The 72,089-nt window shown below is 33.0% G+C and overlaps 1 protein-coding gene across 1 annotated transcript; it reads left to right on the top strand.

Annotated features, from left to right (window-relative positions):
- The first annotated feature begins 13,363 nt into the window (after window positions 1-13,363).
- Window positions 13,364-52,641, top strand: LOC147075235 (kynurenine/alpha-aminoadipate aminotransferase, mitochondrial-like). The gene is made up of 9 exons (XM_085943135.1): window positions 13,364-13,718; window positions 27,893-28,061; window positions 29,322-29,511; window positions 33,923-34,183; window positions 37,000-37,179; window positions 49,853-50,059; window positions 50,671-50,851; window positions 51,356-52,274; window positions 52,344-52,641. The coding sequence occupies exons 1-8, from the start codon at window positions 13,514-13,516 to the stop codon at window positions 51,373-51,375; spliced, it is 1,413 nt and encodes a 470-aa protein (XP_085799261.1). The 5' UTR covers window positions 13,364-13,513; the 3' UTR covers window positions 51,376-52,274; window positions 52,344-52,641.
- Window positions 52,642-72,089: the final 19,448 nt, after the last annotated feature.

Genomic DNA, 72,089 nt, shown 5'->3' with positions numbered 1-72,089 from the left:
TTACGGAAAAAAACTGGACAGTGTAATTTAATTATAGATAAATTAATCTTATTTGTCACTAAATGGGTAATATATTCTAGAAGAAACAAAAATAATCAGCAAATCTGGACAATATGAATATGATTTAATTAACAACTTCTTTCAATTTGATAAGAACCCCATAGAAAATAACTTCAAAAATGTGTATTTATAATATACCTAATAATAAACCATTTATTTTATTTAACAAAGATTTGAGAATGAAATATTCTATAATATCGAATATACCTAATTTGAAACCACCTCAGATATATACCTATATTATTAGCCAGTGCAAGTACATTATAACTAAAAAAACGGAGTGATCCGGGCGTCGGTTAGTACCTAATTAGGGTTAGTTACCTTAATTTTAAAATACAAAAATCATTAGTCAATATTAACGCAATTTGATAAGCATTTCATGTAAGAACTACCAGTTAAAGTCGTCGTAATTAAGTAGGATGCCCGTAGCTTAATTGGAAAATTACATTGGCGTGAATCCAGCGGTCACAGGTTGACGTCTTGTCGGGTGTCATATTTTTTAAATGGATTTTTTCTAGTGGGTATATTCATGAGATGTTTTCAAATTATTTTATTATTATTTTAAGAAATAATCTGCCTTTCATACCTGAATTTGTGTTATTATTGAAATGGAAGTTTATCGAACAGGCCAAATTTTCAATAGGGTGCCTCCAAACATGTCAGCGTCGCAGACCTCCACGTATCTAAAACCACCAATTCTACAGAGTAGGTTTCGTGAAAATGCCATAATTCTCAGTAGGTGGTGTGTAAGTATGTAATTTTTTTGTGTATCTGTCTTTTTAAGATACCTAGCTGAAAATAAATAATAAAATATGTAAGTAGGTGTCCAATAAACTTAGGTGGTACTTATAGACAATTTGAAACTAAAATCGAGAGTCAGAAGTCAGAGTCAGAGTCAGAGAGAAAAAGAGTCGGAATTCTAAGCCTGGTTAATGGATACACAATGCCGCATGGGCTGTTACAGAATACAAAAAAGCGTGTCCGGAAACTTATACGTATGCAGTTCGCCGTATCACACTTTACCGTGAAATGTTGTATCGGAAATATATGGCCGTATATTAAAGATCATCCAGCCTCTTTGGGTCGTATAGTAGTAACATAAAATTCATTTCTAAATAAAACACTGTTCTTGTCGGTTTACACTTTATAGGAAACCAGCAGCAAGCAAATTTTGAAAATAGCCGATATACTGGAGTATTTTTTAGGTTAGATTAGGTTAGGTTTTCATTTTTGAATTAATGAATTTTGCCAAAATCAGCTATGAAAATTGAATTAATGTCTAATCTCTTTCCGATAGAAAACTCACGGCGAACTGTGCCATGGTGAAATGTTTTACGTACAATTTACATGTACCTTACCCAAAAAAGTGGTAATTTGTACAATTGATTGAAAAAACTTTTTTTATAGAATTATTATTAATTGTTTAGACAAGGCATTACTTTTCGTAAAGTGCAATGATTCGCTACCGCAAAGCAGCACCATCAGATTTGTCACTACATAATATTATTATAATTTTGATGATGATGATCGAGATCTGTCCAAAGACGCGCAGTGAAAAAATCCGATCGCGATCCAGGGGCGTACCGCTAACCGGTAGCGGGTGGGGGCGGTCGCGCCTCGCAGGGATCATACAAATGGGCCTCTTAAACCCTTAACTGCCATTATTTGTTATTCGTTTGCTCTCTTTATGGTCTTTTTTATAGCCGGCAGGGCTTCGCGTATGGGTTCGGCGATATTAGGGCGCGCGGGCCCAAAAAGAAAGACACTTTTGTTTTATTTTACGACACTGCGCACTTAATGAAACAGTCTATTTTATTTTAGATGCGCAGAGACAAGTGGGTATATGAGGAGCTTTTTTTAATGGATGGAAATTAATCACACTTTTATAATATGTTCACCTGAAACTTACTTAAAAATAAATATTTTATATGGTATACACCATGGCCACCACAAAGGAGGGGTTGACATGCCTTTAGCCTGGAGGCCCGGCGTGGCGAGTCGTTCAGATAAGTGATATAAACACACATCACAAATTCTCTTTAATAGTAAAAAAAAAGTCGCCTGTGACGCTATTTTTCCTTGATAATGTTATTAAATTATGTGGTTGTATGATAGAATTTTTATTTGTGTATCGATACTCGACAATTCCATTATTCAAATGGATGTATTAAAATATACACATTATTTTTTACTTTATTTGCGCCACTATAGAGCTTCGCACTGCCTTTGTCTTTAGCAATAGGTAGGGGGGCCCGCCAAAGATCCTAGCCTGGGTGCCCGCTTCAGGATGTGGAGGCCATGATATACACTTTGTAGCCAATTAACGCAAACTGCATTCGCCAGTCTGATTTGAATCACTCATTGCAGCGCGGTATAGTTTGGCCATGAGTGCAGCAAATATCTAATTTGCATATTGTGCAATATGCAGTGCTGCATGCATGCATTGACACCACGTTCTCATTAAAAATATATTTTTTGTTTTAACGCTATAAACATAAACGAAACGGTTAAATAATAAAAAATAAATTAATAAGGATATAATTTGTTTTGTTGTAAAATTTAGCAAATTAAGCAGGCATTTATATAATTTATCTATTATTTTATACCTTTGAGGTTTGATTCAATGTATATTCAGTTTTAATTTGGTATATCGATTATTAGTATAATAATATGTAATATAAGATAAATAGGTAAAAGCCTTGCCAGGCAAGATTTCTTAAATATCAAAATAAGTACCATCCATTCGGATCACCGAGAACTTTTTTTGGTCAATAACAGCGCTCGAAATGAAAAAATTTACAAACCGAAGTGCTCGATTATTTTACCAAAATATTAACATAGTTAAGTATATAATTTTATGTGTAGGTATTTTATAGAAAAACAGTATCCGATTTTTACAACGTTTTTCTTAGCTCGTATTCTCATTTGTCCGGTGGTTCTTTGTCCGGTACAAATCTTGCAATCGATTTTTAACTAACTTCCCGACTAGCTAGACATTTGAAACTCTTAGAATATATCAGAACACGATGCCAATGTATTTTTTTAACACTTGTAGCCATCTTTAAGTAGAATTGAATTCATTTTCAGTTAATTCTGTTTTGTATGAAAAGTTATTTCGACATCATTATTGGTTGCTAGGGGTCTGGGGTCCTAGCAACTAAATTATTAATATAAATGTGCCTTACTATGGTCATCAATATGACATGTCAAGTATATTTTTTTTGATCAAACAATCAATTTTTTTTTTTTAAACAGAAAAATTTTAAACAAAATTTAAAAACGTTGTATATAAAAGTTCTTTTTATCTTGTAATTATTTATTGTATGGAATATATAGCTCAGACGGAGAGATTAATATTTCCACGAGACAAAGCAATAATCTTGAGAATTTTATGAACCGGAACGGGGCTCCAGTGCGCTCCGGTCATTTTGAGCCCTGATCAATAAGGACCTCGAGGGCAATATTCCTGTCAAATTAAAGCTACCTACATTGAAGGTCTACTACACCCATACATTCTGTAAGACTTTACTGGAAATACCATAGAGGTATTAAATAAAAAGAGGGGCAAAAAATCGTCATATGATTGAATGAAGCAGGCCAACAATAGCTGATAACTTACGAGAAATAGCGACGCGATAAAAAAAATGCAGGGTATCATGGAGGATTTACTTTGGTCATTATAACGTACCCATATAATATAATGTTAACGTGGAAATTTTGCCGCAAATTGATTACCAGCCTGCCTCACCATACTTTTTCACCATACTTGCCTGCTTCACCATACTTTCATATAACCTGCCGCCCCTAGGGAAATACATACTTGGTATTTCCTGCCTTGAGTGTAGAAAATACGAAGTATATGTGCCACGTAGCATGCTTTGACGACGATACTTTTCTGCGGGTTTCCAGTCTGCCTCTTGAGCTGGTGACCAAGTGTAAATACTAAGGTGACTCGATTGCCGACGTTGGCAGTCTTTTCAGCTCACCATAATTTAGGATTGCTTGTAGGGCATTTTTTTACAATTGTAAGTTTATCTTTGATTTAAAATAAAAAATATTTTTCTTTTTAAGGTTTTCAGATACATATTTATTAATTAATACAGTTGAAATTGTAAAATATCAAAAAAAATGTCTCAAATGGCAAACTTCGTATTTTTTCGCTATGTGCCTCTGGTAAGTAAAGACATCACCTTAACTGGCCGGGTCTAAGTGACAAGTGTTTGTTGTAGGATGGCACAGTTTGATACTCAATTGGTATTTGGGCAATCTCGCTCTAGGCACCTATGTTAAACTAGGTAATTAGTTTTGTTACATTCCATAAAGCTACTTGTATATACAGAATTAATAAAAAATAATATTATTAATGATGCTGCAGCTAATTTCGATTATTTTACTAACTTGTCGATTCTAACTTCTTGTATGGTGTAAATCATTACAAAAATATTCGAAATAAAACCAATTTTTAATAAAGATTTAATGTCGGTTTGCATCCAATCTCTATTGCTTTTACCCCCAGTAAGCAATCCTTCCCCTTCCCCCACACACCATAGCCTTTAATTTGTTTGGTGTTACATTTTTCGCCCTGATTTGTTTTCGGGATATATTAATATTTATAATATATTTTTATGGTAACTTTTGGGGGGAACTGTGTTGCGAACTGGCAATACTATTGTAATATTATAATGTTTGATAACATGCAGCCAGCATTCTACTATTTGTGGGTAATTATTTCGTTTTTAGATTTCGAAACTGTCTTACCTTGCCGCTGTATCTCCGACTCACGCCGATCATTGTGGATGACGATCGGTATCATAAAGGCGGCATTCCCCAACTAGTTATCAAAGAAGAGATCAACGGTAAACATGGCAGAGGATGAATCCACATTTCGTGGCTTTATCCGACTTGCACATTAAAACTCGTATCGTCTGCAACGTATCGAATACGTCGGTGTGACGTCATCGTTATTCACAAAACAGACGTTGCCAAATGGAGGTCCGCAGATTGGTCGAATGCGACTTTTTAGTTTGACAAAAAAAACATCTAGTGCTGCTATCAACAAATCGCATGCATCTGCGGCAGACGGGCGAGCTTAGATGTGAGAGCCGGCTAAGTGTGATTAGTACAAATGCAGCTTCATCTATCTGCTCCGGTTAGCAGCCGATAGAGCTAAGATTGCCTCAATGGTGGTAGGAGGAGAAGCAGTATTAGAATTTGTCACGTTGATTGTTAATTTTTAAAAATAGTGCCTGAAGCTCATAAATTAAATAAATCACATATCATATAGGTAAGACACATGACGAGAAGACTGATGCTGACCCACTGGACCAGTCAATTCATGACTGGCCATGGAAACTTTGCGGCCAAACTGCAAGGGTTTGGCTTGGCAGGACATGGGTCGGGTTGCTCATGTGGACACGATCAGCAGGACGCAGAGCACGTCATGTGGGACTGTCCACTTATGGGCCCTGAACGAGTGGAGTTGTTTGCCCGGGTCCGACCCCATTCGGGCCCAATAGGTCACGCGGACATGGTGGCAACCGAGGCCAATTTTGCGGCCTTTACTAAATTCGCCAAAACGTACGGGGAGCGAGACACTCCCGACTCCCCTTGCAACTGTTCAAATTAAAGTCACTTTGATAGTTGCCATATAAATTAACATCATGCGTTCGCACTTCGGTGCAAGGTTGCATCACCAGTCCCGTGCGGCTCTGCTCGGGACAAAATGAGGGCTTACATTCTTTGATCTGGCGCATGTATGGGTTATGTTACGCGGCCGCGCATCGACTTGGCTGCATATACATAAAGGGTGCGGAGGTGGGAGTTTTACACACCAGTTTATATCATATAGGCAATAGTTTTTTAATGCACAATTCACCGTAAGCTGTCTTACAGGAGAGATATGACCGCATAGCATTGCTATACACAAAATAAGCGTTGTTTGTGGAGCTTTGCAGATAGTAATGCTCGTATTTTATTATTTTCAATTAAAACATTAGTTTGGTATCAATTCGTATCGAATATCTGATAAAAGCTGTCATTATTAGAAGATATTTGATTGATATGTACTACAAGAACCTACTTGCAAACATAGTTTTGAATCATTCTGAATTTTATATAAATATATTATACGATATGATTGTATTTCTAATTTATTTACCTACTTCCCTATTTTCTTATGTGTTTCCCTGGTAGTTTTATTAGGTATGTATTTTGTAAGTGTTTTATTTAGACAAGAATTCGATCTTATTATAATATTATAAGGCCATCTCACGGTGTCCTGTAATGCGGTTGACTGCATACGTATAAATTTATATACACGTGTTTTTTAAGAATAAGCTTGTGAATCTATTCGTTTTGTGTAAGCCACAATTGAGGCTATTGATATCAAAAAGTGAAATAAGACGTAACTACCATATAAGAAAAACTTGATTTAATAAAAATGTTTATAATAATTCAGTTTACGGAAAAGAATTAAAAATATTATTAAAAAGGAAACTTCATAGTGTATTTTCCGCGAAAATTCTCTCTATTAATTAAAGAATTCTAAGAAAATTACAACATCGTAGAAGATTTCTTTATTTTTCTGATTGGAATCGACGTAATATGTAATATTATGGCGACATATTAAAATAATAGCAATTAATATTCACCTTCACATCATCTGAATGCGGAAAATAATATTTATTATGTACCCATACAGAAAATATACTGTACAATTAGTTATTGTTTTCTCGGAACTCTATGAATCGGTTTTCGTGTTGGTTTGCGTATATACTAAATAGGTAGTCGCTGATTTTGTATATTATATTTTTGAACAGATGTCGTATGTATATTTTATTGGTTTGTTACATCGCTAGAACGTATTTTTCAACAAGCGGCATACAAATTTATTATGTGAGGGGTTGTGATAATTTCGCTACAGATGGTGGTGTATTTGTATGGGGGATGCTTATACTATCAGAGGCGAAAAGAGGCACCTAACGGAAAAATACGAAGCTTGCAATTTGAGATTTTTTTTGATAATTTAAAATTTCAACTGTAGTAATTAAGGTGACGCATCAGTGAAACGCCAAATAATTTTCAACTGTAGGCGCGACGAAATTTTGGACTCGCTGCCATTCAGTGAGAGAATGTCGAGCCAGAAGCACGTCACTTTGCTGCGTGATGGCGACGGGTCAATTAATTCTAAAATCGTGTAAAGATGACTAAAAACGTTACCCATTTACTTTAAAAAGAAAACATGTCAATGAATATATTATTATTGTTACTATTAGAACAATAAACAGAACATAAAATGGACGTATATTGGATTTATATGACAAATAATATTTCGTTTGACAGGCGTCATTTGCACCCGCGACCCGCAATCCGCGCATCGCCTAGCAACGATCTTTTTAGACCGTGCCTCAACTAATGCATGGCCTTAATAAATATGTATCTGAAAACACTAAAAATCTTTTTAATGTTTTCGGATACATATTTATTAAATAATACAGTTGAAATTGTAAATTATCAAACAAAAATCTCAAATTGCAAGCTTCGTATATTTCCGCTAGGTTCTCTGCTGGCATGCGTCTCCCCCTTAAAAACAAGAATTGACTATTAGTAATTTATTTTGACGAATCACCATGCAGGGCTCGAAATGGACCGGAGCGCACAGAGCGCCGTTCCGGTTCATGAAATCGGCAAATTTATCGTCTTGTGGAAAAATGTCTGCGAATAAATGCTACTTTGGGCTGTTAAGACATTTTAAGTCCCGCATACTATCTCGCCGAACTAAAAGCACTCTTTACAAGACACTTGTAAAGCCAGTGCTCACCTACGCATTGGAAACCTGGACATTAACTCTGCGAAATGAACGAGCCCTGAACATCTTTGAAAGAAAAATTCTCCGTCGTATATATGGACCGATCAGGGATGGCACCAATTGGAGGAGAATATATAATGCTGAGCTCTACGGGCTGTACGACGATTGCAGCGCAGTTCAATCAATTAAGATTGGGAGACTGCGATGGCTAGGTCATGTGCACAGTATGAATGTCAATGAACCGGCAAAGAGAGTGATGTCCAGCAATCCAATAGGACGTAGAAGAAGAGGCAGGCCAAAGATTCGCTGGTTGGATGGAGCTGCCAGTGACTGCCGTATTCTAGGGGTACCAAATTGGAAAGCGGCCACACTGGATAGGAACAGCTGGAGTGAGCTGTTGGAGGAGGCCAGGACCCACACCGTGTTGTCGCGCCCCTGATGATGATGCGGATTGGTTGGAAAATTTCTTCAAACGATTATTTTCTGACTGTCTTTTTTCGAGGCAGTTCGATTTTACCTACCTATCTTGAAGGTCGTAGGTCACGTCTGTTCTTAATGCATTTTAGTGTGTTCTTACTAGTGTGATGGTTTCTAATCCTGATGTTCTGAAGAATTTGAATTTATTTTATGTCCTCACATCTTGAAGCGGGCCCCCAGGTCATGATTTTTGGCGGGCTCACCTACCTCTATCGCTATCTAACACTACTGTAGAGCATAAATGCAGTGATATGCTCTACAGTAATGTTCCTAAATTGTATACAGGAATAATTATCATTTAAATATATCAATCATCATATCACATCAAATTGCAACACAAAACCACATTTTTTAAATATTTAACAGCCCTGAGGTAAAGTAGCACCGCAGTCAACTTTTTTAAAGTATATGAGTAAATTTGTGATGTGTGTTAATATCACTTAGATGGTCGACTTGTTATTCTGAGCCCCTACTATTCCTATGGGCCATGCAATACCTACGTGGTCGCAGCAGCGCTCTAAATGGAAAAGTTTACGAAACGGAGCGCTCGACAATTTTCTGAAGATATTTACATAGTTATCAAATTGTATGCGTACTTATTTTATAAAAACAAGTGTTTTAGATTTTCTATTATATGGCCTATTTAGCTCAGACGCTTAACATATTTCTTCCATGAGGCCGAGCGATAGTTTTACAAATTTCACGAGCCGGAATGGCGCTCCGGCGCGCTACGCTCCATTTCGAGCCCTGGGTCATAGCCATGGCATTATATTTTTATTGTTGAACGATCTTAATAGTTTTTTATCTCTTCTGAGAATAATTTCTGCTTTTTTTTAAATTTATTTAACATGCTTTATTACAATCATTAGCTTATGCATTTTTTAACGATTACATTGATTGTAAAAAAATACAGAACAACAGTGGGAAAACCTGTCAATAAATTTTGAATTATTTGAAGGTTTTGCCACAGGTCAAATTATCCTATCTCCAGTTATTACTTACGAGGCGTGCGTACGTACGTCAATCCGTTTTATTTAAATGCAACCAGTGGCGGCTCGACGACTTTCTAGGTGGTGGGTTTAGTCATTAATTAATAAGAATATACTATATACCTACCTACTTTCTCATATTATACATTATAAAAATATATTGTTTTACAACACCTACAAAATCCAATTACATCCTTTCTTCAATATATAGAAAGTATATTCCTAACTAATTGTGTGTAAAAGTGTAAATTAAATACGTATGCTAATTTTAAAAACGTATTAAAACAACATTATTACTAATATTTTATATGTCTCCTATGAAATCTTTCTAATGAAAAGTAGAAATCAGCAATGCGGCTCTGTATTTGTTGCCACAGTAGGTATATGCGCTCACATATTACTCACACTTCTAAAATCGGGTATCAAATTTTAATATTTGGCTTATTGGGGTTGAGAATTCTATTTATTATCCGTTCTGTGTATCGTCATCTTAAATTAAAACAATAATCATAAAAAATATTACTAGTTTTGTATTGTCATCATCATCAGCCTGAACCTATCCACTGCTGGATGAAGGCCTCTTCAAGCTGCTTCCACTTCTCTCGGTCCTGTGCATTGCGTTGCCACGTACTTCCGCAGAACTTTATCATTTCATCGATCCAGCGGCCTTCAGGTCTACCTTGCGGACGTTTTGTACTTCTTGGATACCACTGGATGACTAGATTTGTCCAACGATTGTCTCTTCTTCGAGCTATGTGTCCAGCCCATCTCCATTTAAGGCTTTTAATAAACTCTATTACATCGCAAACCCTTTTTTTCTTTCTTATCTACTCATTCCTCTTTTTCTCCTTTCGCGTTATGCCCAGTATGCACCTCTCCATACCACGTTGTGCTACTCTAAGTTTCTGGATCTCTCTTTTACTTAGGGTCCATGTTTCACACGCATATGTGATCACGGGAAGCACACACTGTTTGAACGCTTTAGGCACAGTAGAAGGTCACTTTTGAAGACATTATTCAGGTGGCCAAAAGCACTCCAGCCTAGCTTTACTCTGCGAACAATTTCTTCAAATATACATCCATCTATAGACACTTGTTGTCTCAGATAGATGTAGCTTTTCACCTGTTCGAGCTGAGTGCCATTGATGAGGATCTCTTTTTGACCCGCGAAGCAGTTTAACATGACTTTCCTCTTTGTTACATTTGTATTGAAATACCTATAAATTATATTGTAATGACAGTTTTTCGCACAGACAAAATTTTCACATGGGTGCCTTCAAATCTTTTAATGCCACATAACTTCACGTATCTAACCCACCACTGTTTGAAACTAGATTTCGTGAAATGCTCTAATTATGGTGTGTGTCTCAATTTAAAGATTTTTGGTGTATTGATAGCAGAAAATAAATAAAAAAGTAGGTAAGAAGGTACCTAACGAATTGGCAGGCAATTTGTTACTAAAAATGAAAGGGGACAGCATTCGAGGGCGGCACTTAACGTAGGGACGTCACTGGAAATTCCTGTCTCGGGTGAATCATCAATACATTGTGATTTTACTACGACGTTCTAGCCGAAGTCAACAAGTTGTTTAGCTGATGTTTTATCTGTCTATTTTTTTCCATCCGAATACGAGGAAAACTCGCTTTTTTTTCAAGGAAAATACTGAAGTGTTTTTCTTCTTGGTTGTTAATACTGGATCGGTGCTCATTGAAATTGAAATAAAAATATTGAAACTATCTCGCGGGCATAAGCAAGTCATGCGTTGCTTAGGAGTGGCAAAATATAAAAAGCGGAAAATAAAGGAACGAATACGATCATTACAACTATTGGAAGCAGTGACGGTTTTCCATGAAGTGGACAATGCGGTAGCCTCGTTAGAAAGTATGTGCCTACCAAAAGCTTAGTTTTATAACGTCACAAGGGGCCCCATAATTCAGCGCCTCAGACCTCCACGTACCTAAGGCTGTCGCTATTTCAGAGCAGTGTAGCAATTATAGCACTCAGTATTACATGAGTGACACACTTTAATATGTATGTTTTGTTGCCAAAACAAAATAACTGAGCAATAATGATCGTCAGCATGTCCTCAATCAAAACTAGATCAGTAGGGTATATTATTATGATTTGTTAATAGCTACAATATCGCTTGTAATATATATACTGTATTTGTATAAATAAGAAGGACAATTCATGAATCCTCACTCACTCATCGAGTCCGTCACGCGACGGACTACTTTCGTTACGAGCTCTTCACTCGACATTCATAGCAAACCGTCATTCCACTAGAGTCCAGTCTGTCAGTACATTAATATAATCAATCTCTAGATCACGTAAAATAATGTTATAATAGATATTTATATCTGTATTTATTGGTTTTTGTTTTTTTTATATTTTTAACGACCGGTATTCAATTGGAAATACCGAAATACCGGTAGTGGTATTTTCATTCGGTATTGCAATCTCTATGGTCGTAGTAGCACTGCATTCCTTCTCAGTTATCTTATTATGTCATACATAAAGCAGAAAGTATTGTAGGTAAGTAATTTTTAGGTACATCAAACCTTTACTAATTAATTGTTGATACATACTCCATTTAAAATAAGACAATAAAGTAAGACCATGATAATATCATAGATTTACTTTATATAGATTTACTTAAGCCGGCTTGAGAATGGGTTAATAATTATTGTTTGGGGCCCGCATCAGTTGAAATATGACCTTACCGATGAACGAGTTCAAACAAAATTTTTGAGACTCCTTTATTTGAGGTTATATGGATACTATCCGTGGATTTTCTTTCTCTTAGGTATGCTTACATACTTTAGTTTAAATGCTAGAAGATATCAATATTTGGTCACGTATTTTTTCGACTTATACGTGGTGTAAATGAGAACTCTGCCATTCTTAGTATTATTGACTTGTGTGTCCCTGATAATTATCTTAGAAATCGGGAGCATCAGTTGTTTGTTCTCCCGAGGAGCAGAACTAACCTGCCATTGGTGATGCCAATTGGGAGGGCAATAACTCTGTTTAACAAAATCGTTTCGGATGTTGATTTATTCCACCTACGTGAGGATGTGTATAGGTGGAGGTTGTTTTATAAATTCTTAAAATGGGGTCTACTTAGCTCATTCGGTGTGCTTCCATGCTTTATAATTTATATTTATATAATGTTTTTGTGATACTGTATATATTTATTTCTTCTTTACACTGTTTCTTTGTTTTTAAATGTCATGGTGTGAACGTCTTAAATTTATAATTTGTAATGTTCACGGTATGTAAAATAAATAAATTTGAATTTAAACAATCAATTTTTCCCACCATTTTTCATGTCATTCATTTTGCAATTAATTCCAAACAATCTTTTCAGATAATTCGACTAATAGTGACGATCAATACGCTATATTTTTTCTACTCTCTCATTGGTAACAACCGGTTCCAAGACATGGAAAACAAGATCGCACAAATTGAATGATTGGTATCACGTTAACTCATACACATGCAAGAACGTAAACATATTTTTTAAGCTCACACATATTATTGAATGAATACTAGCATATTTTATACAGCTGATAGCGCGCCAAATTAAATAGGTAGGCACCTCACTAAATAATATTATTCTAGTATCAACTCGTAATAAACTTGAACTTGTTTAGCTCGCCAGTATATCGCGAAAAGTCGCCAATAGAGCATCGCGAAATTGTTTGGAAAATCGTTCAGTTTTTGAAAATTTGTCAACACTGTTCTAAAAATATTAATTATATATTTTATTACTTTATAATAAGTATATAAAACTACATTTTATATACATATTTAAATGTTTCTAATTATAAGTAAATTACAGTTCACGTAAAAATAATGACAATTGTTTATCGTATATGAAAAAAGGTTGAAATTTTTAAATATACGTGTCGTAGTAAAATAGTTTCATGCAAAACTGTTTACATTTCTAAAGTATTTGTAATTCGCAGTTGCTATATATAACAATAAAAAAACAATTCAAATAGTATTTATTTATAATATTATTATTAACTAAGTATAAGAAAGTGACCGGAAAATATAAATATATATAGGTATTAAAAAAAACAATATAGTCAAAACTGGTTAATCTATTTATCTACCAGAGAATACTTATTTATTCTTAAATTTCAATTACCAGCGAAGCTTATAACTGTTGAAAATGATCTCGCGGCCAACTCTGGCTTGTGCAAGGTCGTTGATTTCGGAGACGGCATGGAGAGCGTCCTCGACAGTTGCACCGGAGCTCAAAACTCCTGATGATTTGGTGGCCAACGATGACTACGCCAAGCGGAGGATAGTTGACTACTCAAAGTACGTCAGCACCAAGTCGTCTCTGAGGGAACCCTCAATCACCAGGACACTAAGTGAGTAGCAGATGGATATTATTCATTATTATGTTCGAATCCATGCTTTGGTCACTATCTTTCCAACTTTATGATGATTTCGTCAGCTTCCTTGACACTTCGGTTCCATGGAAGTCGATCCAGTGTTGTAGATCTACATACTTTCACTTTTTTCCGGAAACGTCGATGCTTTTTGATGTAGATGACGCAATCAGTTCGTCAGAATGCTTAAAAGGGGGCCTCGAAACAGTCCATAGCAGCCATACAATAATTAAAGTACAATTAACTTCAAAAGACCCTATAACATAAATAAACGAATGCTATTTATTATGTGTCAATCCAATCAATTACGTTATTATTTATACTACGTAGGTACGTTGGAAGTTGTAAGTTATCGTTTTTATTTTATTTTAATCGTGGGGGGCTTCAAAACCAATCAGTGCCTTCGGCCTTTTCTGCAATATGTTTCCGCCAAAATTCATCCATTGCCGGAGTAAATTTCACCACTGAATAAGGGCCTAATCATTTTCACTCCTATTGATCAAGCGCTGTTCGTTGACATGTTTGTCCTTGCTAACTTTACTGTGTTGATCTAGTGGATTAATTTAATGTGTCTTTATTGCAGGGATGGCAAATAGGATTTGATCGGCGTGCCAAATCAAGCCGATTTGTTTTAATTCGTGGCCCGTGCCATTCCTTTTTAGATGTAGACAATATGATCAATAGCTGTACAGACACGGCGGATAGAGGAGGGTGTAAAAAAAATCATATTTATTGAATATAAAAAAAAAACAATTAGGTACACTGGTAAACTATGTTGTTTATTGAATATATAAAAAAAAATATACACATCAAATTAAAGAATATAAGGATTAAGGTATAAAAACATTTAATAACACACTAATTTTTGTTTGACTTTTTTCGTTTCATGTTATTTGCGAAACTTTTTATATCAGGCTGAAATGCCGTTGATTGCAAATTAATGCATGCTGTTGAATTTTTCTTTGCCAACATATTTCTAGTCTTTGAATGTACATGAATCAATATAGAAAAATACTATCACATGAGTACGTGGAAGAAAGAATGGTCAACAACGAGATTGCCAGTTTTTTAACAAAAATATGAAGGTATCAAGCATACTTTTCTATATGCGACTTTTATCTTCTACTTTAATAAAACTAATATATGGTCCAAGATGGTAAAAAATTTCAATATAAACGCTTTGATTAAAGAATAAAAGGAATTACTTTTTTTGGCGTGCGTCGAAAACTTTTAGCGTGCCAAGTTGGACACGCGTGCCACGTGTTTGCCATCGCTGCTTTAGTGTCTCTTGGTTACTACCATATGACGACATATAGCGTAGGTATTTAAGGTGAAGTCTCTAGGTATCTACAGTTGTTATTGAAAAATAGCTAGAAAAGTTTATTAATCGATATAGACATACATCCAAAAGTAATGAGAAAAATATATATTTTTTTAAAATTATAATTACAGTCAATATTTCCAAAATACACGTAAAAGTTGGTACATTTAAATAAGTTTCGAAAAATGAATGAAGTAAGTTTTATGATCATAATTACGATATAAAGTTACGTAAATATGTTCACTACAACATCATGAAATTGGAATTAATTATATTATTGTTCAAATTTAAGGCAAAGTCTCTACTTATCAGAGGCATCTACGGGAAAATACGATGCTTGCAATTTCTCAGAGTAATTTTTTTGATACTTTACAATTTAAACTACTTATATTAATTAATAAATATGTATCAGCTGAAAATATTAAAAAGAAAAATATTTTTATTCAAAGTTTCATTTAAGTCAACGATAAACGTTAAAGGATTCCATCTTATTATTACATAATGTTATTATTTTTATGGCCATATTCATTATTAAAATTTAGTTCATTAAGTTTTCTATAATGTCATGAAGAGATTTTTGACTAATTCATAGGTTTAATAGTTTTATATTTATTAAAAAAAAACATCGATTTATATAAAAATATAAACGTGTATAACTTGAAATCTTTTTTTATTTGCAACAAGCCGAGCTTTAATATTGGGACCATACCTAATTAATATTTGATATAAACAAAAAGGGATCCCAAGTTATACACATTTATATTTTTATAAAAATCGATGTTATTTAAAATAAATATAAAAAAATTAAAACTATGATTTCGACAAAAATCTCTTCATGACATTATAGAAAACGTAATAAACTAAATTTTAATAATAAATATGACTATAAAATAATATGAAAATATTAAGATGGGATCCACATTTTATAATGTTTATTTTAAATTGTAAGTTTTTCTTTGACTTAAAATAAGAAATAAATTTCCGTTTTTAATGTTTTCAGATACATATTTATTAATTAATACAGTTGAAATTGTAAGTTATCAAAAAAATGTTTCGTATTTTTCTGCTAGGTGACATTGACTTTGATGTTACATAACTAACTATTAAAATAATTGAAACAACTCAGTCTATACGTATTAACTAAAAATAAACACTTTATTACATAATTTTAGGGTAATTATTTAAATGTAATTGTGTATTTGTGTTGAATGGGAACCGATTATAACAAATATATATTTTTTAATTATGAAACTGATCCGTCTGGTGGCGCCGCCAAAATTGGCTGTGGACAGAATTGTAACTATAATTTAAGATTCCAGGGTACATATCCCTTGCAAGTACCTATCTATCATTTCCAATTTCAATAGCATCCGTGAAATTTGAGCATTCTGACAGTATGAGCTTAGGTTAGGTATGTTAAATTATGTACCTAGTGAGTTTGAAATACCTACATCAGATAATCGAAATGAAGATTGAAATATTACATATGATTCTTATATACGCAGTGCAAACTACATGACATGTTGTTAAATTATATACCTATTGAATGTTTAATAGAGTAGATACATCAGATAATAAGTGAAGTTTGAACCTGATAGTTAAATACATACCCAGTGCAAACTACCTGATCAGTTACGTGTGATTATTTATCTTTGCTATTGAATTATTATTAGACACTGAGGTGATTGAGATATGTAAAAGCATTAGCTAATATAATTAATATGATGAATTAAAATTCAAATTTCTAATAGTATACAGTATTTTTATATGACATTATTATGGGTGTTCCAAAAAGCAAAGTATCAGTGTAAAATCTAAATATTGATGATATTTATAATACAGTTGACATTGTAAATTATCAAAAAAAATGTCTCAAATTGCAAGCTTCGTGTTTTTCCGCTAGGTGCCTCTGGTAGGTGCAAGCCTCCCTCTTAAATTAGATATCGTGGTATATATTAGTTTGTTAGTAATTTATCCATACAACACATACTATCTTAGATATTGGAGTCATGAAAGGATGATAAAAAAATACTGTATAAATAATTACAAGATAAAAAAAACTTTTTATATACAACGTTTTTAAATTTTCTGTTGAATTATTATGCTCAAACTTGTACTTGATATGAAGAAAATAAAAAAACAAACAAACAAACAAAATAGAATATTGAAGTGTCATTTTGATTTCCATAGTAACGCACGTATATATTATTAATTTAGTTGCTAGGACCACCCCTTAACAACCAATAATAGTGGATTGGATTACGGATTTCTTCCAAAAAGACTTTTCATACAAAACAGAATTAACAGAAAATGAATTCAATTCTACTTAAAGATGGCTAAAAGTATAAAAAATGCATAATCATCGTGTTCTGATATATTCTAAAAGTTTCAAATGTCTAGCTAGTCGGGAAGTTAGTTAAAAATCGATTGCAAGATTTGTACCGGACAAATAAGAATACGAGCTAAGAAAAACGTTGTAAAATACTGTATAAAAATAGGGTGGCATTTTGGCGCTGCCTAGGGGCGGCATTTTGTATAGAGACTTCACTGGTCCTCCAAACCTGTCAGCGCTTCCGGCTTACGATATCGGATATATAAAATCTCTACTCACCTCATCGCAACACGTGAAGAAATTGAGCCCCTTCTATTTAAGTAGATAAGTGAAATCTAATAAATATAGGTACATAATAATATACCTACCTATATAGTTTCTTTTATATTGAATAAAAATATTTTTTAATTTAAAGGTTAAGAATCTATTACATAGTACGAAAATTTAGATAAAAACAAAATTAGAGAGTTATATTGGCAATAATTATTCAGTATTAGACCACGTTAAAGACACCATTAAAATTCATAAAAAACCTGTTGTCTGAATTTACTGTTTCCGTGGTAAAAGTTGATTTATGAATTTAATATAATTTTTTTATACATTCCTCTATTCCTTATTGGCAAATAATATTATTGGCGATGATTGCCTATTGGACGGAGTTAAACAATACTAAGTAACAAACTAAAAAAGTAGGTAACAGCACAGACATAATTGGACAGTAATCAATGAATTTAAATATATTATACAATACACCATATACCAGTGGCTAAGGGTGGAAGTAGGCTGTTAAGATGCGACATAAACAGTGCACACAAAATTTTATGAGTCATACGTCTTTGTTTTTATTGAACTAAGACTACAATTTACAGAATATGGTGTTAGTTAGTTTTTAAATAATAAGAAGATAAAAAGAACTTTTTATAGGTATACAACGTTTTTAAATTTTCTGTTGAATCATATAAACTTGACTTGACTAGCTTAAACGATCAAAAAAAATGTACTTGATAGAAGTAATACTGACATGTCATATTGATTTCCATAGTAACGCACGTATATATTAATAATTTAGTTGCTAGGACCCAAGACCCCTACCAACCAATAATGGTGTCGAAATAACTTTTCATAGAAAACAGAATTAACTGAAAATGAATTCAATTCTACTTAAAGATGGCTAAAAGTATTAAAAAATGCACTGACATTGTGTTCTGATATATTCTAAAAGTTTCAAATGTCTAGTTAGTCGGGAAGTTAGTTAAAAATCTTCAATCGTCCAATACAAATCTTGGACAAACAAGAAAAAAAATTTACTTGACAAACAAGAATTCGATGAAATTGATTGCAAGATTTGTACCGGACAAAGAGCCACCGGACAAATAAGAATACGAGCTAAGAAAAACGTCGTAATAAAATCAATTAAACTCAAACAATGTAAGCCCACAAATACATAACTAATTTTCGCTATAATACCACTAAACCCGTTGCCATAGCAACATCGATACAATTTAATGTATGTATGTATAGAGAATGATTGAAGCTATATTATTTTTCGTCACTGCAACGTATTATTCTTGAAATACTTTCGTATGTTTTGATGATTTAATTTTAATTAATAAACGTAAGGAAATAAATAAAATTGAGTTTTTTATGAGAATAGATTATAAACTTATGTATTTGTAAAAACATAAGACACTTGGCATTTAGCGTACAATAGAATAATTTAATAATGGCAGAGAAAAATAACGATTTTTATTATTTTCAGATAGTGATAGAAATAGTCTTAACTAGTCAAATGCAAGGTCAAAGGTAAAAGGAAATGTGAATATGTTTTTCATATTAAAAGAAACAACACATACCTATACATGTTTTGGATTATATTGTAAAACTTTATAAAATATTTCAATTCTTATAATAAAAAGGCTTATTAAAAAATTGTTACTTACTAACAGCGATATGAAACGAAATTAGTAATCACTATAATATAACAAAACAACAATAAAGCACCCACGGTGACCGAGCGGTAACATATCGGTTTATAAAGTTGTGGGTATAAGGTTCGAATCCTGGGTCTGGCGAATTAACTTGTTGCTTTTGCAACGTGTGTTTGGACTCAGATTGACTTAAGGCTTCAGCTGAGGCATGGTCTAAAAAGATCGTGACTAGGCGATGCGCGGATTGTACAAATGACGCAAGCCGAGCGAAATATAATTTGTCATAAAAATTCAACAAGCGTCAATTTCATGTTATGTTTATTGTTATATTAGTAAAAATAATAGTATATTCATTGACATGTTTTCTGTTTAAAGTACATGCGTAACGTTTTTTAGTAATCTTTACAGGATTTAAGAATAAATTCCTCTGACGCCATCACAAAACAAATTGACATGCACACACCTCGAATATCGGTCTCTGATTGGCGACGAGTGCGAAATTTCGCCCCACCTACTGTTGAAAATTATTTACCGTTTCACTTATGTATGCTCTTAATATGTTGAGAAAGTTCCTTAGTAAGTGCGAAAAAATATCCAAATTTAATAAATATGGCGGGGTTTAACAAAATCTAGACTTCCGGGTACATTCTTCATATATCCAGAAACTCCGAACTTAGGGTCTCGTGAAGAACAAAAGCCTAAAATATAATAAGAATATAATAAATATTGGGTCATTGTACTAGTACGTACCTATAGTTATTTATTTATATTTTATGTTAATCAACACAAAATGCAATTGGGCCGCAGGCGACACAATATTCATAAAGAGTTGATTTTATGAAATTCTAATATGTTAGCACGATTATAAAGCGCAGATCAATAAATTTATTGATTTATTTAAGAAAACAAAACATTCAGGACGTTCACAATATGAGATTTGTAATTATTATAAGAAATTTAATATTACTCTCACAAGAGAGGAGAAAAAAAAACACAAACAATCTTATACCTACAGTAAAATAATGTTTCAAAAACAAAATGTAGGTACAGAACATTATTGAAAATGTCTATATGGAGCGCATTGACTAGTCGTGCACCCCTCGTTAAATTGTAGGGACTAAGGATTGCTATACCGTTATTTCAATACCTACTGTTATTTAAAAATGAGATAACATCGATATTGAAAGTGTAAACAAAATTTATTAATTAACGTAGAACGTTGAACATGACTACATTTTTGTCGGATCACACGATATCTGGATTACTTCCTTTCAACTTCAATGACCTTGGAGACCAGCAATGGCACGTGCTATAAAATATTAATAATTTAAAGAGATTTACTATATATTATGTATTGGTAAATACTTCTATTTTTTTCCATATATTTCACGAATACCGGTATTAACACCGGTATTCAATAGTAAATACCGAAATACCGGTAGTACTAGTAGTAGGCGGGGTTCTAACCTGATGACCCCCCTTGTGTGCCCGTCTGTATGTAATTAACAGATTGTCCTTGAACATCTACGATTTATTTATATCAACAAATAAAATGACTATTCTGTTATGACGTGGAAAGCGTTTGAAAACAACAGTTATCATTATTCAAACACTCCCACTTTTAAAACAAAATAAATTTAAAAAAACCAGACCAGCAACAAAATTTTATTAATGTGTTTTTTTAATGTAGAATTTATTAATCTTATTTTTTATCTTCTAATTCAATCTTGTGTGTTGACCCCTATCGGTGACGGCAAATAATGTGTTTTTTTCGGATGGATAATTTTTTTTTTATTTTGTTGTGATGTACATTGTAGTTGAAATAATAAACATATTTTTTATGACGCGTGCGAATTTTTATTATCCTGTTAATAGCGAGAAAAGTCACAACAACGATTATTTATTGAGGTGATGAGAAGACAACGGATTCAAGTGCGTGAATGACCAAATTGACTTCAAGGCGAAATATTATACTGTACCTAAATTATTCTATACACCATTAATTATTTGTGTCTTTAACATTTAATTTCATAGCCGAGGTCATTGTTTCAAAGTATGTACATATTCGTAATATGCCAAGAAAAACATGATACGTATATATTTTTATATTTAATTATTTTGTATTGAAGATACATAGATAGATATAATAATGTAGTAATGTAATAATAATGTAATCTTGATTTATTTTGTTTATTTTCTAAACATCTTTATAAATACACCCCGACTCACAAACTAGTATACTGTTATTAAATTAATGAATTCAATAACGGGATTTTAAGGGGGATGTTTCTACCTATCAGAACCACCTAGCGGAAAAATACGAAGCCTGCAATTTGAGATTTTTTTTTGATAATTTACAATTTCAACTGTATTAATTAATAAATATGTATCTGAAAACATGTGAATTTGTTACATATTTATGTACACAGTTACGTTATTAATATATTATATTTTATGGTCATATTTATTATTAAAATTTAGTTTATTAAGTTTTCATTTTTTCCTCGTACAGATTTTTGACTAATTCATAGTTTTAATATTTTTTATATTTATTTAAAAAAAACATCGATTTTTATAAAAATATAAATGTGTATAGCTTGATATCCTTTTTATTTATATCAAATCGAGCTTAAATATTGGGACCATACCTAAATAAGATTTTTATAGTTTAAATAAGTGATTCGTAAACTGGGCACTACCATCATTTTGAAGGGATGCGGTAAAACAAAGTGGTCGTTGGGTGACGGAAAGGGGATGCCAAGATGCTCACAATGGACAAATCATTATGTAGAATAATACTTTTACCATCTACTGTCATGAATTAGATAATGTATTTTCTAGTCACCAGGATGTGTTTTAAGTGGCCAATCATACAGCGTGTATATGAACGAACAGTGGCGGCTCGACGACTTTCTAGGTGGTGGTGTTTAGCCATTTATTAAATATACATACCTACATACTTTCTCATGTCATACATTATAACAATATGATTTTATTAATGAGGAAATGAGTAATTTTTCTTAATAAATAATATAATTATCTGAGTCGTTACTTTATCACATCTCAAAAGCTTGCATAGACATATTAACTTAATTATTAATAATAATTATAGATTTACTATTATCTGTTTTGAACAACGACATACACCGAGCGTTTATACTCACCTAGGGGTTATTTGATTCGCTCCCCAGTATGCGTATACTAACGATAATGCATTCACATCCTTTGTAGAACGAGATTTGTACCGCGGTGATGGGATACGACTGAGTGACCCCACCCCACCCCGGTCAGCAAAAAATAATAAAATAGATGCTATAGCTTTCTTAATTTGTACATTGGTGTCACCGTGAAATAGGGCGTATTGAATTTGATTAATTTTTTGAATACCGCGTAATCATCATTATGGTATTACACAATTTACAATAATTGCTTTATTTATTTGTATAATAATAATAAATATCTCTATAGAATTGCTACTGATTTAGATGGATAAAATAAATTAAATAGTTCATTTAATCATGTAATTAATAAGGTATTATGACAATGATACAAATTAATATTGGAGGTGTATTTTTATCATGATAACGATGTGGAGATGGTTCCTCCGAACCCTTAAAGTAGAGCCGCCCCTGAAAAAGAACATCTCACTTATTTTTTTTTATCAGCAATTGTTATTGTATGTGTTTTCAACTGGTGGTGCGTTTCAACTGTACACGAACATCTCATATTTTGACTAATTTATGAATATATTTTTAAAAGCGGGCTCAGGTTTAAACAATACGTAACAATGCTAGAATATAACAGTTTGATGATTAATATTATGTATGCTCTTCTCTATTAGTAACTTAATGTACAAAGCGTTGAGGATCTGATACGACTGGCTCAAGTTAGGAAAGATGTACAGTAATTTGGTTGCCAACCTTCGACAGATGATGGCACCGAAGAAGAAGAAGATGTAAGAATTCCACCAAAAATATATGAATAGCTTTGAATCTTCATCGTAATTTGTTCAGTATTAAGGCTTTTTGCAGAATTTAAATCGCTGTAAATAAATGCACAAGTAGAAATGCAAATTTCGGAAAAATATCCACAACGTTACCCGGAAAACACTGTTAAAGTGGAGTATTTTTACAACGTTTTGATTAGCTAGTATTCTTGTTTCTCCAGTGGTTGTTTGTCAAATACAAATCTTGCAATCGATTTTTAACTAACTTCCCGACTAGCTAGACATTTGAAACTTTTAGAATATATCAGAACACGATGACAATGCATTCTTTTAATACGTTTAGCCATCTTTAAGCAGAATTGAATTCATTTTCAGTTAATTCTGTTTTGTATGGTAAGTTATTTCAGAAAAATCCGTAAAAAGTAAAAGACTATTATTGGTTGCTAAGGGGGTGGTCCTAACAACTAAAATATTAATATATACGTGCGTTACTATGGAAATTAAAATGAAATGTCAAAATGACATTTCAGTATTCTATATTTGTTTGTTTTTATTTACTTCATATCAAGTACAAGTTTGAGCATATTGAGCATAATAATTCAACAGAAAATTTAAAAACGTTGTATATAATAAGTTCTTTTTATCTTGTAATTATTTATTATTTTTTTGTTTAAATAATATTATATAGCTCACTTGTGCAAGTTGTCACTCAGCTAACAAAATGATTGGTGATTTTATATTACCTATTGTAATAAAACGATGCGGTGAATTTAAAACAATTGTTTCAAGATTAAATATATTATTATGAAAGTGACTAAATAAATACTTGTCTCTTACCTTGAATGAGTCGAGTGCGGGCATATTAAAGATTGTCAGCAGACATTGATTGTATAAGTATTCATTATATTATCGTCATATATATATATATCGTCGGTTATATATCGTCACTGTCCAAGCCAATTGGCATAACCCTCAAATATTAAATGTTTCAGGAAGTGAAAAAAACTGTGGGCATTAGATTAACTTATTATTTTATTACAAATTGAGAATTTTCTTTTATTGACACACCAGTGGCTTACGTTTAGAAGGTTACAGGATTTGGCATGAATATTTTTTGTCAAGTTACAAATGGCTTAAAAATAGTTTCGGATTATTTTAATATGACATTTTTTTTGTGATTTATGATACTTGGCCAGTTTGTGTAAGAGTATGCAATAAGTCTATTGCCATCAAAATGTCACTTCGGTGAAAAGTGAGGGTTAAATTGGCATGTACAATGACGATATTATAATATAATATGTCCCTAACAACCAGTATATTTGGAGACTGAAAAGGAAACAAAATATACAAATTTTCACGCAACTAATATTAATGACTTTATATGGGTTGTAAAAAATTGTAATGAATAGACCCAAAAAGTGAATTGATTCTGAAAGATATGATACTTTAGTTACAAAGTCTTAGGCAACATTGGACTTAAGACACACTATCTTTAGTGTATATAATATATTATCTTATTCTCTTTATTGACACAATACTATTAATGAGTATTTTATTGCTTGCAAAATGTTATGTCAGTTTTTAAAATCTAAACAATGATTAGGTATCCATATGAATAAATGATAAATATGTAAAAAAATACCGCAGTTATCACCTGCGTTACTTTGTAACTATCGAATATTCAATATATTTGGCGAACGATTATTTTTTTATTATTGTTACTGAGTGAGACATCACGTATACCTGCCAGTGGCGAAGGATGACTTTTGGAAAGAGGTAGGCTGTGGAGAAAGCACACTTGTCAGGTATACTTATGGGAAATAAGAAGATAATCCGTTATAACTACTAAATTATCTTAGTCTATGACTGAACTAACTGATAAATAAAAATCACTTAATATTTTTTTTAATAACAATCAATATTTATACTTATGTGATTTAATCCCATAGAATATTTTTGCTACTGTTCGGTTAAAGCGGATACAGCGGAAAACGCATTTTGAAAATAGCCGATAAACTGGATTATTTGTTAGGTTAAGCTAACCAAACCTAACCTAACCTAACCTAACCTAAACTAACCCAACCTAACCTAACCTAAACTAACCCAAACTAACAAATAATCCAGTTTATCGGCTATTTTCAAAATGCGTTTTCCGCTGTATCCGCTTTAACCGAACAGTACCTTCAAATTATCTTGCTAATAATTATTTTGAACAAAGTGCAGCCATAAATAATAATATTATGGTAAAAATAAATGTATTACCCATAGCTTCAACAGCCTATAGATTTGTATGGAGTGGTACAGACACACTAAGGTCATGTGACATAAACTTACAGAACAGATAAAAAATAGAATTCCGATAGGCAATATTCAATAAACTAAATTTTGATCCAGGTTTTTGAATGTGTGAGTATCCTACGAAAGTGAAACACGCATTATGCACGTGCAATAGTGTGTGTAATACACCAATATTAAATGAGCGTCAATACATAAACCAAGAGCAGTTGTCAGTATTCGACGTATGGCGTATTCTTGAGACGTGTTTAAGTTTATCCCGGGTTATGCCATACTCGAGATCGTTTGCCTGCTACTCATTACCCGTAGGGTTACTAGGGTTCAGTTATTCCGTATAGTATACGGTCATCTCTTTTCGATAAGAAAGGTCACGGCAAACCGTGCCACGGTGAAATGTTTTACGTACAATTTACATGTAACCGAAGTCTTCACCACTGATACTTACCTAATAAAGTTATTTTGAGTTGAATTGACTTTGGATAGATTTTTCTTCTTCACTTTACTTCTCTTTAGATCTGATAGTTGTTCATTTAATTTTATATTATTATTTTTCTTATTCTTCGATTTAGCTATAACCATAATCGTGGTCTGGAATCTTCTCTCTGTCTCTACAACATCTAGTCCTCTGCTTCCACATTTCATTTGCCTACCAGCAAAAACTCGCTGGCGTCTATCCCCATAGGTACAGTCTCTCCAGTCAAGTCATGGTCTTCCCACGTGCGAATTCATCGACCATTATCGGGGGTCGAACGTTGTGTTGTTCTTACCCCCGATGTTATGTATAAGTTCTGAAGGATGCTTAAGTGTGTGTGACATAGTATGTTCGGGCAGAGATGAATAATGCACGAGTTGGTATTTTCTTGGTTTTATTTTAAAGTAATAAAGCTCGGATAACACGGCACTAAGATATGACTGTCATATTGATTTTAGTTTGTGTTGAAAGGTTTACATTATACTTTGGAATTTAGATATGGCGAGAGACACGGAACAGTGGCGCGTGTCGACTACATCATAGTAAGGCCGAAAGACAACAGTATTATTTCCGTTGCATTGTTGTCTATGGTCTATAAATAACCATAGGCAACAACATGACAGTGGTAGGGTTATATACAAAACCTCGACAGCATCTTATTCCGAATACGGGAGTCGCTTATCCTCTTATATTTATTATTGTTAACATTTTGTTTAAATCGATTTGTTGGTTGATAAAAACGTGTAGGTATGTTATAAGAATGATTAAAACAAATTGTTAGTCAATTTATTTTTTTATTCAAAAGCCAATTGGACCAACTGGGGTCGGGCAAATTGAGTAGATCGTCTCTATAAATTGACACGTGGGGACACTCATCTCAAAGAATATATAAACGACATTATCACCAGAGCAAGCTTGTGTGGCAAGCTGACAAAAATTGGTGGTAAACCACAATGGCTAGTTTAAATCTAGGAATTACAAAGGTCTTAAATAAGTTTGGTTATTTCCATGCGCCAATTGACTGGTTGTAAAATAACATGTAATTGCATACGTGAAGGGTTTTAATTCGTTCTTTGCGTTAATACACATTTATAAACAGCGACCGTTTTTTGACGTAGATGACGTAGTCGATTAGTCGGAAAAATTAAAATGGGGCCTCGAAACAGTTCAAACAAGTCATATAGTTATTAAATTGTATTAAAAATTTATTTCTCACAAATTGACTATCCCTGCAACTATCACCATAATATAAATTTGAATTTGAATTAGCAGACCCGTTTAAACAGATACCTAAACAAAAAATAAACTTCTAATATTATTATGTGTCATCATATCACTGTCATCCTAAGTAGTTAATATTTTTAGTTAAAGGGTGTGATTAATGATTTTATTTTTTATAATGGGTGTGCTCAAAATCAGTCAGTTAGTCGGGCTTCCACATCTCTAAGAGCTTGTCCAGATAACGCTTGTCTCGCCGCGATACGCCGCGAGTGCATGTGGACGGCTCAATGAAGTTACATGTACATGGAATGCGCGCGAGTCAAATCGTGCCATCTGGACAAGGCCTAAGCCCACGGTGTGGTTCAAAACGCTCACTGATTTCAAAGTGCTATTTTATGTACTTACTTATCATTTGTTTGTATTTTATAACGGGTTTGGGGGCCCTCTTGCAACATTTAGAATGTACGATATAAGATGAATGCATGCTAAAAATACAGTCAGAGAGTTGTGCTGGAGTGTTTTATACTTAAAAGTGTCAGATTGTCAAAACCACGTCTGTCGTGAGCGTTTTATGTGCTTCAATGAAAACCGAATATTTTCATCCAAATAATTTATTATTTTTTCTTGCATTGTTTCAGCTGCCCTCTCATATAAATCTAAAAGGAAATTAATTTCGTTGGCGGAAGGTATGCCAAATGAATTGATATTCCCATTTTCTGAAATTAACATACGACTTAAAGATGGAGTGAATATTTGCTTGGAGGGTAAAGAACTCAACAGTGCTCTGCAATATATTCCATCACAAGGGTAAGTTGGATTTTAAATAACTATAATATCTTTAGATTATAGCCGAAGGGTGAACATAACATTAATTATCTGTAGTAACTATTCATACTGTGTAGATTTAACAAGTCGGGCGGCATTAAAAATACCTAATAACTGCACTATTTACCAAGGGGCGGAAAATCTAAAAATATATTTAAAAATACATAACACCAAAGTATCACAAAATATTGAAACGTAGGTATTCTAGTGATAAAATGTTTACTACTAGCACAATAGTGACATTCTATTAAAAAAAAATAGATCCGTGTAATTACTGTAAATAAAGCCGCATGCAGCGCAATTGTGTTAAATATCAATAAGTATTTGTATAAATAAATATATAATAAATTCTAATGGATTCAAGCTCTGTACTATTCCATTTAAGTCATTTTTGCGACCCGGGTTTTGCCTTTCGGCATCTTCAGGCGTCGTGTACACTCACCAAAGGCAAACACACACTGACAACGAACACCCTTAACTCTACCTTATATAGTAAATTAATACAATAAAGTAGATAAAAACTCCATTACCTACCTATCAAATACAAAAATACAATAAACAATTTATGAATAGCTGAAGTGTCAGTAAAAAACCTAATTAGTAAAAACCCTATCTTATTACTTTGTTTAATGTGTGTATACTTTGTTTTTGGTCGAAAGTATTAATATTATAAATATATAATAAGTAAAAATATACCTACAAATTCAAATTTTGCATTATTTTTTGATAGCACTTTTTGTGAAAATGAAAATTTACAGTCCTGTGTCGGACACCCTATAATGTATAAGTAGTCGAAAATAATATATTATTGTTTATTATAACCTTATATTTTTTTTACATTGGAAGGGGTAAGAAGTTTGGACTGGCACTTGGGTCAAAATCAGCCTTGGCGGGGTGGGGTCCTGCATTAAGTTATCAAATAATGTTTCCTTCTTGCAGATAATTTTTAACACTAACTTCGTAGGTGGCTCTCGTGGTGCAGTGGGTAAGGCGCTCGCCTTCCACCCGAGAGTTCCTGGGTTCGATTCCCGGTCATGACAAAAACATTTATGTGTTTTTCTCAAAGCCTGGGTGTTTGTGATTGTTCAAAATTACTAACAACCACCTTGTACGAAAAAGCAAGGACATGGTTATTAATAATTCTAAAAAAAAAAAAAACACTAACTTCGTAACTGAAAATGTTTCAAAATTCCGTCAACAGTTTGTTACCATCTTATATGAAATTATTATTATTCACTTCAGATTACCGAAGCTAGTGAAAACTCTGAAAGACTTCCAAAAACTAGTCCACAACCCCCCGGATTGGAATGAGCGGGATTTGGTAGTGACTTCCGGCTCTCAAGACGGAATCTACAAATCTGTCGAGATGCTCGTCAATGTCGGAGACACCGTGTTGGTACAGACTCCTCTGTATTCTGGAACGGATATTGTCGTGAGTACCTAATCTATTTAATTAGTTGGCTTTTATTGTGTGGTACCAAATCTCTGATAAATACTAAATACTCAATGGTGCTTTTAAAAACTCTCTCTGTCGCGTGTATATGTTGCTCAAATTACATTGGCAGATTGCGTCTGGCCGATCGTCTGCCACGATTGCCAAAATCTATTATCTATGGTTTTCCGAGATCGTGAACGATCGTGAGCAAATTGGAACCAATCCTATTTCCGTCTGCCACGATTCACGAAGATTCAAGCGAAGAATGCTGAGAACGTACGAAAATATCCGAAGCTACCGCCCGCTTGCGAGGTTAGGTTTGACAGCTGGGTTTTGACGGAAAATTGCGAGGGAAACTCTTCAGTGTAGCCACTAGTCTAACGAAGAAAAATAGTTTTCGGGTCAACCTATATTTTTAATAATAGCAACACTATGTTTAACCAATCAAAACCAAGGACCAACGCGATCGAATCGTTGTGTGTAATTGCTTATATAATCTAAAGACGTTGGTCACGACTGTCGGCGTGGATCATTGGATCTGGTTGGATTTGCGCGTCTGCCAATGTAATTAAGCCTTCAGTTTTTTTAGACCATGAATTAAACTTGTTGACACAACTCACATAGCATATTATTTTTCTAGACTATAGAATAGGGAATGGGACAATTGGACGCCAGGATAATTGGGTGCAGCACTTTCGAATGATATAAACAGACGTTCGTTACGATTTTATACAGAAAGTGGACGAAGAATTTTAATCAGTTTCTATTACTAACTAACTAACTTAACTACTTAGTAGTTTTAATTTATTTTGCTTTTAACATAATGTTTTTTATTGCATATTGAGAATTATTATGCCTGAGGCTTTATATAAAAATAAAATAACTCTCATCTAGCTTTAACTTAAATATATGCACAATTAAATCATTATTTATGTGTGCGTATTTAAATTATTATCCTTCCGGGCTTGGTTTAGGCAGGGTTTAATTGATTTTTAAAAACTAACCAACACCACAGTAAATTGTAGTCTTAGTTCAATAAAATCAAATACGTATGACTAACAAAGTTTAATGTGCACTATTTATGGCGGATCTTAACAGCCTACCTCCACGATTGATATTTACCGCTAGTCAAATTAATAAGATATTGAAAAAAGGGTTTCGTCTCATCGATAAAAATACAGATATAACGACAAAATGTTTAATTTTAAATAACCTACACAATGCCGCCTATACACAATATGACGTCTAGATTTATTCCCGACAATAGTGCGCAAATTATATTTTCACAACAGCTGATATAGCTGAACGCAGATCGTATTTTTTTTAATGAAAGCGTAGGCGTTGGTTATTTTTGATGCGATGCTATTTGGCATTGGCACACAGATAATATTATTATGTTTTGACAGTAAATTATAAAAATGTCGTGGGAATTGATGATAACGTAAGATTGTTTTTGTTTACTTCTACAACTTGTAATATCATACAAAAAATAAATACCCGAATGTGGGATGCATTATCTGTGAAACTTTAATTATTACAAGTATTTTTATATTATTAGCTAAGGTATTGGGGATTATTATTTTGTATCTCTATAATACCTATTTGTACCGTGGTTCAGAATACACCGATGGCGAAGGGTGGAGGTAGGCTGTTAAGATCCGACATAAATAGTACACACTAAACTTTGTCAATCAAACGTATTTGTTTTCATTGGACTAAGTCTAAGACTACAATGTGTAGATAGTGTTGGTTAGTTTTTAAAATTCATAGTGGATAATAGTCAAAAAAAATATTCGTTTATCTATAAAATATCTAAACTTGTGCCATTAAACCATCATTTTAGTTCATAGATTGAAGAATATTTTTTATCGATTATGGATACTATCACTATCTACTACCAGTATCTCTAATACGCATTCTTAATTCAACGAAAACAAATCGGTATGACTGAAAATGTGTACACTATTTTTGTCGGATCACCCATAGCATACTAACTTAAACTATTATGGCTTAGTTTAGGCAGTGTGTACTTTAATTTTAAAAACTAACCAGTATCATCTGCAAAATTTATGATTAGTCCAATGAAAACCACTGCCATACGATTGAGAAAGTTAACTGTGCACTATTTATATCGAATCTTAACAGCCTACCTCCACCCCTCGCAACTGGAATACACATTATCAAAATTCTTACTAGCGCATCTATTTTATACACAACACTGCTATCGGCAGCTATCGAGGGTAGTTTTTCATATTTTTTAATTGAAGTATTATAATTTTTACAATAAGTTAGTTATTTTAACAGCACCTCTCTTGGCTGTGGTAAGAGCGAAATAGACAGTTTCGACTGTTTATACGGCTAACTTATTGTAACAATTATAAGCCTGCATACAAAAATATGATAAACTATCCTCGATAGCGGCCGATAGCAGTCTTGTGTATAGAATAGACGCGTAGATGTATATCACGGTGTTTACTATGAACTGAAAGATTTTAAATTAAGTAACACATTTAGATTTTTTTTATTATCTACTATAACTAAATTTACGTCATATTTTTTATTATAATTGGAATCTCCTTTTTATCGTGCCATACCCTAACGAAGGTCGGCCATCATCAGGCAGTGGCGAAGGGTAGATGTAGGCTGCAAAATGATGCAAATTTTAGCATTTATCAAATGATAAGAAGATATTATGTAAATTGTAATTTAAAAATATTTGTAAACATTTGACCTTAATGAGAGTAAAACCTATATAACTGATATAAATCAAAACTCTACTACTATCATTCCAGTGGTGGATCTATATTGCGTAATTGTGGGGGCGGAGGCAGAAATAAAAATAGATTCTCACGATTATTTTGTATTTTTGAAAATTAGATTACAATATACATTATATGTACTTTAACATAGTAAAATTAGAGCTTATCGAAATATGCATTGAGCATGATTCGAATGTACCATTCCATTATTTGAAGTGGGCAGAAATTTTTTACCTAAACCTACAACGTAAAGACTAACGTAAACGTTTTAAGATATCATCCTGTTTGCCTCAACTTTAGTAAATTCTGATAAAAATACTTATTATACTATACTTAATTATTATATTTTTTTATAATTTCTATACACACTAAAAAAGTCGCCTTTGCCGCAATTTCATTTAGTAAGTTAAATATTTAGTATAAGTAGCATTAAAAAAATTGCTGTCGCAATACTTTGTATTTTTGACAGTTTTGGACTTTTTAGCAGCCTGTATTAAATTCAGAATATGCGTCCATACTCCACAACCTGAAACAAACGTTAATAACTCATATATATCTACCACATGGACGCCAGTTTTTAGTTTTTAATATTGAACATTTTTTAGATAAAAAACTATTTGAGAAATTTATTTTGTTTTGTCATGAAATAAGGGAAGGGGCAGCATTTGATCTTCCGCTACTGACGAACTCAGTGTTATTTGTTTTTAATACATACTTTATTATACAAATATACACACAGTCCATGCTAAATAAAATAAAATAAACAAATGCTACCTTTTGATATTATAAGACAGTTTAATTAATGTGTTCAAATAATATTATCATTTTTAGTATACTTTGACAGACTAGTATATTATTTGTTTAATTTTATAATCTCTGTCCGTATTGAGAATTATTGAAAGAACACAAAATAAATATAAAAAGTGAATGGTATAAAATACTGTATATAGGAAAAACTAAGAAAATTTGTTCGTTATTTACCGCAGTCAGCTGTACGCGACCGCAGTCTTCCGCAGGTTCCTGCGGTTTATGCAAACTGCCACGTTTCCGACGTGATTGGGTAGAGTGGCGAGTGTATCAATATTTTTGTGTCAGGAAACTTGTACGTATACAGTTCGCTGTATCACACTTCACCGTGAAATGTTGTATCGGAAATATATAGCCCTATATCAAAGACCGTCCAACCTCTTCAGGTCGTCTAGTACTGACATAAAATTCATGTCTAAATAAAACACGGTTCTTGTCGGTTTATACTTTACAGGGAGCCAGCAGAAAACAAATTTTAAAAACAGCTGACATACTGGATTATTTATTAGGCTAGGTTAGGTTAGATTAGATTTTCATTCTTGAATAATTCACGAATTTGCCAAAATCAGCTATGAAAATTGAATAATGCTCATATTGAATCTAATAAAATTGGAGACCGTATAGTATACAGTCATCTCTTTCCGATAGAAAACTTACGGCGAACTGTACCACAGTGAAATTTTTTACGTATAATTTACATGTAACCCAATATTTGACTAGTTTGTGGGATCATAACCGCTGTGGTGTCCAACTAAGTCTTGGATGAAAAATTATCTCTAACCTTAAATGATAAATAAATTAATTAAAATAATACATTATTAATGTGACTTTTCTCTTTTCAGTTGAAACCGTACAGGCCAAAGATCTTAGAAGTGAAACAAGACAAATTCGGTATGATGTCCACACATCTAATCGACATACTGCAAAAGTGTAAAAACAGCCATTACAAAATGCCGAAAATTATTTACATTAACCCAACAGGAAACAACCCTACAGGAACTGTTATTCCCAACCCTCGGAGACAGGAGATATATGACATCGCCTGCGAGTACGACCTTATTATTTTAGAAGACGACCCTTACCACTTTATGCACTTTGTTGAGGTGAGCTTATTATAATAATACAATATTTTATAATAGAGCGGTTGACACTCTGTACTCTTCAAAGTTTTTAAATAAAAAAAATGCAAAGGGGTTGATTCAGTCAAAATTAAATTTGGGACTCTGTTATCAGTGGCGGCTCGATGACTTTCTATGCGGTGGGGTTTAGCCATTTATTATTAAATATACATACCTACCTACTTTCTCACATTATATACCAAGATACTTATAATAATATGATATATATAATGAGAAAATGAGTAATTTTTCAGAATAAAAAAAAATTAATATCTAAGTCGTCACTTAATCATAAAATCAAAAGCGTGCTTAAAATATTAACTTAATTAATACCATGGGGTCATTTGATTCGCTCCCCAGTATGATAAAATAAATTAAATAGTTAATTTAATCATGTTATTAAGTACCTATGTATATTATGACAGTGATAAAATATCGAACGTGTATTTTTGACATAATGATGTGGGGATGGTCCCTACGAACCCTTAAGGTGGAGTCGCCCCTGTCTGTTATATGTTCGGTCTCCTTGATAGATGAACCCTATAAATATTTTTATGATGTTTGAATGCCTGTTTTCCTATCTAATGATAACACTGTTTTATTTATCAATGTGAGTAGGTATGTCTTATTTAACTATTATCTGTAATTATTTGTATACTTTATAATAATATTATTCGTAAATATGTTTTATTTGAGCATATACAATAAACATGTCAGCTGGGTTATTATAACTAGTTAACACAATAATACTTTTCCGTTATTTTTCTTGATTCAAAATAACACGGATATCACCCGTAAACAATGCGGTTATCTAGAATGATTGGTAATACAAATAATAAGCGAATATGTATGTTGGTACGCATGTCGTGTGAACCGCATCTCTTTTTTGCAGAACTCGACCAACTTCGTGTGGACTCGTGCGAAGCTTGGTGCATGCTTATCTTTGGGGTGGCAACCGTAGTGCTAGTGCCGAAAATTAATATTAACCTAAAAAATCGCTGCATCTCAATTCTCAATATATAATTGTCATACATCTCGTTCTAAACCAGTTTAACGCGGACATCTCGACCCGCGTTAAAAAAGATCACGCCTGACAGTTCATATCTCGGAATAATTAACTGTTGGAATACGACGTATCATATTTTTTATCATTTTCTTTGGAGTTAAGTGATATTTTAGAATAGCCCTGCAGGTTAAGAAAATTGAAGCCACAGTCAATGTATCAACCATGGATCGAAAAATTCAGAAGAACTGTAGAATTTGACAAAGAAGCTCTTCCATTGATCGTCTCCAGCTATCTACAATCAACATTCGCAAATCCTTCTAGTTAGTAATTAACTATTTCTTTTATTCAAACGAATAATTCACAAGATTTAAGAATATATCATTCTGATTATTGAACATTATATAATTTAGAAAAACACTTTCTGAGAGTATATTATCACCAATAGAAAAAATCTTTTTTTGAAAAAAGTAAGCCACTCGGCCGGGAATCGAACCCTGCATCTCCAAGGGTAAACGCCCGAATCGTCGCATTTATCCAATATGCTACGGTGTGACATACTAATAGCGACAAATTTTAACTATTGGTCATTTTAATACCTAATCATCAGCGCTCTTCGAAATCAAGCTACTTTGGCAATCGATTTTTGTTTCTTAAATCAAAGTAGGTAACTATTTACCATTACTTTTGATTACTAACCGACGTCGTAGAATTGGCTTACTTTTTTCAAAAAAAGATTTTTTCTATTGGTGATAATATACTCTCTCAGAAAATGTTTTTCTAAATTATATAATGTTCAATAATCAGAATGATATATTCTTAAATCTTGTGAATTATTCGTTTGAATAAAAGAAATAGTTAATTATAAATTATTAGCAAGTGCAAGTAGTTACTTCTAAAAAATATTGGAGAAATTCCACGACGTCGGTTAGTAATCAAAAGTAATAGTTATCAGTTACCTACTTTGATTTAAGAAACAAAAATCGATTGCCAAAGTAGCTTGATTTCGAAGAGCGCTGATGAGTAGGTATTAAAATGACCAATAGTTAAAATTTGTCGCTATTAGTATGTCACACCGTAGCATATTGAATAAATGCGACGATTGGGGCGTCTACCCGTGGAGATGCAGGGTTCGATTCCCGGCCGGGTGGCTTACTTTTTTCAAAAAAGATTTTTTCTATTGGTGATAATATACTCTCTCAGAAAGTGTTTTCTAAATTATATAATGTTGCTTCTAGTTAGCATTATCGAAATATCCAAATTAAAGTCTTCCTGCAGTCAATTTTTAATCTAATACTTTTAACATAGGCACATAATTTGAAAAATCTTTTGAAAAGAATACGACGCATAGCGAGACTCGAACCCGCATCTACTGGATTTGCGACAATTAAGTCATGTGCGATTTTGGGAGACGGGTTTTGCATTTTAAATTAATATATCAATTCTCAGGATAACACTCAGGATCTCTCCAAATTTAAGTTATGTATAACGTAGTTGTTGTAGCCAACAATTATATTTTTTTAATTCAATATTAATTTGTATTTTTTCTAGTAGTTTTACAATATATGTCTGAGATGTTTTCAAATTAACAAATCAAATTAAACACATATAATTTGAAAACATATCAAAGAAATATAGAACCACTAGAAATAATCATTAAAAAAAAATACGTTACCTACCGAGCGGGATTGTTTTCAAAGTATGTATGTTCAATAAAGAATGTTACATTCTTAAATCTTGTGAAATATTTGTTGAATAAAAATCATAATAATAAAAAATAAACTTTGTTAATTTGTAGGAACCCCCGAAATCATTCATCTCCTACGACGTGGAAGGCAGAGTGCTGAGATTTGACTCGTTGTCTAAGGTCCTCAGCTCTGGTCTCCGGTTGGGATGGGTGACAGGTCCTAAGCCACTCATCAACATAATCGAGCTTCACATGCAAGCATCATATTTACACAGCGCGACTTTGAACCAGGTTTGTACAAATTGATTGATCTATCATAACTGGAATGAACAACTTTAAGTCAATCTCCAGATAAATAATATATTTCGAAACATTTTGTATTATTATAAGTCATTGTGTTCCATAGCGTTGTATAATAACTTTTCAATGTTTTTTTTTTATAAGAACTTTTTCGATAACAATATTATTCAATAATATGAAAGAATAAACGTTTTTTGTTATTCTGCCGCGATTGAAAAAAACATTGTTTAGATACAGTAGTACCTTGGCTTAGCTTAGACTAAGCATAATCAATATTATTCAATAATATGAAAGAATAAACGTTTTTTGTTATTCCGCCGCGATTGAAAAAAAACATTGTTTACATACAGTTGTACCTTGGCTTAGCTTAGCTTAGACTAAGCATAATATTTATTATGATTATTATATTTATGTGATGTTTGTCAAACTCAGCTGTTCTCAACTTTTTCATAAATGCGTACCACGAAAAAATATTTCTAGCATAAATACAAATAGGAAATCAAAAGTATACTCGTTCATACTTTACATATTTAAGATGGTGCTAAATACCATTCAACTCCATGGTCATTTTCACAACCATCCTCCAGGTATATTTATCCCTCTCTCTATCTTTTTAATTGGTCATACAATTGTTTGTCCGTATTATTTCAGTTTTATTTTTTCTCCGTGCCTTTCCCATGGCATTTTCTTAAAAAATAAATTACGTCTTTCAGTAAACTCAGTTAAAGCTCACTTGTGAGCGTGGCGATCTAAGCCTTGGGTATCTACTCCTGAGACATTCCCAGGCGTAAATAACTGCTGATGCTCCAAATCCAAACGTAGGGCCTCATGATACGCTCGAATAAAACCAAGTGTGATGCGGGGCGGGTTGGTTTGGAGGAGTCTATGTTTGTGTTGTTCGTACTCAGCCCCATACAGCGTATTTGTTGACGCTATCTGGCCATCTCCTCAGGGGTAACCCATGGGCTGGGTGCATATAGGGGTTAATTTATAAACTTTATAGAGAGCTATCCATCGCATCTAACAACGTGACTGTCTATACTAACTAAGTCTTTGCGCCCTCAAGATATTGACTAGGTATATAGGGTTTCAATTGTTCGGAGAGTTCAGCTTGGATTTCCTTCTCCTATTTCTTCGTTTGGCTCCAGGTTTCACATCTACCTACAATAATAAAATTAATTAATATCAATTTAATAACATTGGAAATTAACAAAAAATATTTTACTTGATATATAATGATAACTTATCTATTTGACAAATTAGTTTCGGGGTATCTGTTTATATATGACTTAATTTCACTAATTTGGTTTCATTTCATTACAAACCTAGATGAACTGTTTATATTTTAAATAAAGAACTTTCTAAAATATATTTAAAACCTCTCTTTCGGGTGATATTTTATATGTCATATCTCGCGCACCATTGATTGAGAACCGCTGGTATACCTCACCCATAATATTATTATTAGTAGGTACTAGTAAATACAACGTGGAAGAAATGGTTACATGTTAATCGTACGTAGGTATTTGATTTCGCAGTATCACAATTCACCGTGAGCTGTCGAACGGAAAGAGATGGCCGTATAATATTGAGATAAAAAAATACGTATTGTCCATGGAGAAGTGTAGACAGCAATCTTTAAATTTTATTACTGTGATATTGATAGGGACGACATGATACTTATGCGCACCTACTTGCTAACCTACTTTTGAATCTCTTTTATTTTATTAACTGTCAATTCATGGTGGAACTGCATTGTATTGTTGTTTTAATTTAATAAAACGCAATTTTTTGTAGTACTTATTCCACTTTTAATCAATAAATTAAGACCGGTTTCGTCCGCCTCAGAGGGACATTTTCAACTTGTTCACTTTTCAGTTGAAAATGTCTCTCTGAGGCGGACGAAACCGGTCCTAATTTACTTTTGAATCATTTAGAATTTTGTATAAATAAAGGTATATGATATGATTGCATTTCTAACTCTCTTACCTACCCATGTCTTTCCCTTATATTTCGGTGGTTTTTATTACGTATTTTTAAGTGTTTTAACTAGTCATGAATTTGATCTCAATAATATACGACCAGCTATTTCCGAAATAAAAGCTGCATACTGTGTACAATTTTCCGAACACGCGAAAAATAGTTTTCGTTTAATCAGGGTCACTTCATACATATTCAGGGTCATCTATATTATACTTACTATAGTCAGATCACCACTTTAATATATTTTGATTTAATTAGAAAAATTCAGTATGTGTAGTTGATAAGTGATAAAAAATGATTATTCAGTCTATTTATTTACGTCACGAAAAATATTTTGTTTTGTTTACATCATTTTTTTGGCAATGATAAAACGTTACAATTATTTACATCAGTTTTTTTTTGTTAATGACGCGTTGTATTATTCAATGACGTAAGTTGATAAATGATAAATAAGACATTTATTTTAATGCTCGTAGAATCGTCGGTCGACGTCGGTTTTTCTGATAATATACATAGATGCTTTCGTTGAGAAAAGTATATCAGTAGTCAGTGTTGCCAACTGTCATTCACAAAAATATGCCAGATAGAATATTAAAAAAAAAATAGATAGCAGCAAAAAATGCTAGCTTTTCTCAAGATTCATAAAAACTAAAAACTAGTAAAAAATAGATAATATTTATATTGTTTTCACGAGAACAAAGACGGAAAAATAACATTGTTTCACAAATCACAACTAATAAAATAATTCAAACAGCTAAAAATTAATGCATATAATATCACAGAACAGATTAATAAATATAATTCAGATAGACTACGTTTGAAGTAAGTTTTTGAACGGGTGAGTGTAATACAGTGCAATAGTGTGTGTTGCAACCTTCAAATACACCAATATTGAATGAGCGGCAGTGCATAAACCGAGAGCAGTTGTCGGAACGAAGGAAGCTTAGAATGACGTTTTGCACACTTCTTTAAGTATATTTCATTTTCTTCCACACTCGAGATCTACATCCGTACTCCACACCCGTTTGGTATTTCAACGCATCTATTCTATACACACGCCTGCTATCGGCTGGTATCGTGAGCTATCGAGGGTAGTTTTGTATCGAAGTATTAGCACTTATTTTAACAATTACAATAAGTTAAATGTAATTATTACAATAAGTGCTATGTTTTAACAGCACCTCTCTTGGGTGTGCTAAATTTTAGAGCGAGATAGTTTTGACTGTTTAACTGATTAACTTATTGTAACAATTATAATACATTCTTTGATACCAATATTTGTTAAACTACCCTTGATAGCTGCCGATAGCAGTCTTGTGTATAGAATAGATGCGCAGTTTCCATTATTCCCACGGCATATACGAAATTTGCACTGACCATGTCCGATCCTAATAAGATCATAATATTTGCCTACACAGAGTGGAAGTTTGTATTAACAGATTTTTGTTTTTACGAGAAATAGATGTAAGCGACTTCTTGTCCAACCTTGTAGGTCCATAATTCAAACACAAATTGAAAAACAATATTATGTGTATTTGGCAGACCCAGGACTCGAACCTGGGACTCACGACGTTATAGGCTGAAGATTAAGCCGTGCGGCCATCTTGGGGATACAAAATTTGGTTGTTACTTAAATATTATAATATATTACGTAGAATGTATTTTATTACTAAGTCATAACGTACATAATGTATAGAATGTTGGTTTTCAAGTAAATCTGTTGTAATATTTTAGTTTATTTATGAAAAGTTTTAAGCTGTTTCCTATACCGTGGCGTGCTCTAAAAGTTGGCAAGTTGATAATTTAGGTATTTAGAGAAAATAACGGATTATGTGTGATTATATATAAATATGTATGCTAAAAAAATTAAGTTCATCCGATATATAGAACATGCACATAAAGCACAAAAAAATTAGCATTATTCCTGATTTCAGAGGGCATGTCAAACATTCAAACTGCAATAATTACTCCATAACATAATTTCGAGACTTACGAACTTTTGACAGTAACACCACGATTCGATATTATACGGGTTGCATATCACTAAGAATAAACGTAAATACACGTTCAAACACGCACGTTAACATCATTTTACTCCCTACTTCAATTATAGTTTGTCGATATATTGCTACGGCCGTATATTGTAGCTTAACTACTGGGGAATGCCAAAAGAAATGGCGTATTTCAAAAAAACACTACCTTATTCTTAGGTCAATAATTATTATAAAGCAATCATTATTCGTAGGATGTTTATCACACTTGAATAGTCGAAGACATAGATTATAATTAGTTGCTTTAGAAATCTTCAAATGTGTTAATCTTGCCCATTTTTTGAATAATAAAATGCCTAATTCTTGTCAAATTTGGGATCACAGAGATTATCAATATAATTTTTTATCGTAAATATTTCACTATAATAATGTCAAGATAAATTATACTAATGGTTTTACAAATGCGTTTAAAAATTAATAAATGTAAAAAATTATAACACCACTGCACATGCATGTACTGAAATATGACTATATTCTAAAACATTAGAGCGAGAGGTTTAAAAGAATACTATTTTATGTAATAAAAATACTTTATGCAGTCATCAAATGTTTAAAAAAAATATAAAGGATAATAAGGCTTCAAAATTATATAAATAGATTATCTACAACGTTTAAGGAATGTCCAGGATCATGCTTTGAAAATGCAATAAAAGCTCCATTCTGACCTACGCTGAGCATGTCCGCCCTCAATATTGATGACTGTATTCTTAATAAATTATAATGAAACTATTTACTGCCCAATCAAGACATTTTTATCGACATTTTTTTTTGCAAAACACCAAAGTACCGACCTACCTACTGCCCGTTTTATTCGTCTAACAATCGTTATTAACACAATAGATAATATGACGATATTTATATTATACAATTGATGCAATAAACGTTATAATACATATTAGGTGCTAATAAGTAATGTTTAAATATATAATTAAATATATTTGATACCGGCGTCACCGTCTCCCTTGTTATTTATTTGTGACTTGATAGATATTGCATGCTACAAGTCCTGTATTTTGTACACGCAAAACGCATTAAGTCATATCATGCTTTCTGCCAGAATAAAAAAATAACAATATGTTTTTATTTTCATCATATGATTTAATGCGTTTTACGTAGTGCGTAAAATTGTTTACATTTTGGCAGTGGCGCACCCAGGATTTAATATTGGGGATGGGGGGGCAAGGAGGAGAATGTTAATTAGCCCCATAGGATCTTTTTCTTCTTCACAGCCTAATTTCTCGTTTATCGGTTTTTTGTCTATTGCACTCGGTGTACCTACACTATGGTCCCCACATCCTGAAACGGGCCCTCAGGCTAGGATATTTGGCGGGCCCCTACCTACCGCTAAGATTATAGGTCGTGTGAAACACTACATTAACGTTTTTCAAATTGTGTTTTAGTTCAAATTAAGGGTACTCATACAATGAATTATCGGCGATTTTTAATACATCTACTTTAATGATGGAGCTGTCGAGTGTCGACACATAATCAAAAAATATATTGCACAATTATATAATTGAAAATGTTCATGGCCATGATGTATAATAGCGCCGCAGGCGACTTTTTTTACTATTAAAGCTAATTTATGATGTGTGTTTATCTCACTTATCTGGTCAACTCGACACGCCGAGCCCCCCCCAGCCCGGGCCCCCAGGCAAGAGCCCTGTCAGCTCTCCTCAGCCATGACATACACCACTCCGGAATTCGGGTGGACACCGAGAATTTTTTGACAGTTCCATTAGGGATTAGGTTTCTAAAAAAACCTGACATTAGTGTTTCGAAATTTTTGTGTTAGAAATTAAAATCTAAGAAATTTTTCTAAAAAGGGTGCTGGAGAATTACAAATCATTTTTTTGCCGTGTTTTTATTTGTCTAAGCCCAAAGGTATAGTTTATCGGCTTTCAACTTCAATGTTTAAAATCATTCTGATAATTTTGGGGGGTGCCAGGGCCCTTGCCCCCCCCCCACCCTTGAGTGCGCCACTGCATTTTGGAATTTAGAAGAGAAAACCACCAAAATTGACTTTATGCATTCTGTCAGTGTACCCTCGATATAATATTATGTTGTACTTAGGACGTCAAAGAAGTATTAATACTTTGAAGTACTTATAGATAGTTTTCTTTTGATATGACGTTCCTACTGCAAATAACAATGACATAAACAGTGGCAATAAGGTCACATAATATTTATATTATACTGGTTTATATGTAATAATAATTATTAAAAAAAACAATCGTACTGGAGATAGATGTCAGTGTGTTATTGTAAACATAATATAATTGCAATTATCATAACTATGAATTGGGCCACCGAATATAACCAGTGACGTCCCTAAATAAAATGCCGCCCCATTAGGACGATTTAGCGCCGGGACAACTGGACGCCACGCAATTCGAAAATAAATAGACGTTAGGTACTTAGGTATATGTACTTTTAAAAATAATATTTAATATTATTATTTATATTTAAATAATTATATTATGATTTAATAGTTGGTTAGGATTTAAATATGCACACGTAAATAATGATTTAATCGTGCATATATTTAAGTTCCAATAAAAATTTTATTTTTATATAAAGCCTTAGGCATGGTGATTCTCAATCCGCAATAAAAAAAACATTATGTAATTGAGTAAAATGAATTAAAACTAAGTAGTAGATAGAAACTGATTAAAATTCCTCGTCTACGTTCTGTTTACGTGTCTACGACAGTGCGGCGTCCAATTATTGTTCTGGCGTCCAGTTGTCCCATTCCCTTTTTTATACAGTATTTTTTATTATCCTTTCATGACATCAATATCTAAGAAATGTGTAAATATATACCACTAAAGCATACAAAATTATATTTATAAATATTGGTAATACAGTGGCTTCTAAGGTACATGTAATTTTTGCGATACATTAATTTGCTCTGTCTTGATGAATTGAGGGTGATCCGTGACGCTTTTCTTCTTCACAATACTTGGCAAAATTTGTAATTATATTTTTAGCCTGAGATCTCAAAGGTTAAGGCATTATTAAATCGATAATCGTGGACCAGGAGCGGTTGGTGAAATGCTCTCTAAGAGGGGAGTGCATCTTTAGTTTCGAAGGCCAACGTAACTTCCGTGCGCACTCGTTAATAAGTCAGACTGTAATTATTCGCCTTCTGCACGTATAGTTTCTGGTCACCAAGAACGTCGAAAAGCAACGGAAGTAAACTAGACATCGCGAACCCGACAACAAAAATACAGTTATGTTAAACCTGTTATGTTAATTAAAATATTTTGTTTCCAACCAGTGAGCTAATTTTTTTAATGGAAAGATATTTTTGTGATTAGCAAGTTTAGGTAGCTATTTCTATATACTTAAACCAAATGATTCTCCCCAATTTGGCGCCCTTCGAGTAACTGCCGCACCCAAGCGGAGCTCAATCTGCCTACTCCCACGGGACGTCACTGAATACAAGCAGATCAATATCCTTTGCTTGATTACTTTATCGTACGTTTTAAAGTAAGTCAACGACTTTTAAATAACCAAGACAAGATATTATTGTTTTCACATAAATATATTAATATTGCACATTGTAATACATTGTGAATTCTGATAAATACAATGTGACAGTGTGTATTTTATTGCGCACTCAGCTGCCTACGTGCGATATAATTTAATATTGGTTGAACGTAATAATGTATTAAAATTATTATTTTGTTCTAGTTTTTTAATGATGGTATTTCTTCATTCAACTGTTACTTCTATGTTAAACTGGTGTTCTCTTGTTTATAGAATATCAGTTTGTTTTTAAATATGGAACAACTATTATGGATCAATTATCACAGTAATATTTATTTATTTAAGAATGGCGCATGTATTTTAATAAGAAAATATATAAAATAAAACAGTACAGCAGAGCAGATAGAACAATAATAATAAACATATTATTGTTATTTTAAAAATAGAAAACGAAAGAATCATTATACCTAATATGGATCATAAAAAAATGTTAATTAGATAAAATGAAGTTAATTTAATATAAATACTATCGACCTAAGGCACTTGATGAAATTTGTATTTAAATTTTAATGGTATTAGGTTTTTTACTATAGTGGTTTTTTGGGACCCGTGTTTCTCTCTAATATAACTATCTCATTAGTTAACTCCATTAAATTACCAGTATCGACGATTTTTTACCTCTTGAATGTAGTATTTATTGATTATTATTTAATGATCTATTATTAGGGTCTTGACGATGTACACACCTATTGATTGTATTATTAGTGATAGGGTTTTTTTTACAAACACTTCGACTATTCGTAATTTGTTAGTTATATTTTTATTGTGATCCATGACGTCTTAATATGTAGGTGATAAAGTTTTTACCTACGTTATTGTATTAATTTATTATATAAGTTGGAATTAATTGTATTCGTTGTAAGTAAGTATTTACCTTTCGGCGAGTGCACACAGTGCCTGAAGATGCCGAAATGCGAAACTAGGATCACAAAAAACGACTCAAATGGAATAGTATAAAACTTAAATCTATTATAAGTTAATTTAATTGGGTGCCTAAACGGAGGTATTGAACATGTCAATAGAATACATATCAACTATTCGAGAGAGAATAATATTTCGTATTAAGTAATGAATAGATTACTTGGATTTAATAGAATCAATGGGAAAAGCAGTAAATATTATCATCAACCTACCATGATTTATGGTCTTGAAAAATGTAATATTCGCTTTGTTGCCTCTACGTAGTGCATTACCTGCCTCACCATTACTGGACATCACTAATCATTATTTTCTTAGTAATAAATAGTTCTGTTTCCCAATTCTGATTGATTTAAGTCCGCTGGGATGGTCATACAACCCGTAAAGCTCAACAGTCAGTATTTCCAGTAGAGGACGCGATTAAATCTTAGAAATCGGGAGCATCAGTTGTTTGTTCTTCCAAGGAGCAAAACTAACCTGCCATTGGTGATGCCGATTGAGAGGGCAATAACTAGATTCAACCAAATCAATTCGGATATTGACATTGGCATTGGCATTGTTTTATAAATTCTTAAAATAGGGTCTGCTTAGCTCATTCGGTGTACTTCCTTCCTTGTATCTAATTTATATGTATATATTTTTGTATTTACACTTCTGTACTGTTTAATAATTTATATATTATAGTACTGTTTAAATAATATTTCTTTTTTCTAAATGTCATGTTGTTAACGTCTTGAATTAATAATTTTTAATTTGCACGATATGTAAAAATAAATAAAATTTGAATTTGAATCCGAAAATGTTAATATTCAGATTTTTGAGTTAAATTTAATGTGTCTATGAATGTCTAATGTTGGAGCATTAAAATTTGTTCGCTGACACGATTCTCTTATTAATTTCTTCTCTAATATTTGTGATGAACACGGAGAAAGTAATGACAACATCACGTTCTTTTCATTCTCGTTTCATCATTATTTTGTTATTTACACATATTTTGGAATGCATGTTAGAATTTTGTTGTGTATTTATTATGAAAGGGTCAATAATAATTGTTATTTATGTCTGAACTTTATTCCCATTTGTCGTCATTGTAACAAAATGATGCAATTTCGAAATTTAATGTCATTTAAATTGCGAAACATAAATCCTTCCGTCATTGTTGAATAAATTGGTAGTAGTTAAATTATTAAATAAATAAATAATTTACAAATAAAAACTTTCCAGCCGTTTCATTCAATTATCATAGTTGCAAATTTGCAATTTCATAGGTTTGAAATTTCGGGATTTCGTTGAATTTTTTTAGCCTTAGCCCAAAATCCCGGGATTGAAAATATTTTTTATCCGATTTTTGTCAAAATACAATATGCATGTTTTTATCAACTAAAAAGCGGTTATTTAATAATGTTTCACTATCATCATCAGTCAGGGTCGATCCCCTGCTGAAGACCTCCTTCAGTTCCCTCCACTCTTATATGTTCCCACTTCTGCTGCTACGTATACCCACCGAACTTTCCAGCGAGCATTAGAGCATCCCTGTGGGCGTTTGTGCCCCTTGGTTACGACTGCAAGAAGGCATGTCGATGTGTTGGTCAATATTGCAAAACGCCTTTGTATGATGACACAATAGTTTAAAAAAAATCACACAAGCATTTAGAGTCAGAGTATGGACCTAATAAACTGAGCAAGTAGCTAACATCCATTTCTGAATAAAAAAAAACTAACAATACAATAAATAAACTTTGTGAAGACCCAAATGATCTTCTTAGGATAGAACATAATGATGTAATGTAATGAGATGGAGGTGGCGAGGAGTTATCGACTCCCTACGTGATGCTGGCTTTCAGCGAGTCGGCAGTTGACCAACGACGACGCAAGGGGAGTTGCGGGGCGAGGAATTGACGGAGGCTCGTCCCTTCTACCCAATACAATTTTGCGTATCTGTTGTTACTTCCATCGGAGAAAGCTTGTCTGCCGAGATTCTTGGGACGGTCCCAAAGAATTCGTACTTTGCCCGGGCATCTGTTTACGACAGAATTTTTTCCCGACATATTTTCGACGCACACGTTTTTCGGCTAGGCGGCCTGTGACGCACATGTTTTTAGTTCGATTGACCACGACGCACTGATTTTTTTTATTTAATAAAATCAGTTGGAATTGATCCCACGTTCTTTAATTTGGGACATTTTTTTTTTAATACAATGAGTTTATATCTTGTTGGTTTTGTGATGTTACTATTCAACAACCCTCCTCAGTGGCGAAGAGTGGTGGTAGGCTGTTAAGATCCGCTATAAATTGTGTACACTATTCTTTGTCAGTCATACATACCTATTTGTTTTCATTGAAACAACACTACACTTTACAGATAGTGTAAGTTGAAACTCAATTTAACCATGCGAAAACCAAGCCGTATTAGATAATAGTCAAAAAATACTCTAGGTATAAAATATCTAAAGTTATGCAATTAAATCATATATAACTTTGAATATTTTATGGATAGAATAATATTTTTATCAATTATAGTTTGGTTTAAGCAGGGCATCATAATGAATTAAAAAAAAAATGAACCAACAATATGTGTAATCTGTAATATGTATTCGTAATCCAACGAAAACAAATAAGTATGAATGAAATAGTGTGCACAATTTTATCGTATCGCCCAAAATATACCAAAACTATTATTGTTTGGTTTAGGCAGGGATTAATTTATTTTTAAAAAATAACCTATACCATCTGTAAATTGTAGTCATAGTTCAATAAAAACAAATAAGTATGACTAACAAAGTTTAATGCGCTCTATTTATGGCGGATCTTAACAGTCTACCTCCACCCTTCGCTACTGCCTCTAACAGAAATACTAAATTTTACCCTTTCGAGTCCTCCTTGCGATATGACGTCATATTAAGCGTATATTGACAAAAACCAATGTCATGTACCTATACGTATAATCAAAACATAAAAATAAATACCCTTGTACCTTGCACCCACCATATTATTCTATGTATATTTTTAGATAATATTATGTAATGACCTACGAGCAGGCACATCTATAACTTCTAAGAAATCATACGAAAAAAATGTTTAAAAATTGATTTACAGAGCCCAATTAGGTATTTAAAATGATATGACCAATATTATTTTTCATGTATTTATAAATTATAAAAACGATTTATCAGCTAATAAATTTTTCTAATTCGACAAATACAATAGAAGAAATAAAGCTTCTTGCCAGTTCAAGGGAAGCCAGCGGCAAACAAATTTTACACTTATTTGTGTCGCTACATTTCAAAATCAGCCAAATCCACCTTTAGGTATTTTTGACTTTTTTGTGAATTGCTGAAGAACTACTGCTTTCTAACATTTATACATTATCAAAATGTGGAATTTATTAATTTTAAATATTCTATACGTGAAATAATATAAACTTTCACCCTTGCGACAGTGTATTTGAGAAAACAAAAAGCTGTTTTTCTCCTATTCATCTATTATGGACTTGGCTGATTTTGAAATCTAGCGACACATTTGTGCGCCGCAGTACGTGAAACAAGAGTTCGTATAACATTTTATCAAATGACGAGTTCTTCGTTGAATATTTCAGCGTGGAATACATTTGTACGTATCTTACAAAATGCGGCGATAGTTTTCAAATAGTACTGTTTCAATTAGATTAACCATAACCTAACCTAACCTAACCTAACCTAGTAAAGAGATCTCATAAAATTCGCCATATGTTGTAGCATACGTACAAATATACTCCACGGTGAAATATTCAACGAAGAACTCGTCATTTGATCAAATGTTACACTAACACATGTTTCACGTACTACGGCGCACAAATAAGACAAGTGTCCTGCGGTGAACTGTTTACGTACAAATTTCCGGATACGGTTAGGTTAAGTTAGGTTAGCTTAGGTTAGGTTAGGTTAAGGTTTAATTCTTGAATTTATGAATTTTGCCAAAATCGTCTATGAAAACAGACGGGAGCCTGGTTTCCCGTAAACTAACTTGTACCAAAATACGCAGTTCAGCTGGACGCACAAAAATGTATATATATATATATATATAATATGTAGACATATATATGTATAATAAAATTGTGGACACTAACCAATAGTGTATTATTGAGAAATTTATTTGAAATAATTATATATTCTTTTGCGCAGGTAATAGCGAACAAACTCTTCGAGACGTGGGGTTTCAACGGGGTATTCGACCACTTGAAATCGGTGCAGGAATTCTACAGGGAGAAAAGAGGAATCTTGATTGGATTTCTGGACAAGCATTTGACAGGACTTGCAGAGTGGGACGTTCCAGAGGCTGGCATGTTCGTCTGGATCAAAGTCAAGGGAGTCCCTGATATTTATGACATGGTAAAACATAATATTATATTCACATATATAGCCCGCAGTATGACCCTAGCAAACTAAAAAAATAATTATCATGACATAGGAAATACTTACGGCTTTATATTAATAATCATACAAAATGTTTGGTTATATATTATAAATAAATTCTAAATTTATTCAATATCTTTGGTTTACAACTTGAGTCAATTTAAGAAAATAATGTGGATGTGTGTTTAAATTTATATTATATACAACCAATGACATTATTAATGGGCGACGCACTCAATACAGTAGCTAGCAAGTAAATTCGCGCATTCGCATGTATAGGTAGACGTCACGCAATTTCCATTATGCGATATCACGCATCGGGAATTTATAGCAATATGACCTTTATTGTAATGGCGTTAGAGCAGTGTTTCTAATGTCAATATTCATTTGAGCGAATCCGTTCGAACCGAACCATTCGGCAGACCCAACAAAAAGCATCAGAAATTTATAGCAATATCACCTTTATTGTAATGGCGTTAGAACAGATTATGCCATTCGGCAGACCCGACAATAAAGTGAGTGTCATTTTTTTTCCAGATGATTCGTCCATATTAATGTCATTGTAGACAACATATTTATTTTTCCAGATTGTCAGGAAAGCTTTTGATAAGGGAATTACATTTGCACCTGGACATGCATTCACAGCATCATCAAAGGAACCTTGTCCCTACATCAGAGCCACTTACAGCAAAGCCACTCCTGAGGATATGGAAACTGCTGTTATTGGACTTGCTGAACTCATCAGGGAGGAACAGAAACTATATCCCGGTAAGAACAACAGATGTTATTTAGTTGTTTAGTAGATCACAATATGATAATTTTTACGAGGAACTGCTAGGCATTTAAAAAAAATATATTCAGCGTTTACTTGCTGGTAATCAGTGTTCGAAATGGAAAAAAAATCAGGAACCGGAGCGCTAAATAATTTTCCGAAAATATTTACATAGTTATCTAATTCTATGTATATTTTATAAAAAAGTGTATTTGATTTTTTTGTTATACGGTCTATCAAGCTCAGATAGTCAAATTATTTTTTACACGTGACTGATCGATAATTTTGGGGATATCATGAAACGCAACGCAGTCCGGGGTCCTGGACTGATTCATGATAATTTATAAAATGGATTATCATTTGGTATTTACAGTGACGACCCATGGGGGTAGGCAGCTTATGCGTTGTTATTATTAATGATGAAACGTGTATTTTAATTATCTACCTAACTACTAATATTATATCTAACTGATTGTTCAATCCTTTTTTTCATTTTCCAGGTTTCACACCAATCCAATGATCAAGCGTGTTGGACGATTTTTAATACAGCGCTTAGTTATTATAGTAGGAGAGCTTGTGATATATTTTATTGATGAGCCAAAGGCTTTTATGGATACCTATTTATATAATGTGGTCATGTCATAGACAATAAAATACCTATTGATTCTGTAAATAATATTCGTGCTCAGGAGTTGGGCATTTAGTGGCTTAAGAACCTCCGTGATTAGTACGAGTGCAACTCCGCCGAACTAAACCGCGATAAAGCAAAGATTGCCCTGATGGTAACAGATGTTTGATAGTGGTTGGGAAAAGAAGAAAATGAAGAATTTGGTGGGATTCGAATCTATTAATCATTGGAGAACTTTTTAGATTGATAATAATATTTATGCCAGTAGTATTTTATTCCAGAAAAAGACTTTTGATAATTGTTCATTTTTTCTATTTAAAAATACACAAATAAAATAGTGTTATCAAAAATGTAGCTAGAAATCTGTCAGTACCATCTGTGCAAGTTTTGTTAAAACATTCTTTAAATATTCAAATGTTAGAAGTAATAGTTATACTACTTAAAAAGAGATGTCTCTGCAATGTATTATAACGAATTTGTAAAAATGCACGAATAATATGACATTTTAATTCATTTATTACATGGGAAACAATAAAATATTATTTTTATAATGATGTTGGTTTATATAAACACTTTAATTTGTCATGCTTTTGGAACAAAGTTATCTTTGTTCTATCAAATAAATGGCAGTTCAATTTATTAAATTATTTCATATGACTCATATGAGTAATGAATGATAATAGCCATAATTTTGGTTTGCAATTTGCATTGAAATATATTAGGTATGTTCTGGCAATTACCTATAATGGTGAATTAATCCCTACAAAATAGAAAAATATAGACTTACCTGTGTGTTGAATTAATCATTACAAAACAGTAACACACGTCTTCTTGACTTTTGGGTGTGCATTCAAATTTAGTTAGATCAAACTTATTGAAATTGTTACTGAATCTCTCTTATGACGAGTCGGTATTCAAGATTATTTTTATCTCTGCGTGCTTATTCTAGCAATCGTGTTTACTAAAGCGAAATTTATCACTGTCACATGCACGAAATTACTAAGTACATATAGAAATAAAGAATATTATTATGCATGTTACTATACTTCTACAATATGCGACTGCTACAAAGACCTTCCTGATATATTTTGGTTTGGTAAAATATTTAAATTTCTACACAAATATAGACTGTTAAAAGGAAAAAAGGACTTAACCCACAAAAAGAGGAGGCACAAAAACAATGTTTTTGTTATGGTTTTTGGTCAAAGTCAAAATATACATTAAACCTTAAGTGCATGAAGATATTTTGGTGTTTCATGTTTCCAATCTGATAATATTAATTATTGAGATAATTTATTTATCTTTATCCCCACTTCACTTTATCACAAATTGAGATTATAATTCGTCATTTGCAGTTAACATCCATTGGAGACAGCGTTTATTTAGTCTTGTTCAACAGATCCTATTTTGAAAAAAACTGATGGTTAATTCCTTTTTCCTTTATACAGTCGAAAGATAATAATAATTATTATAATATAACAATTTAATTGTTTTAGTATAGGAATACTTTAAAAACTTTGATAGGGTTAATGAGTTTATTGTATAGTAAAATTATTATTGAAAATAAATGTTTTTTCTACAAGATAATATTTTTATGTGTGAATTTTGATATTTACTGGACACCTACTGAAATATTGAACTGAATGAGATAATGAAATTCAAGCAACAGAATATTTATTATGTATTCATGAATTACCCAACAGGGTGGTTATTTAAATCGCTATTTTGACTGTACAAAACTACAATAAAATTATCAGTAAGCAACATGATTCAGGACAAACAATACATGGCCTCCACAAGGGGTAGGCTGACAGGGCTCTAGCCTGGGGGCTCCGGCATGGTTGGTCGACCAGTTAAGTGAGATAAACACACCACAAATTTTCTCCAATAGTAAAAAGAAAGACGCCCGCGGCGTTATTCGGTTGTGTGATGAAATTTGACGTGATAGGTATGACGAATAATGTAATTAAATGATAATAATTCACATGTAGAATTTTATTTTATAATTATTTTTAATGTGTTTTATGACTAATAAAAATGGCGATTTATCAAATATGGCGATGGGTCGCACTTGGCTCCTAATATTTATGATGCCCATGACTGAATAATTCGATTAGATTTATTTAACAATACAAAAAATCGTTAAAAATACACGGAATGACCTTAACTTTACCTTGGGGACCCTGGGGTTCCGTTTAGGAAACACTACTGTACAACATCACACTGCCCTTAACCTTAGTGATATATATGGGGCCCGCTTCAGGATGTGGGGATCATGAGGTTAACATATGGATTTATTCCAAACCTTATACTCAATTTTTCAGCGACGACTTTTACAATTGAAACGTTGTGATAACAAGGAATCCTGTTCGAAAAATTCGCCACCCTTAGACGCCTCCTTAGCAATCGAGACGAGAAATTTTGACGTTTTCAAACAAGTGAAAAATATCTGTGTATAGTGACATCCCTAGACAAAATTCCGCCCGTGAGCAGCGCCCAAATGCCGCCACATTTTTTTTATATACTACTTTTTATCATTATTTCATGACTCACATATCTAAGAAATGTGTTGTGTGTATATATATCATTAACAAGATATATTATGTATACCACTTACTGTAATTTCAATGCCGTGTCTGCTTCAATAGACAATATTGCGAGTCTGCGGTTTCAGATACGTACATTTAAAAATATTCCTGACGTCCTGACAACTTCCAAAACTCGCGAGTGACTGGCAAACATATTTGGATAAATTTTAAATTAGCTATACACGTCTCATTGATGTTCTCCAAGAACGTGACGTCCAAGGACAACGGAAGTAAACTAGACATCGCGAACCCGACAAAAAAGGGTCCTGTTAAAACTTTTATAGTACCTATATAACTAATATATTTTGTTTCCAACCAGAGAGCTGTATCTTTTGATGGAAAGATATTTCCGTTATTACTAAGTTTAGGTAGCTTTTTATATGTATACCTAATAATTCTCCTCGATTTGCCGCCCTTTGGGTAACTGCCGCCCCAAGCGACGCTCAATCTGCCTACCCCCACGGGACGTCACTGTCTGTGTATTATCAAAACCATAAAGCTATAGTACATCAGCGACATTATGACAGGACGAAAATACAACAATGAAAGATCAATGGTAAATTTAGCAGATGACGACGCCATAATTCGCAGCTCAATAACCTCCGTTAATGGTTCGAGTGCAGCTCCACGCCAAAGATCGGCCTGATGGTTGTCAACCTCCGTTAGGGGATGACATTACAACAAGAATAAATAACGATATAGTTTATAATGTATGATCACTAGCTGAAGTATCTGGTCTCGCACGAGGTCGCTTCATTGGTCGATATAGGTACATTAATCTTACTTAACAAATAATAATTATATTCGACAATATTTAAATATCCTTTTCTAGGCATGGCATACAACATGTTAGTATGAAAATAATTCTGAGAGCCAAGACAAACAAAATAAATTAAATTCGTATTCAAAATATGTAAATTTTATCTGTCTATCTAATTGGCATGAACGGTAATTTGAACAAATTTTGTATTTTTTGTAATATATGTCGATGTCAGTTGAGGCTAAGTAGAAAAAGGAAATCATACACAAATATTTTGATATTAATACTATCGACCGAAGGTACATACTTGTCGGAATTTGAATTTAAAAAATTTTGAAAAACACTTTCTGAGAGAGTATAAATAACCAATAGAAAAAATCATTTTTGAAAAAAGTAAGCCACCCCGGCCGGGAATCGAACCCTGCATCTCCCGGGTATACGCCCCATCCATCGAATTTAACCAATATGCTACGTCGTGACATATATACACATTATAATATACTCTCTCAGAAAAAGTTTTTCAAAATTAAATAATATGTTCAATAATCAGAATGATATATTCTTAAATCTGGTGAATTATTCGTTGAATAAAAAAAATAGTTAATTATATTCATAATTTGTTGAATTAATAGATGAATGATAAAGTTTTTACCTACTTTATTGTATTAATTTATTAAATTAATAATTAATTATATTCGTTGTCAGTGTGTGATGTGGTGAGTGCACATATTGTCTGAAGATGGCGAAAGGCGAAACCCGGGTCGCAAAAAACGACTCAAATAGAATCGTACAAAACTTAAATCCATTAGAATTTAAAGATATTTTGACTTTTACATTATAATATTTATAGATGACATAAATATCGATTTCGCATTATAATGGCATATAAACCTTATAAATCTATAAATTATGTAGTTTTAGCTGCTAAAAATAGTCTTCCATTAGGTATAAATAAACAGTAAATATAAAAGTATAAACATACACGTAGACGATTATTCAGAAATTAATTAGTTACATAATATAATATTAAGATATAAAGCTGTGAAAATCTACTTTTATAATTAGATACCTGTGTATATATGTTAAGATTAAAAAAAAATCAAGGCATGTCTTCAATTTCCTGTGAAAATTGAAAATGCCCTCACTCTTCACCTGAAAGAGCTTTCGAAAAAGCTTAACATACGATTCGGACTGGAAGAAAATAATCGTAAAAAAGCGAATCGACTGCACTGACTGTGAATCTGAAAAAACACTAATATGACAGACGTCATGTTTCTTTTTCTGCTTTAGGATTTGATAAAAGCTATACACTGCTGATCTCGTTGTCTATTATATTTTATTAAAATTCATCTCGCACCATATTAATAATTTATTATTATATATATGCGTATTTTTATAATGGGCACTTACATTTATTATAATCTTTAAGGCTGTTCAATAAGGTGGCATTTCTAGGTCAAAATATAATGAGGAGCTATACACACTTTATGGGGGCGAAAAGATCACGTGTCATATGAAAATGCAGAGACTACGATAGATCGGCCACTTGCATAGAATGCTGGAGGATATGCCGGCGAGGCGAGCTATGTACCTTCGCAACCCCTGATGGTAAGAGAAGATCTGGACGGCCGAAACTGTGTCGCCGAGACTGTGCCACGGGAGATTTAAAAATGCTAGGTCAAAGCAATTGGAGAGTCACGGTGATGGATCATCCAGGATGGAGGAAGTTTTTGAAGGAGGCCAAGACCCACCAAGGGTTGTAGTGCCATAAATGATGATGACGAGTTGTAATTTTATTTGCATATCAGCGCTCGAAATAGAAAAAAATTATGAACTGGTGTGAGTTTTTTTTTTTTTTAATATATCTACCTATCTATCGTAAACAGACAAGACATAATATGATACTTATTACTATTAAAAATTTCGATATGTAAATCTCTCTACGCAGGCGAAAAAAAACAATTTTTTACAAAATATACTGCCAAAAATGGTATTATCATTTTTCATACCTTTATCTGCGGCATATAAGCAGTGCTTGCCTTGTCTACCCCCGCACGACGTTATTGATTTGTACTTATAAATAATGTATTATTTACAATCGTACAATTAGTTAAATTAGTAATATCATACAATATCTATAGAAATTGAAAATGTTGGAAGGCAAAGCTTGAAATATCAAACTCAAATCCTATGGAATGGTATAAAACCCCCTTATGCTATTAATAAGATAGTCTAACGAAAACAAAACAAAATCGTATTGTTGTTTGTATAAATAAAATAAGTGTGCATGACATGTGAAGTGTATCATTAAACTTCATAAAAAAATGTAAAGAAATGTATGTAATGATTTTTATAATAATAATTACTCTTAATTTTAACACTATCAACACAGCTTCGAATGATAGGAACAAACCCTAGATTTTTCTGGATAAGAAGTCACACAGGGATAGCTTGAAACGGGGAAGCTGATAAATACGCCAAACAAGCCACAACAGATAAAAAACCTTCAACTTACACACACTTCCCTCTAAGTTACGCAAAACAAAAATGTTAAAAACTAAACGAAGACACAATAGAGCTATGGAACTACATATACACAACATCCGCCACAGGATCAATAACGCAGAAATTTATTCCAAACATAAACTCTGCCATCACTCTTGCCAGGAACATAAAAATATCAAACGAACTCACACAGATACTAACAGGCCATGGAGCGATGCGATCTTATCTAAAAAGATTTAAATTGAGGGATAATGACTGTTGTCCATGTGACGGCAACACATCTTAAACTGTGTGGCATATCATCAACGACTGCCCTATACTATAAAGGGAGCGATGGACTCTCAGGACTCGGTGTAGACAGCATAATCATGAAATTTACCTCCAAAAGCCTCACGGAATAAGTATAAGCAACAGAACAACACAAGAACACAAAATATTTAATCCTGGCCATAAAGAAAATTAAAGATATAAATGGAGGGACATAATTAGCCCCACACCAATGCTACTAACCCACCCAACCACGTTGTACGAAAAAGCAAGGGCATGGTTATTAATATAAAAAAAAAATAATTACTCAACCGTAGAGTACCTAATTTAATATTTTTCGACGTCTCGATGATTTCACGAACCGGAACTGCGCTTCATTCCGGTTCATTTCGAGCGCTGAATATGTTTCAAATATTTTTGTAATGTTATTTGGCTAGCAGTAAAATAAACTTGCCTTTCAGAAGCGTGTAGGTCCGTTTCTTAGAAAGGTGTTGTTATATTACTTTTATTAATATTTTAAATATTTTTCCCAATTTCTTTGATACTCATAGATCGAAACTTTACTACTATATATTATTATGTACATAAATAATATATTTTTTTACATAATATACTGAAAGGGCTATATTCTCAATATCTGACATTTACATTAGGTTTATGTTTAGGTCTAGGAATTAATCTCTATCTGTATTAAAAAGTTAAATGAATATAATATATGTGTAAATTTAAGTAATTCGATAATTGTTATAATTAAAATTATGTTTATACTTAACAAATTACTAGAAGAAGAAGAAGACTAAGGTTATTAATAACAAAATTATAAAAGGTTATGCGAAATAACTAAAAAGCTCTAAGTGATTACAAATTTGATCTGAGAGTGTAGATCCGTTAGAAGCGAGAGAAAGCGTCTATTGGAGGCTGTACTAATTCGATTGCCGCGACTCTTAACGGAAAATTAACGCTCGGCGCTAATTGGCGTCCGTAGCCGTTTTAAAAATGGCGCCGCGACGTCCTTATCGCCGTAGCGGCAGATCCGCCGTTAGACAGGTGGGCCCAGAAAGAATAGAGTTTACTTCACTCAATGTTTTAAAAGCAAAATCAGAAAACTTTTGAATCACAATTGATTATTAATATACTTATATTTTAAGGAGGAGAGTTTATATACATATTATGATAACAATTGAAACATTTTAAAGATCGATTATTATTCTGTTATATTTGCAGATAGACGTAGATAATATACCTACTTTAGAATCAAAAAATAGGGTCTAGTACGATTTGGCGCCGGGACAACTGGACGCCACGCAATTCGAAAATAAATATACGTTAGGTACTTATAGGTACTTTTAAACAAAATATTTAATATTATTATTTATATTTAACTTATTATATTTTGATTTAATAGTTGGTGAGAATTTAAATAGGCACACGTAAATAATGATTTAATCGTGAATATGTTTAAGTTCCAACGAAAAAAGAGTTTTTATTTTTATATAAAGCCTTAGGCATGGTAATTCTCAATTCACAATAAAAAAAGATTATGTTAAGAGTTAAATGAATTAAAACTACTAAGTAGTAGATAAAAACTGGTTAAAATTCCTCGTCTACGTTCTGTATACGTATCTACGACAGTGCGGTGTCTAATTATTGTCCTGGCGTCCAGTTGTCCCATTCCCAAAAAATACATGCAAAAAAAACAAAATGTTTACAACGAAATGAAAATACAAAGTCTGTGACATGCACGTGTTGTATATTTAAAAGAAAACAATTAATAATGACCATTTATGTATGCATCTAGAAATTAACCATTTACAACTTTATGAAACGTATAAACTCTATAAATTTTAAGTAAATTATTGAAAAATTTTATGTTTGTTTTTAGGGGTAGGAAATTCTTCATTTAAATACTTAAGAGATATTTATATACTTAATAAAAAATAAGCATCCGTGTCACAATCAATTCATTAGTATGACAGGAACATTCCGTTTATTTCTTTAGAATATTTATTTATTTATTATTTACCTCAAAATCGAATACTTCCTTGCATACCAAGCTGTCCTGAAAATTATATAATATTTTTTTTCATTACCTACTTCCCTTCAAGCTATTTACGATACGACGGTAAAAATATTTTTCTACAAAAATATCAAATAAGAGTATTGAGAAACCTAAAATAATACAATTGAAAAATTATCTTAAAATTGGTCACATGTAAATTGTACATATTAAATTTCACCGTAGCACAGTTCGCCGTGAGCTTTCTTATCGGAAAGAGATGCCCGTATAGTATACAGCGTATAATATATACTAATACAGTCTCAAATTTTATTAGATTCAATATGAACATTAATTCAACTTTCATAACCGATTTTGGAAAAATTAATGAATTCAAGAAGTAAAACCTAACCTAACCTAACAAATAAACCAGTATATCAGCTATTTTCAAAATTTGATTGCCGCTGGCTTCCTGTAAACCGACAAGAACCCTGTTTTATTTAGACATGAATTTTACCCCAGTACTATACGACCCAAAGAGGTTGAACGGTCTTTATTATACGACCATAAATTTGCGATATAACATTTCACGGTGAAATGTGATACGGTGAACGGCATACGTACAAATTTCCGGACACGATTAAAATTATGAAATAATTCATAACTTAACTGTGGAATCAAAGCTAGAATCGTTTCTCGGGTAGGTAGTAAAGAGTTTTAATTACGATTGCTGAGTTAAATAAACAATTTGTTTTTAAATAAATATGTATGTAATTGGATGTAGTGCATATTGATACCTATCTAACCAACTACCCCAATGTTTGATCGAATAGCTAAACACCAAAAATTTTGACCGAAAATAATATGTTATTTACCACACCGATAAAGATAATAAAAGTTGATAAATTTTCGGGTCACCCAGCTCGCAATTGAGCGGAAAATGTACCTAATGAAAATGTCTGAAAAATTAAGCGCGAAATGACTTGCAGGATTCAGTTCCTCATTACGTCGTGCCTTGATTAGAAAACAGTCTGCCAACTTCGCGCCGCTTCTTCGTCCTACAAATGGCTAATTATTCTGCCTATTACCTGTACAATATTATTAATGATTGCATCTGTCTACCTGTGTACTGTTTGTAATTTGAAATGGCGGATATAGAATTTCATTTCCATGTAATTCTGAATTTGAAATTGATTATACTGTTTATGCAAATAAGCAAGTCTGTTTCCGCTCTAAGATGGAGTTTATGAATCCGAATTGTTGTTTGAAAAATAAACCACGACATAAGTATATTTTAACTTTTTTTTGTAATGTGTATGATCAACTATATAAAACCATACTTATTGGCGACTTATACTTTTGAACGTGTCAAGTAAACTGACTTTAAAAAGACAAATCATTGGACGTCTAAAAAACAGTTAATACTACTCTGGACAGGGTAGGTGTGTGGCAGTAGGAAAGGGTGACTTTTGGAACGAGATAGGCTGTGGAGATCAGAGAATAAGAACACTAGTATATTTATGGGAAATGATAATACGATAGTAGGTACTACTGATGAATATGTACACACTAATGACAACGACACACTAATTCGATGAAATTTCAATAACTCGCTGACGATATAAAATTGAGGGATGAGTTTAAATTATGTATTTTTATAACCATTTATACACATTGAAATCATTAAATTAATCAAATTATTTTGTATTTTTAAAAACATATCTATATTTTATTTATAAGATAAGTATATTGTGATTTCGACAGAATTTTTAAAGACATATCGCGCTGTTGTATATTTATATTGTACATTCCTACTTTCCTACATATACGACAGATGTCGTTTGGCACATCAAATTATTTTTTATAAAATAAAGTTATTGTAATATTATAGGCATGTACGTCAATACGTAATTAAAAATATTTTTATTAAGAAGGTAGGCTTTAAATAATTGCCTTGTATGGAGTCTTCACCACTGGTGTGTGGATGTTGATGAGGAGAGTGATGTCTGAAATATGAAGACTTGTAGTTGCTGGCGGAGATGGCGAGTTTATTTGACAGATTGCCAAGTACAGTTTACATAGGTACACACAAAAAATATTACACGATACAAAATAGCCCGATGCAGAGTGACAATTACACGATGAAATACAATGAGGAGTGAAATAGTTTAGCCTTCGACGCGACGATACGAAGTGAGGCTTATACCATCGTGATAGCATTTTTTTATTGAACCCATCACGTTGGAAAATACTTAGGTACGTATCTCAGGCCTCGGTGAGAAAATACATTTTGAATATATCGCACCCTTAGACCTACACTGACGTAAGTCAAAATTAGCCATTTTCCAGCAGAGCCGAAACAAACTTTTTGAACCATGTTTATGGTACTTGATTTAATGTCTAATGGCTTTACAATGTCCATTTTTTTATAGAATTCGAAAAAAATATATCTTTCTAGTGGCATTCATTTAAGAGTATCAGAGTTACTGGAGTGTTCTTCTCGATATTTGACTAAATTTATTTAAAATAACGATGGAATTAAGGGTTATCTCGTTAAATAATTATTTTAGAGATACGCCAGTGTTCTCCTGAGATGCATTCATAACCCAAAACAGCAAAATTCAGACTTACGTCAGTGTAGGTCTGGGGGTGCGATAATTAACATTAATAAATGTGTCTGATGTGAAAAAGTGCTAACTAAGTAGTAATTCGATTGTGTGGAAAATGTATCCAAGGAAAATTCACGTACTAAACAATATTGAAATAAATAATATGAATTTGAGAATGAGTCGTAGGTCACGGATTCTACTGACACTGCTTGGTTTTCACGGAACCAATTTTTCTTCTTATTATGTCATCACCTAGCGGAGGTCGATTTTAGCTTAATCATTATGCTACCTGGAACAGTTCAGTGGAGCTTCTTTCTATCACAAAGGTTTTTAAGTAACGAAATGTGGAGTAGTTCTCAGCTATGTTCACCATTGATCTTTCCTTAGATAACAGGTTGAGGAATGCTGAACTTTTGTCCTCTCATGATGTAGTCGAGGTACTGCAGTTTTATTCGTTTTGATCCTATGCAAAACTTCTCGGTTTTTTTCGATTCGATTAAGAACTTCCACATTTACCACCCGGTCAGTCCAATGATTTTTCAGGATGTGTTTATACAGCTACATTTCGAAAGCTTCAACACTCCATGACATCTCTTGATTTAGGGCAATACTACTGCAAGTTACATTTTACTGTGTTTTAAAAGATATTGGTTTACGGTTATGTCACAGATTAGACATTGTTTGACTATATATTATTTGTATATAATAAATAGGTATAGATTCTATGGAGTGTTGTCTATATTGAATAAAGTAGGTACAATGTGATGTCTATAGCGAATCAAAAATGCGTGTAAATACTTTGTCACCCTACAACTTTTTAGGGTTGGGGATAGTTTTAACCCTATAAGCGTGAGTGATTTTGCTAAAAATAATTTTATTGCATCAAAAATATTGCATTCAAAATAATACAATTTGATTTTTTCTCCAGGTGGTAATAAATAATACTGGGTGAACCATCAAACGATTATTTTGTGTATTTTTTCGCGCAAGTAATTATTTTCCGCAGTCAAAATTGTCCGTCGTACAATGTTGTTCCAAATAACTGTATAGTTAGTAGACGATAATGGTTTTTAAAACTAAATTAATACAAATATTCAAACCCCATCTTTATAATAAATTGTCAGTGAACGAAAGGTTAAAAATTACCGACTGTATAAGGGCAAGATAAAGTAAGTATAGAGGGTTTTCCAAGTATAATACCTTGAATTAAATTTAAAAAAAAAACTGGAGTCAAAATAAGAAATGAAATAGCAAGAAACACTTCTATGTAAATAGATAGAACATTTTTTTCTGCAATCGAACCATATTATCAGTAATCAAATGCTACATAATATACGTATTGGTCCACCTCTTCGGAACCAAAATCTAGACGATACAGGGACGGATCACCAGAACTTTCAAGATGTGTTTATATCGGTGTAAAATGAGGATTTAGTGGGCTCCTCGTGACCATATTAAAAATATCGTGAGGTTACTACTAAAAGTTTGTAAGTCTCGAAATAATGGTAGGTGTGGAGTAATTTGAATTTGACGATTGACATAAGTCAGAAACATTTGAAAACACCTAATTCTTTCTAGTGGTACATGTATGGGATGTTTACAAATTATCTGTGTTCAATATATAGAATGTCATATTCTCAAATTTTGTGAATTATTCGTTAAATCTAATATATAAAAATTAATATTTGTGTGTTTGTTTGTTCGTATTTAATGCGCAGCCATACCGTTCATCCGATTGCGATAAAACTTTGTAAACTTATTGCTTGCACTTGCGAGAAGAGTATAGGCTATACTAATATATAAAAATGAATGTCTGTCTGTCTGTATGTCTGTGTGTCTGTCCCGTATGCGTTCCTATACCATTCATCCGATTGCAATGAAATTTTGGTAAGTGGTTGTATGCATACCCATAAAGGTTTCTGAATTAGAAAAATCATCATCTTCTTCTTCTTCTTCATTATATTTTCTTTTATTCGTATGGTTCCTATACCATTCATCCGATTGCAATGAAATTTTGGTAAGTAGTTGTATACACACCCATAAAGGTTTCTGAATTAGAAAAATTATCATCTTCTTCTTCTTCTTCATTCTATCTTCTTTTATTCGTATGGTCCCTATACCATTCATCCGATTGCGATGAAACCTTCATCAGTTGTTGTGGTAACACCCGCAAAGGTTTCTGAATTAGTACAACTATCTTCTTCTTCTTCTTCTTCTTCATTCTATCTTCTTTTATTTGTATGGTCCCTATACCATTCATCCGATTGCAATGAAACCTTCATCAGTTGTTGTGGTAACACCCGCAATGGTTTTTTAATTAGTACAACCATCTTCTTCTTCTTCTTCTTCTTCTTCTTCTTCTTCTTCTTCTTCTTCTATTCTATATTCTTCTATTCGTATGCGTTCCTATTCCATTCATCCGATTGCAATAAAATTTTCGTTAGTAATTGTGCCTACACCCGCGAAGGTTTCTGAATTAGTACAACCATCTTCTTCTTCTTCTTCTTCATTCTATCTTCTTTTATTCGTATGGTCCCTATACCATTTATCCGATTGCGATGAAACCTTCGTCAGTTGTTGTGGTAACACCCGCAATGGTTTTTGAATTAGTACAACTATCTTCTTCTTCTTCTTCTTCTATTCTATATTCTTCTATTCGTATGCGTTTCTATTCCATTCATCCGATTGCAACAAATTTTTCGTCAGTAATTGTGCCAACACCCGCGAAGGTTTCTGAATTGGTACAACCATCTTCTTCTTCTATTCTATCTTCTATTCGTATGCGTTCCTATACCATTCATCCGATTGCAATGAAATTTTGATCAACTGTTGTGCTCACGCCGCAAAGGTCTCTGAATTGTTACAACTATTTTCTTTTTTCTTCTATTCTATCTTCTTCTATTTGTATGCGTTCTTATACCATTCATCCGATTGCGATGAAATTTTGACCAGTTGTTGTGAGCACGCCCGCGAAGAGTTCTGAATTAGTACAACCATCTTCTTCTTCTTCTATTCGTATGCGTTCCTATACCATTCACCCGATTGCAATGAAACTTTGGTGAGTTGTTGTGCCCTTGCCCGCAAAGGTTTCTGAATTACCACAATCATCTTTTTCTTCTTCTATGTGTATGCGTTCTTATGCCATTCATCCGATTGTGATGAAATTTTGACCAGTTGTTTTGCGCAAGCCCGCAAAGGTTTTTGAATTAGTACAACCATCTTCTTCTTCTTCTATTCGTATGCGTTCCTATACCATTAATCCGATTGCAATGAAACTTTGGTGAGTTGTCATGCGCATGCCCACAAAGGTTTCTGAATTAGAAAATCAGCTTCTTCTACTATTCGTATGCGTTCCTATACCATTCATCCGATTGCGATGAAACTTTTATCAGTTGTGTGCGGTTTCTAAATTATTATTATATAACATACTAAGTTTGTTGTTTGTTTGTTCCATCCAATTTTGATTTTTTTTTTTACTACATATTTATAACATTAATAACGTTTTCATATTTTGGATTCGATTTTAATTTAGTGTTCTTATGTTTGACCTTTACTCCTATTATAATTATTTTCATATTGCCATATTGTATTACACAGATATTTTAATATTAAAGAAATAATTACCTCTTATTATTTTTCAAATATCTAAGATAAATATAACCACGAAGCGACCCCGTGCGAAGCCGGGTACTTTAGCTAGTAGTTTATAAAATTATTATCAAGTGTACATAAGTACGCTATTAAAATTAAATATTGGAGTAATCGGTGACGTCAGTTAGTAATTAAGGCATTTAATTTATACCTACCTGGATTTAATATACGAACACCGATTGATAGCCAATATCATGGGCCTCACATCCTGAGCCGGGCCCCCAGGCTAAGATCTTTGGCGGCCCCCCCTACCTATCGTTAATGATAAAGGTAGTGTGATGCTCAGTAGCAACTAGCTACAGTAGCAGTTTCCAAAATGGTGTACGCGGTAAAATTAATGTGTAAGTATATTTAGTGTTTTTTGCATATTTTAATACATCCATTTGAATCATGGAGTTGTCGAGTATCGATACACAATTTAAAATTTAATATTATTTATTTATCGTACAACCACATTATTTTAAATAATACCATTATAAAAGGATGCAGGCGACTTTTTTACCATTAAAGCATATTTGTGATGTGAGTTTATCTCACTTATCTGGTGGACTCGCCTCGTCGGCTCTTCTGATCCCAGGCCCCCAGGCTAGAGTCCTGTCAGACCCTCCCCCTTGTGGGGGCCATGGCCAAAATTGTAACGCATTTCATGTAAGAATTACTAGTTGAAATCGTCGTATCTAAGTAGGATGCCCGTAGGTTAATTGAAAAAGCACACTGGCGTTAATCCGTCGGGTGTCGTATCTTTAATATTTTTCTCTTGGGTATATGCATGAGATGTTTTCAAATTATATATATTCAATATTATATAAAATGTAACATTTTCAAATCTTGTGAATAATTATCAGTTGAATAAAAGAAATACGTACATAGTTTATCTAATAAATTGGTTGATATTAGAAATGCTTGTTCAATTTTGATTTACGTATGATGGATATTTTTAGGTAGTAAGTAAATTTGGTTGCATCTTCAGTATTCGACCGTACTGGGTTAAACATAAGGGTTCAGTGTCATTAAAGGTTATTGTGAGTAAGGGTGGTTTTGTGCGAGTACAGAGGGTTGATTCAGGCGAAAAGCGCTCCACTATAACTTTGCGCTAACACCTCAATTGAATAACTCAGTAAACAACTAACTTTGGCCAATATTACATCTGGAAGTTTTTATTATATTCAATACTTTGTGCTGTAAAAACGTAGTCCATAAACCATAAATACTGTTATTAATATCATTACTGTCGAGTATCTCTGTAAACAGTGTAAATCTTAGTAGCATTTAGTTACATACATTTTATTATATGTGGTTTTTATACTCAGTTCTCAGTTATACCTACTCAATATATATGTAAGTAGGTATATGAAAATGCTGTCAGAGAAGTAGGTATTTATGAATCTCGATGAAAGTGCCAGCACACTAAAGCGCGAACCAAATTGAGGTACATGTCATGGTGCATGTCGCCTACTGTCGCGGGCTGCCGCTACGGGAAAGAAGTGTGTAATCTCGTTGTTCTTGGTGCTTAAAATGTTAAGATGCTTTAAATCCCGTAGCGCATTTTGAACCTTTAAATTAAACGAACACTGGCAGTTGGCAAAATCTTCCGAAATCACTAAAACACCAATGAGGTCTCCTCACGTTGAACTGCACTGCATCGATACCTGCATGACGTTTTCAACGTTTTTATCATATATATTCCACATGCCTACACTTTTCCAATGTCATGTCGAAATCACGTTTTTTTAGCGGTTGGGGCACTATGACGTATTTTCGATGTCTATTATATATGGTCTGCAGGTTGGGTTTTGTTAAAAATATTATCTATGGATGTCATGCCGCAAGTATTTTAATGTACAAACACGTAGAAACTGTTAAGATTAATTGAAATAAGCATGAATAATAATAATAATTCAAATTACTAATACATTATAGTAGGCACTCTTCACCAGTGTCATTCTTTAGCGAATTTACAGATATGGTGATTGGTGATGCTTCAAAATATTCTGCAAAATGACAAAACCATAGACTAAATTTGTCGCCGCGACAGCGTGACAGTAGGTGACATGCACCTCAATTTGATTCGCGCTTCACTGTTCATGACGCGGAGAAAATCAACTATAATATGATTGTATCTTGGCTGCCAAACGGACCTTGTGACACCTGTAGTCTTGCGTGTCCGGAAGCTTGTACGTATGCAATTCGCCGTATCACACTTCACCGTGAAATGTTGTGTCGAAAATATATGGCCGTATATTAAAGACTGTTCAACCTCTTTGGGTCGTACCTATAATAGTACTGACATAAAATTCATGTCTAAATAAAACACGGTTCTTGAGGGTTTACACTTTACAGAAAGTCAGCAGAAAACAAATTTTGAAAATATCCGATATACTGGAATATTTGTTAGGTTAGGTTTTTATTCTTGAATTCATGAATTTTGCCAAAATCGAAAAAATTGAATTAATGTTCATATTTAATCTAATAAAATTGGAGACCGTATAGTATATATATATATATATATATATATGGTCATCTCTTTCCGATAAGAAAGCTCACAGCGAACTGTGCCACGGTGAAATGTTTTACGTACAACTTACAAATAATCGTAGTTTTTTCGCATATGTAAACTTGTTTCGACGTCGAATTTTGTTGTTATTAAAAACACAATATGTAACTTAATGTACTGTTATTTTTGATAGAAAAAAAATCATACCCCACCTTTCTTTGTATATTCCCCATACACAGACACTCCATACTTTACGCCTAGCGATGAACACCTGATCAACAGCTATAAATACGTGTGGTCACATATGAGATATAGTGACGTATCGTGTCCACGTGTGGTTATGCCCTAGAGGTGGCGCGCCGCCTATAGGTTATAATATAGGATTGCTAGTGTCCGTTTGTGTTATCCTCGCTCTGTTATATTAAACATGCCGTATTAGAACAATAAAGCAAATATTTGATGCCCCAGATGGGTTGACTTATGAGTGCCATGGGTTATCCAGCGGCTACTACAGGCCTTGCGTCTAGTATGCCGAGAGAAGTGGTCAACCAATTGACCGGATAACAACTAATTATTAACTAAACAAGGAAAATTACATACCTACGAATATTTAAAATAGTATATTAACAAAATTATTGACGCTACTGTACAATACTGCCATTAAATACATATTTCAATGGTGTACCTAATGTTATTTGCACTAAACCACTCCAAACAAATTTGTAACGCAATAAAAAAATATGTTCCGAGCACAATCAACCATCGAGGGGTGAAAGCTCCACAGTCCATTAGTGTATACTCTATGGCGTCTATGGTGTCTATGGGATTTAGTCCATACAAAATGATAGTAATTCATGTTCATCCACACATGATTAATGTTAACCGTGTCTAATGCCTCGAACAAAGAGCTCTTTTTAATACTAAACAATAAAGTTTTCACACCTCACGACAAACGGATATTGGACATTATCTTTTATGACGGAGATTATTTTTATAAATTGTTTGACATATTAATATTATACATGCGCATTTAGTGATGCAGAGGTCCGACGCACTGACTGAGTTTGAAGTCCCCTACGATAAAAAAAAATCAACAATTTCGTGACCATGTAATCTACTTACTATCTACTCACTTTTCCCTCCACTACCGCCACGTCTCTACACCGTATACCTTGGCGTAACAAACGTTAGGTGCTCTTCAAATTGTGCCGAATATGTCCCAGGAGCAACTTCTCAAGACCTTGGTTGCCGTGCACTAGAGTGTGCACGATTCCTACTTCGATATAATATATCACGGTCAATTGTCGATGACAAAAGACCTTCTCGCTCGCCGTAAAGTGCCGCAAATTTTTTAAAGGCTGAGAAATATTCCCTCGTAGATATCAAGTCGAAATAGCCGACCGGTCCAACTGAGGGTCGGACCGACTTGAGAAGCTCTTTTCTTTCAACTGACATATGGTGACACTCCCAGAGGATGTGATCGGTATCCTGCAATTCGCTACATAAGCGAGTCGGAGATTCTATATCTATATCCTACTACTAGGTATATAATATTTTAAATCGTGTCCGGAAACTTGTACGTATACAGTTTGCCATATTACACTTCACCGTGAAATGTTGTGTCGGAAATATATGGCCGTATATAAAAGACCGTCCAACCTCTTTGGGTCGTATAGTACTGACATAAAATTCATGTCTAAATAAAACATGGTTCTTGTCGGTTTACACTTTACAGGAAGTCAGCAGCAAACAAATTTTGAAAATAGCCGATATACTGGATAATTTGTTAGGTTAGATAAGGTCAGGTTAGGTTAGGTTTTCATTTTTGAATTCATGAATTTTGCCAAAATCAGCTATGAAAATTGAATTAATATAATATTATAACCGACAGAAAATATCATTTTTGAAAAAAGTAAGACACCCAGCAGGAACTTGCATCTCTCTGAACTAAGAACTCATTACTTAACTAAGAATACAATTTGCAGATGGCGCTGGTTAGTTTTTAAATTCAATTAAACCCTGCATATCCAAACCATAATAGTTTAGGTATGCTATGAGCGATCCGACAAAAATAGTGCACACTTTTTCAGTCATACCTATTTTTTCGTTGAATTAAGGATACATTAATTCACTAAGCCCTACCTAAATCAAACCATTATCTATAAAAAACATTCTTCTATCTATAAAATATGTAATATTATGTATGGTTTAATTTAAAGGCATAATTTTAGATATATTATAGAATTCAGGGGTAGTCAACCTGGTCCCTACCGCCCACAAGTGTGCGTTCCAGCTTTCATGGTGGGCGATAGGGGTTTTAAAAACATTTTCATTATGTTTTCATAAAATTCCCCGTGACAATTTAATTTTCAGAAAATTACTATTTTTATCGCCCTCGCATAAGTTTCGTTCACGTTCATAAAAAATGCCTGTCTAATATCCAAATAATATGTGGAAAATGATATAAGTACTGTTTATTGATACCTTTCCCTACATCATATCTTATGGAATCTTTAGTTTATATGCTTTAACTTGCTGTGAGTACGTTATAAATCTTATAAAGTAAAGTTACTTCCTTCCTTTATAAATCACCATTACTGAGGAACCGGTGGGCGGCTAGAAAATTTTACTACTAACAGAGATACAAAAGTGGGCGGTAGGTATAAAAAGGTTGACTACCCCTGTTATAGATAAACGAATATTTTTTGGCTATTAACTACGATGGCTTAGATTACGATTAGACAGTGTTTAATTGAATTTTAAAAAGTAACAAACACTGTCTACAGTCTACACATTCTAGTCTTAGTCCAATGAAACGAAACACGTTTGACTGACAAAGTTTAGTGTGCACTATTTATATTGGATTTTAACAGCCTACCTCCACTCTTCGCCACTGATATAAATAAATACAAAGCCCGGCTGAATGTTCTCAAATAATATCAAAATTGATAACGCGTTTTGTTTACGTGACAAACTTTAATACAAAGTATTATAATTCGGACGTAACTATTGAAAATAAAATATTATTCATTAAAAATGTTTAAGCTTACCTATGCATTTTCTCTACTCTGGATAATTATACCTCGTGGCTCATCCAGAAGGCAACCTACTTCTTTATATTTTTGTGTTCCGTGCATATTACAGTGACGTTCTTACGATGACGAAAACCGTGAAGCATTAAAAAGTAGCAAATAATGAGAAAAAAACCCAAATCTGTATATCGTATTACGTTCGGTGTACACAATGTTCCCAGCGGGGAGCTAGATACCGCCCGTGGGGTGTTAACCGCCTATAATCCGGACTAATTCCACTCTGGCATAACGCGTATTGCTTTATTAGGACTTTTACTTACGCCCCTGTCAATATCACGAGGTGTGAATATATAATGTGTGGCTTTACTGGAATGATTGCCTATATTTTTTTTACTAAAAAGTTTGGGAATCGCTGGCGGAATCCGGTGACGTAAACACGGTTCTAATTGATTATTTGATGTAACTATAATTTGAATAATTGCATTTGTAATATTGAACATTATAAAACACTAGAAGAAATTACTAGGCGATATTCTAGTACTGCACTGTAAGCATCTATCAAACTATTATTGTATTTTTTTTCACGACCCAATTAAAATATACGATCCCTTTACTTTGCGAGGCTGTTTATTTTTCAAATTTGAATTTGCGTTTACGTGTAAGTATGTTTTCTGTCATCTTACCCCCTTTAATGGATGATCTCC

The sequence above is a fragment of the Rhyacophila brunnea genome, unplaced genomic scaffold, assembly GCF_057557595.1.
Source record: "Rhyacophila brunnea isolate RB1 unplaced genomic scaffold, BYU_Rbru_1.0 scaffold_15, whole genome shotgun sequence".
In the NCBI taxonomy this organism is placed as follows: domain Eukaryota; kingdom Metazoa; phylum Arthropoda; class Insecta; order Trichoptera; family Rhyacophilidae; genus Rhyacophila; species Rhyacophila brunnea.
The sequence above is the reverse complement of the archived record's forward strand: the minus strand, read 5'-3'. Positions and strand labels throughout refer to the sequence as shown.

Bases quoted from the DNA above. Each gene is read 5' to 3' on its own strand.
- LOC147075235 (XM_085943135.1), top strand. From the start codon at position 13,514: ATGATCTCGCGGCCAACTCTGGCTTGTGCAAGGTCGTTGATTTCGGAG. The intron at 13,719-27,892 runs GTGAGTAGCAGA...GCATTGTTTCAG, and splicing joins CTCAATCACCAGGACACTAA to CTGCCCTCTCATATAAATCT. The intron at 50,060-50,670 runs GTAAAACATAAT...TTATTTTTCCAG, and splicing joins TCCCTGATATTTATGACATG to ATTGTCAGGAAAGCTTTTGA.